This window comes from Theropithecus gelada, chromosome 6, assembly GCF_003255815.1.
Source record: "Theropithecus gelada isolate Dixy chromosome 6, Tgel_1.0, whole genome shotgun sequence".
NCBI lineage: Eukaryota > Metazoa > Chordata > Mammalia > Primates > Cercopithecidae > Theropithecus > Theropithecus gelada.
Window position 1 is genome coordinate 1,000,630 of NC_037673.1, and position 69,959 is coordinate 1,070,588.

At 53.4% G+C, this 69,959-nt stretch overlaps 1 protein-coding gene across 1 annotated transcript; it reads right to left on the reverse strand.

Annotated features, from left to right (window-relative positions):
• Positions 1-7,499: 7,499 nt before the first annotated feature.
• SLC6A3 (solute carrier family 6 member 3) lies at positions 7,500-57,696 on the reverse strand. Its single transcript, XM_025387629.1, has 15 exons — positions 57,614-57,696; positions 55,196-55,526; positions 53,627-53,758; positions 45,414-45,648; positions 36,875-37,013; positions 35,566-35,700; positions 30,821-30,924; positions 29,421-29,545; positions 25,846-25,958; positions 24,323-24,451; positions 23,573-23,672; positions 20,752-20,852; positions 17,523-17,690; positions 15,534-15,605; positions 7,500-9,228 (listed from the first exon to the last, which is right to left on the reverse strand). The coding sequence occupies exons 2-15, from the start codon at positions 55,479-55,481 to the stop codon at positions 9,205-9,207; spliced, it is 1,863 nt and encodes a 620-aa protein (XP_025243414.1). The 5' UTR covers positions 55,482-55,526; positions 57,614-57,696; the 3' UTR covers positions 7,500-9,204.
• Between the last annotated feature and the right edge of the window lie 12,263 nt (positions 57,697-69,959).

The window sequence follows — 69,959 nt, forward strand, 5'->3', positions numbered from 1 at the left end:
AATTCTAGATGAATGTGTTCAGTGCTTGATGGGCTAATGCTGGCTGGATTTGTGAAGGTCAGTCATATACATGGAAATTCTTCTGCATTCACCTTAGGAGAGCGATATTTTTAGGCAAATAGAGCTTGCGATATTTTCTTTCTATGCCACCTGCCCTCTTGGTGCCCGGCCCTGCGTCCTCAGAGGACTGTGGTGGGCTGGTGTCCTTGGAGAGGAGGCCTCTCCAGGACCACCAAGAGGGGGCTGTGGCCTAGGGTGAGCTCTTCTAGTGGCATGAGGGCCACCCTTTATTCATGTAAGCATTGTGAGGTGGGAAGGGAGGCCAGGCAGGGGAAGGGTAGAAGAACACCTGTTGCTTGGGTTGGACACTCGATGAACTTTCACCGCTGGACATAGTGTGAACATCGGAGAGGCACGTTCAGCTATCACGTTCCACTCTCCCATTCCCCGGACCTCGAATTCAAGCCTGTGTAAGCAAAGGTTCTGTGCTGCCAGGCTGGGCCTTTGCCCAGGGAAGGCACAAGAGAGTGAACGCAGGGCCGGCTGCTGGGCCTGGTGACTGGGCTGCTCAGCAGTGCCCACAGGGCGTTCCTTGGGGTGTGGCCTGGGCCGAGGCAGTAGGCTCCCTTGGACAGGGCTGTGTCTGGCTCACATGAAGCTGCCCTCATGGAACGGAGTGGGGTGTTTGTGGTCCTGCTGCCATTGGCTGGGCGCAGCCATCCCTGCCAGCTCCCCCAACCTGTGCCCTGGGCCCTGCTGCACCTGGATGGGTGGGGCTCTGGGGCTGGCGGGGGAGTGAGGCCACCAGTCTCCTCTGCTGTGGCTGGTGTGGGGGCCAGTGGGGCGCAGAGCTGCTCACCCGGCTGACTCCCCCTTGTGCCCTGCTGGCCTCTGAGCCGCTTCTCTGGGGCCTCTGTGAGTGCCGTGGCCATGAGGACCAAGTCTCTGCCCAGCCGGGGGGCGCCCCTGCCCCTGCCCTGCTGCAGCCTGGGCCACCAGGAATCCTGACGGATGCGGGGATGCAGCCACTGACACCCAAACACTGGGGCGTTTCACCCAAGTGTAAAAGTCTACACTTCCGGGCTTCTCAAACAAAAGAAAACAAAGGAAAACTTCAGATGCCCTGTTGATGGGCGTGCGTGGCCGCGCTGAGCCGCTCTTCAAAGCCGGCAGCATCTGTCTGGCCTGTGCTCTGCCCGCTGCCCACAGGTCCTGTCCTCTGGCTTGCCCTGTCCTCCCTGGCCGGCTGCACTGGTGTCTGTGACGCTCCGTCCTCTCTGTGGAAGTGCAGGGCAGCACCTTAAAGGCTGAGCGCGTCCCACACAGTGGGGCTGGAGCTCGGCACCTGCGGTTCACCCCAAACACCGCCCTCCCGGTGTGCACAGCCGCTGCTGCCCCTGCTGCCCCCCGACATGTGGGGAGCTGGTCTGAGCCTGCCGCACCTGCTCCCCTGTGATCTCCCTCTGCCACCCCCATCTCGGGCTCCATGCCCCTTCCTCAGTCCTCCCTGCCCGGGGCTGCTCTCCCGAACTCAGCAGAGCAAGGCTTGCCAGGAGTAAGGACAGGGGCGACCACGGGTCCCAGAAATCCTGAATCCAGGAAACCCCTCAGTCTGGGGCAGACTGGAATGGCCGACCACCCTGCCTAGGGGAGGGCCCTCCAAAGTCTTTGACCCTGAGCTAAGTTCTCTCTGCTTCTCTGAGTCTCTTTCTGTCTCTCTCCCCCTCTCTCTGTCTGAATATCTGCCTGCCTCTCCCACACACACCTGAGACACAGGTCTCACAGAACAGCCCTTGGCACTCTCTGCCAGGAGGGTGGTTCTCGGAGGTTTCTGTCCTCTGTGGGGATGCTGACAACTGTGGGTCATGGCTGGTGCCACGGTTCTCACTCTTGGCTGCACAGAGCAGCTAGGGGCTGCAGGTCAGGCCCTGCCTAGCTCCGCATGGCCCTGGTTCATTTAAGTGACAGGCTGGGGTGAGGGGAGGAGGAGGCCAGGGTGTGACCATCGGTTTCATTTCTGCTTTCCCCCAGCTCCCTGAGTCAGGCACTGGCAGAGTGGCAGCTGGTTTGTAGGACACCCATCTGTCGGTAGGGCATGAGTATCCTCGGCTCTGTCCTGCTGGGAATCATGGGTCCTGGCCGTGGCACCAGGGCCGGCTGTGTTTGTGACCTGGTGCATCCTCAGGAGAAGGAGAGCAGGCGAGGCACCAGGGAACATAGGATTTGCTAATGAATTGTGTTTCCAAAAAGGTGGGTTTTTTCTGTTGTCAGACATCAGGAAACAGGTAGAGGCTGTGACCTTTGAGCCAGTCAAATGAATCTACAGAGATTAAAGGAGGATTGTGGAGTGAAAACCAAAACAAGCCAAACATAGAGGAATCCATTTACCCTTTCAGCCACGTATTTCACTGTTGCCGAACCTTTATTAAAATGCTTCTCTCAAAGGAAACATTGTATAGTTTTTTCCGGCTTTAAAAACCCAGGCCGTGTGTCTAAAGGTCACTTGACGAAGAGCACAAATCCGATGGTAAAGTGCAGGGTGTGGAGGGTGGGCCTCCCGTCCAGCACCAAAGCGGGCTCTGGCGGGCTCATCCCTCCCAGGGAACTTGGGTTCTGCACGGACTTAGTGTGAGAAGAAAAGACTTCTTCAGACATTTTGAAGTTAACATATTTCATTTGTATTAAAGAGCGCAACCCTCCTTGGAGAACAAGTGCTAAATGCGGCATCCACACAGCCAGCCCTGTAGGGGAATTTGAGATTGGACCAGCATGGTAGATTTGTACATGTCATCCAGGACCTCCCATCCATCTGCAAATCTATCTATCCCTCCACCCATCCATCCACTCATCCATTCCTCCATCCATCATCCATCCGTCCGTCCATCCATCCATCCACACCTCCATCTATCCATCCACCCAAGCATCCATCTATCCATCCATCCATCCGTCCATCCATCCACACCTCCATCTATCCATCCACCCAAGCATCCATCTATCCATCCACTCATCCATTCATCTATCTATCCATCCATCCATCCATCCATAACCTACCCACACATCCATTCACCCATCTACCCATCCATCCATCCATCCATCCATCCATCCATCCATCCACAAATCCACTGGTCCATCCATCCATTCATCCATCTATCCATCCATCCATAACCTACTCACCCCCTGCATCAACCCATCCACCCACACACCACCTATTCATTCATCCATCCATCACATACCCACCCACCCATCTGTCTATCCATCCATCCATCATCAACCCATCCGCTCATCCATCCATTCACCTACCCATTCATCTGTCCACCCATCCATCCATCTATTCATCCAGCCATCATCTGCCTGCCCATCCATCCAACTATCCATTTATCCATCCACCCAACTGTAATCAACCATCCATCCACCCAGCCATCTACTCACCTCCTTTCCCTCTCACCCTCCCTCCCTTTCTCCCTTTCTTCTTTCTTTTGTCCATCCATCACAAAAGTGCCCCTCCCTCACCTGCTCCCTCAGCATCCATACATCCATTCCTTTACCCATCCATCCATCCAACTATCCACTCATCCATTTATTCATCCAACCATCCACCACTCATCCATTAACCCACCTGTGCATTCATCAATCTGCTTATCCCTTTCTCTCTCTCCCACCCTTTTCTCTCTCTCCTTTCATCCATCCAGCCTTCCATCTATCCATTCATCCCTTATCTATCCACCCGTCTATCCATCCACCTGCCCCTTCACCCACCCATTCATTCATCCATCTGTAAACATATATTAAATGCCACTGTCTTCCATGTACCGGGCCTGTTCAAAACACTGGCTGAAGTGAGTGAGACTAACACAGTTCCTGCTGGGAAAAGAGACAATGAGTCAGCTGCCTTCAATATGACACCTGCTGGAGAAGACCTGGGGAGAATGGGGGTTTCAAGGAACACTGGCCAAGGGCCAGAACCCAGAAGCTGGAGTGGGAGCAGACTTCCAGTGGTGATGTCTAGGGGAAGCTGACATGGCATAGGAGCTAGTGGGTTAAGGTTGGAAAGTTCATGGTGAGAACAAAAAGAAGGTAGTTCCAGATGAGGGAACAAGAGGAAGTACAGGATAGGAAGGAGAGTGAAGCCTGGGAAGGCGTCCTAAGGGCTGGTAGTGTCTCAGATACCCAAACGCCCAGGCAGGATGGACGAGCTTTCTCTAGCGCCCTGGGAACGTCCACCACAAACTGGGTGCTTGAAACAGCAGAAGTTTGTCATCTCACAGCTCTGGAGGCCAGAAGTTTGAAATCACGGTGTTGGCAGTGTTGGTTCCTGTTGAGGCTCTGGGGCAGCATCTGTTCTGTGTGTGTGTCTTCAGCCCCTGGTGACGGCTGGCAGCCCTCAGTGAGCCTTGGTTTGCAGGCGCATCTCTTGATGTCTGCCTCCGTTGTCACACGGCGGTCCTGTCCTGGTCTCTGTTTCACTGTCTGTCCTCCCCTTCCAAGGATACCAGTTGTGTTGGATTTAGGGTCTCAGTGTCTCTCCTCTTCTCTTATAGGGTCCCTGTCATATTGGATTTAGGGCCCACCCTACTCAGGTATGACCTCGTCTTGTCTAATTGCATCTGCAACGACCTTATTTTCACATAAGGAGTCAGGACTTCAGCCTTCTCAGGGGATACAATTCAGCTTTTCCCACCACCCCACTAGCCAGTGCTGCAGCTCACGGACCCTTCCTGCCATGAGCGCCCACTCAGTGCTGGCCCTTCCTGCTGTTCCTAGTCTCAGCTTTTATGGCCACTGCACACGCCTCTCCATGTGTCTCTGTCAGGCATGCAGAGAGAACTGTGGGGCTTGTGATTGTCTCCCTTAGGTTGGAATCCTGCAGACTCTTGAGTGGAGATTGTTGTACTCCTGACTCACTGGGACTCGCAGGAGAAAACCAGAAGGAGAGAGCGGGAAACAGGCCAAGGGAAGGGAGAGGCCGGAGCAGACGTGGTTTCAGGTGGGGTCCAGTGGTCCTGACGGGGACTCTGGACATACATCAGACTGCAGGTCTGGATGGGGGCTTTGACCTCAAGGTGGTCAGGGTCTGGCCCTGGGCCACCCTGGCACAGGCTTCAATTCCAGGAGCCCCTGAACGAGGGCCCAGCTGCCCAAGGCAGGCCCTGGGGGCTCCAGGTGTGAGCTGTTGGCATGGCACCTGCAGCAGGGGGGCGTGGCCACCCCCGAGGGTAAGGGGCACCCTATGTGACAACAGGGAGGGTGGGGAGCAGCAGTAAGACTGCAGGCAGGTTCAGCCCTCGTGGTTCTCCTGCCACGGAGTTCACTCACCCATCTGAAAGGTGCGAGTGTCCTTCCTGTCCACACACAGCCACACGGGGGCTCAGACTTTCCAAAGCCTGGCTGCTGTGATTGCGCTGCCGCGTCCTGTGGCGGCTGACTGCATTTCCAGGACTACCGGTGAGGTTGGGCCTCTTTTCATAGGTTTGTCGGCCACGTGGGCATTTTCCCTTGCTGGCAGTCATTCAAGGTTTCTGTCCACTTTTCTGATGGGGTGTCTGCCTCTTCCTTATGGACTTGTGGAGTTCTTTCTACATTCAGGGTGTAAGTGCCCCTCCCTCACCTGCTCCCTCAGCCACTCCCTGAGTAAATCACTCAGCGCGAGGACCCCGTGTGCACCTGCAGTATGTTATTCTGGTTGCCTGCAGAGCCTGCAAGCTCGCCAGCAGCCAGCGGGCATGGGGCTGGCACCGGATGCCATCCACAGCTCACACGCCAGAGAGGCGGGATCCCACATGCGGGTCCTCACTCCTCCCTGCTCAGGGACTGCTGTGCCTTTGTTTTGGGACTGGGGGAGGTCCTCAGCTGGTTCTTCCCCTGGTGCCCTGATCCTGGGTCCACCTGTGACCAGTCCCTGCAGACCCCACACCTCTGAGAAAGGCTTCAGTGGCATGGGCCTAGGCTGGACCATGACCCACTCAGCAAAGCCCAGCTGTCTCTGTGACCAATGGCCATCTGGGCCGGCCCCTGCTGCTGAGCTGCTGGGACCACAGGCAGAGGAGACCCACCCAGCCCCAGAGCCCACCTCTCCAATTGCTGGGGCTTAATACAGTTGCCCATGATGCTGTCAGAGTCCTTCAAGTCTCAGCCCACGTAGTGACTTATGGCCACCCACATAGTATCTACCTGGACCCCAGACCTGAGTGGTCAGCAGGGATCACACCTGGGGGCTCCAGGTGTGAGCCGTTAGGGCGGCACCTGCAGCAGGGGGGTGTAGCCGCCCCGAGGGTAAGGGGCATCCTATGTGACAACGGGGAGGGTGGGGAGCACCAGTAAGGCTACAGGCAGGTTCAGCCCTCGTAGGCAGCACAGCACTTGTCCTGCCACAGAGTTCACACACCCACCTGAAAGGCGCGAGCGTCCTTCCTGTCCACATGCAGCCATGTGTGTGTGGCACCTGCTACAATGCAGCAGTAGCAGTGCCCCACGTGCTGCCGGGCACAGAGCCCTCGGTGTGGGGTGTGCCCTCAGGCAGTTCGGGGCAGGGCTGCAGGTGGGGCTGGCAGGAGTGGCACGTCTTATCACAGGTCACTGCCTGGAGGGGGTGGCTGCCATCCTATCACAGGTCATGCTGAGGGCACTGGCATTTACTCCAAGCACCAGGATAACTCTGGGGTTTCCTTGGGATGTGGCCTGATCTGTTGGTATCTAGAAGAATCCTTTAGGCCACAGAGCAACGAAAGACACTTGGACTGAGGGCCAGGAGCCACTAAGATCTGGGACGGGGCTTGGAAGGGGCTCTTGGGGTGGGCAGCGGCAGTGGCCAGGCAGTATGGTTGGAGTCTGGACACGTGGGGAGCCCACAAGAATGTTGACAGGCAGGTGAGGGGCTGGGGGAGAGTGGTGCAGGATGGCACAGAGGTCCAGCCTGAGCAAGTGGGCACAACATAAAGCAGGTGCCATGACCTGCCACAGGGGACCCTGCAGGAATGCGGACCTGGGTGAGGGTCACCACTGCACCCAACACTGTATGGGAGCCCAGGGAAGGGGAAACAGGTCACACCCAGCACACCTGTGTGGGAGCCTGGGGAGGGGGGCAGATCACACCCAGCACACCTGTGTGGGAGCCTGGGGCGGGGGGGCAGGTCACAGCCAGCACACCTGCGTGGGAGCCTGGGGAGGGGGAAGGGTCACACCCAGCACGCCTGCGTGGGAGTCCAGGGAGCGGGGGCAAGTCACGCCCGGCACACCTGCGTGGGAGCGTAGTGGATGTGTTACCTCTAACATCTAGGCTTTAGGGGAGGCCAGAAGGAGAGATGGGCAAGAGGCATCAGGTGAGGAAGGGCTTGCTTGGGTGGGCTGGGGTGGGGCGGAAGCTGACCTCAGGGTGTGAGCAGGTGAGCTCGGCCCGTGTAAATGGATGGCGCCCAGAGGAAACGAGGCAAGGAGGCTGAGGCAGTTTTTCCATTGTGGACGTCTTTTATTGTGCTTAGGGACCCACACGATGCTGACTAGAGAGAGGTCGACAGACACGGACAACACCTGGGTCGCTACACGGAGCCCCTCCCCAGAAGGCGATGGGGAAGCCGTCCTCTGTGCTAAATGCAGCCGCCTGCCACTTCACAGGCTGACGGCTCCCACTGAGCATCACACTCCAGCCCCTGGAGCCCACGTCCACTTGCAGAGAACAGCCATGACTGGCCCTGCACGGACCCTGCCCTTGGGCAACACGCAGGCAGGCCCACCGACTCGAGGCACGAATTCAAACTATGGTATCCACCTTCCTGTCAGTGGCAGAGGGCAGCGTGCCGTGGAAAGCAGCTTTTGGCCAACATCCTTCACTCAGTATTGCTAATTATTCTTGTAAACAAAAACTGCAGTATCAGCAGGCAGGTTTGCAGATACTGCATTCTTGAATTTGTTTTGATTCACAGGTAAATATGATTTTAAAAAGCCATTCCCAAACATAGAAACTGTTGTTACTGATGTGACATGCACCTGAGAGAAATAAAATTCCAGTGGGGTCTCTTCCTGGAGGTCATGGCTCAAGGCCAGGCAGAGTGTGGTCTGCAGGCTGCCTGCATGGGGGCTCTGCATGCATCCTGGGGTAGTACACGCTCCTGTGGGGCCCTGCATGCATCCGGGGATAGGACACTCTTCTGTGGGGTCCTGCATGCGTCTGGGAATAGGACACACTCCTGTGGGGCCCTGCATGCATCCGGGGATAGGACACACAGCTGTGGGACCCTGCATGCATCCAGGGGTAGGACACGCTCCTGTGGGGGCCCTGCATGCATCCGGGGATAGGACACACAGCTGTGGGGCCCTGCATGCATCCGGGGGTAGGACACGCTCCTGTGGGGTCCTGCATGCGTCCGGGAATAGGACACGCTCCTGTGGGGTCCTGCATGCGTCCGGGAATAGGACACGCTCCTGTGGGGTCCTGCATGCGTCCAGGAATAGGACACGCTCCTGCCAGGGCTTTCCCTACACCAAAAGGACCCACAGGCTGCCCGAGTGGCAGTAGCCTGAGCTGGTTTCAAGGAGTTTTATTTCTCTCTGCTACAAGAACATAAACAGAATTTCCTGGTGAGACGTACCAGGACCCCTGTCCTCCAATGCCTCTGAACAGACTGCGATGTATCAACTGAACGCTCAGTTTCCAGCCTCTGCTGGGAGCCACGCGTCAGGAAAGGACTTGGCGTGAATCCGTGGTTTCCTCCATTTCACCTTCTGCACAGCTAAACCAAGCGGAACACTTGGCTTTTTAATATGGGCAAAGTAAATGGTCCAGGAAGCTACTGTGAGCACAGGGATTCTCGGATTCTCAGCACAGGTGCGTCTACAAGGATCGTGATCCCCGCCTGAGAACACAGTGCCCCTGGGGCAGCCTCGGAGCCGGGAGCCGGGAGCAGGGAGGGAGGGAGCCAGCCTCACACAGACAGCATGAAGTTAGACATTTTTCTGCCCTGCAGGGACGGGAATGGGGTGGACCTCACTGCACGGATCTACGTCTTTATTACAGCAACACAAGACACGGCGAGGCGCTCCCGGCACGGAAAGGTGTGAACAGTCAGAAGCGTCTTCTGCTTGGTTGTGTGTTTTCAGTAGAGGTTGAAGAGTAGAAGTTGCCCTCCTTTCTCTTGAAACTCAGATTTCCTTGGTTTGTTCGTGTCTCTCCCACTGCGGGATGACTTCCCGGGGTCTTCGTCTCTGCTCCCTCTACACCTTGAGCCAGTGGCGGAGCTGGAAAGAAAACAGGTTTATTCCGAAATGGAGAGTGTGGCTGCTGGGAGAAGGGCAGCCCTGGGGCGATGCCCCGTCTTGTGGCTAAGAGCAGCTGAAGGCAGTGAGCAGCCTGCAGCCTCCCCGCCACGTGCCCTGGGAGATGGGGAGGCTCGTCGGGGGCCTGGACCAACACGCCCCTGACAGGTGCCAGGGACCCGATGCCTCACTCAAACTTCTATAAATCAATTATTACTTGATTTTTTAAAAAGCTGTGAGACCGTGGTTGCCGTGGTGGCCATGGTGGCCTCTGGGGCATATTGATCAGCTACTGAGCCTGAGAGATGCCAGGCACCCTCAATCCGAGGCTGGTTCCAGATTGTACCCCAGTGACTTGGGTGTGAGAGGTGTGACCTCTCTCCCAGGTCGCCCCACCTTCCTGGGGGCCTCAGATGCTCCATCCAAGTGGCACGCTACCTCTGCAGCTCCGTCTTGCTCTCTGCGACCCAGGCGGGCGCAGGAGCAGGGTGTCCTGACTGCTGAGGGACTGATGACATAGACAAGAGCAGTTATTTAGACCGCCAGCAAATGTCACTGCCTGCTATTATGCAGCCGTTAGTTCAGCCTATTTGTGAGCACAAGCCCCTCGATAGCACTCAATGGCAAGAAGTGTGCTTCATAAACATTTCCAAACAGGGGCACGCAGGGCTGCTTCTGACAAAACTGTGCCAGCCATGGAAAGCCACTGAAGCTACCACTGGCCACATCACAGGTTCCTCCGGCCCCTCCACCGAAAGCCTGCAGGGACCTCCTCAGCCTGGGTGGGATCACACTGCAGGCCAGGGGTCTACCGGGGGCCTGGAGCAGCCACAGTTGACGCCAGCACAGGCAGCATCCAGGTGCAGCTCGGGGCTCAGTGAAGGAAGCTGGGGCAGGGAGCCCGGCCGGGACCCACAGCCAGGGGTGGCCCAGCGGCTGGAGCCCTAGAGCAGAGGTTCTGGGTGGCAGCCCCACTTCAGGCCAGCGATGAAGGAGCCATGCTTGGGACTCCGGCTGTGAGCCCCGTAGCCCCGGGGTGAAGCAGTTCTCTGTCCTGCCCTCTGACAGCAGCCGAAGGTCCCCCTCTGGAGGGAGGTGTGCTTGGGGGCTCCCAGATTCCCACAGAGTAAGACCAAGCCATAAATGTAAAATAAAGACTAGAAACAGAAGACAGCAGCCCACTCTACGTGAGTCCCCAGAAACCAGACCTCAGTTTGATCCCAAAGGACCGGAGCTGTTGCAACAGATTACAGGACGGCCACACAGGGGACCCTTGAAAAAGTGACACATGCACATCACAGTGATGAGAATTTCACAAGAAACAGCAGAGCACACGCGGCTTCCAGAGATAAAGTAGGAAAGAGAATGGCCGGGATGCTGAACCGGGCAGGGCAGTGGGAAGCGGAGCATCCATAGCTGAGCTACGGTTTGTTTACGTGACGGACGGTCAGGGACCAGTCACAGCAGGCGAAGCGTAGCTATGGACACAGACATTTCTGACCTAGACAGAATAACAGGGACCGAACAACCCCCAAATAAACAAAACACATACACCAATGGCCTTCCAGACTGTTGGCACCAGACCATAAGGGTCAGTGGTCCCTGAGGGGAGACAACAAGGAGCGCCCCCTGCCACCCCGCTCGCTGCCTCGAGGGAGTTTCCAGATTGCAGCACAGCGAGGGTGCAGCATGGTGCACTCCCTGGGTTGAGAGGCTGGAAAGGAGAGCGAGGGAAATGGAGGTGGCTGCAGTTTGCAGGCCAGAGCACCAGAGAGGAGGTGGCCACACAGAGAGAAGACCCGGGACGATGGCCCAGGACCCCCACTGAGGGTTCAGTCACGCACACCCGCTGTGTATGAGGAGGCTGGGGAGAGAACCACGGACAGGACCAGAGGGAACCACCTCTGATGCCCACACAGGGCTGGGCACAGTGCCTGCTCCTCCAGCCAGGAACAATCACGATTCTCGGGGATTTGCATGGAATGTGCACAGGGTCTTGCTTCAGTAGGGGTTGGTTAGGGCTACACCAAATGTTGAAGCCAAATAATACACTTTTTAGGAACCTAGGAATATCTAGAGATGTAACAAATGAAATTGTAAGAATGGCAAGGGAAAGATCAAGCTAGACTCAGAGACAGATGGGTGCAGGGCAGGCAGTTTCCACAGTGTCTACTTTTCCTGCTGTGGGCTCACAAGGGTCTGTTTGTTACGTAGACAAATTAATAATTTTAAAATGGCCACATGTGGATTAATGATAAGAGTGTGCTACTCAACTGTGCACCTAAGATTCGAATGAAAACAAAATCTAAGTGAGGTAAGAGACCTGGAGGACCCGGGGCAAAGTGGATACACCAGAGCCTCATAACGGAAAACACAGAAAGGCAGATGGCAATCTTTCAACGTGTGGCTGCAAAATTCACGGAATGACAAGATTTGTGAATCCGCAGATGTGGCTACACAACATATCCAGAGAGGATAAATAAAAAGAAACCCAGGTCCCGACACTCCACAGTGAACCCGCAACACGGAAATTACAGGAACCTTGGCCGTGTGCAGGGGTGAGGACAGAGCCCACCACAGAGCAGGCTCACAGGTCCACACATCTCAGCACAGCCGTGGAACACTGCTGCTTCCAAAACGCAGGGAGAGTCACCGTCAGCCTGGACCCCTGAGCCCACAACAGTGCTCTCGTGAATGAGAACAGCATAAAGATGTTCCCAGACACCAATAGCGAGGGAGGTTAGCAAGAGACCTCCTCAAAGGAATGTCTGAAGGATGCTTTTTGAAAAGCAAGAAAATGGTCCTAGAAGGAAAGAAGTCTATAACAAAAGTATGGAAACCAATAAATACCAAGCATGCACATTAGTCCAAGGAACAGGATGAGTCCATACAAAATAATAACAGCAACGAGAACAGTAACAGTGTCTCATAACAGTGGGTTAAAAAGACAGAAATAGATCTCAGCAACCATGGCATATTCATCAGTAGGAGGAAGATTTAAGTCCTCGTAATGGGATGGGGTTAAAATACGGTTTAACTGTAGAGTTTAAGTGAAATATGTATGGTACAACCTCAAGAGTAGCTATTAAAAGAATAGAATAAGGCCAGGCACAGTGGCTCACAGCTATAAACCCAGCATTCTGGGAGGCAGAGGTGGGCAGATCACTTGAGGTCAGGAGTTCGAGACCAGTCTGGCCAACACGATCAAACCCTGTCTCTACTAAAAACACAAAATTATCCAGGTGTGGTGGTGGGCGCCTGTAATCCCAGCCATTGAGAGGCCGAGGCAGGAAAATTGCTTGAACCCGGGAGGTGGAGGTTGCAGTGAGCAGAGATCACACCACTGCACTCCAGCCTGGGTGATGGAACAAGACTCCATCTCAAAAAAAAAAAAAAAAAAAAAAAAGAATAAAGTATATAAGTTCTAAGCCAAGTAGAGAGAAATAAACAGAATAACAAAAATGAGTGAACCAAGAAAGAAAAATCAATCTATAAAAAGGCAATAAGGGAGAAAAATAAACACTAAAAATGGGACAAATAGACTAGAAAGATAGTAGAATCAAGTTCAAATATATAAATAATCATAACAAATGTAAATGGATTAACCTGCCCAATTGTCAGAGTAAAAAATTCTAGGTGTATGCTGGGTTTGCAAAAGACACTTAAATCTTAAGATCGCTGCAAAGGTGAAAGTTAACAGATTGCAAAAGATATTTCAGGCAAACTCAAAAGACACCTGGTGCAACTGTATTCATCCCAGACAATCAGACTTTAAGACCAAAAGCATCATTAGGGGGCGAAGATGCGTTCACGTCAGCAGGAAGAGATGGTCATTCCAGACACGGATCAACCTCAGAAAACAGCCTCAGACTACAGAGAGCAAAACCAGATAGAACTGAGGGGAACAGCAGACAAATGTACTATCGAGGAAGAATATGCCACAGGCATCTCTCAATTACTCACGGTCAAGCACCCCTAAAATTGAGAAAGTGTAGACAACGTGGGTAACACGATATACAAGCCTACTCAAATGGACAGAAGCAGAACTGTGTATTGACAATTAGAGAATAGCACATTCATCTAAAAGATGTGCAATGTTTATCAAAGTTGATCAGGTGCAAGGCCCTAAAGAAGTCTCAATACATTTTATTTATTTGTTTATTTGTTTGTTTATTTTGAGATAGAGTCTCGCTCTGTCGCCCAGGCTGGAGTACAGTGGTGCGATCTCAGCTCACTGCAAGCTCCACCTCCCGGGTTCCCGCCATTCTCCTGCCTCAGCCTCCTGAGTAGCTGGGACTACAGGCGCCTGCCACCATGCCCGGCTAGTTTTTTTTTTTTTTTTTTTTTGTATTTTTAGTAGAGATGGGGTTTCAGGGTGTCAGCCAGAATGTTCTGTGATCCACTCGCCTAAGCCTTCCAAAGTGCTGGGATTACAGGCGTAAACCACCATGCCCGACCAATACATCTTAAATAATAGGTATCATGTGTGTTTGAGAACAATGAAATTAATTTGGAAATTAAAAACAAAAAGATGAGTAAAACATCCCCATACATTTGGCAATTTAAAAACAGACTTTTAAGCAAGTTATGAGTTGACAAAGTCACAATGGAAATTAAAATATACTTAGAACTAAAATATAAAGAAAAATGCTATGTAAAAAAATGTGGAATGCAGCACATGGAGTATTTTGAGGGAAATTCATAGCCTTGAGTGCTTACATTAGAAAAAGAACAAAGGATGAAAATTAATAATCTAAAGTCCAAATTAAAAAGTTAGCAAAACTACAACAGAGTAGATCCAAGAAAAGCAGAGGAAGAAATGACAAAAACAGTAGCTGAGATTAATGCAACAGGACGCACAGCGAGAATCCCACATGAAGTCAAATTTGGATATCTGAGAAGACTAGCAAGATCCTATACAAAGTGTAAGACCCCCAGGTATAGGACTCTCAGAGGAGAGAGGCTCTGGTGGAGCTGGACCGGAGGCCAGTGGAGAAGAGCTGGCATCCCCTGGACGGATGGGGTGGGATGCCTGGACACTCCTCCTGTGTTTGGAGCAGGCAAGTCACTGAGAGGACAGAGGAAAGGGTGCCAAGGGAGGGAGGCAGAGCCCACACCAGAACCTGACTTGCTGGGAGGAGGAACAAGCTGGGCAGATGTGTGCCTAGAGGCGGCTTCTCCCCACTGCCTTCTGGCCTGTTCCCTGCTCAGCGTCTTGTTCTGCCTGACATCACCCCCCACCTCCCAGGCACACAGTGCCCCCTCCCTCTGCCTGCATCCTTGCTCTTGCCCCATGCTGGGCTCCTCAGGCAGGTCCATGCTGGGCTCCTCAGGCGTGAGCTCATGAGACCCCTGCTGGGAGAACTGTTTACAAGGACGAGGTGCAGAGAGGTGGCCAGAGGGAAGAGGCAGGTCCGAGGTGGGGCCGTGGTGCCCTCCACACTACGACCTTCTCTCCCCTTTGCTGTGCATTGGACTCTGCTGTCAGCATCAGGCTGACTTTAGTGTCTGGAATCAGGTCGGAGCTGAGGCCGCTCTGGGGTGGAGGAGGACACTGCCACAGGCCCAGGGCACAGCCCAGGCTCCTCTCCTGCTGGCCAGCTCTGTGATCTTGGGCACATTCCAGGGCCTCTCTGGGTCTCAGGGACCCTTGTGTAGAGAGAGTGGTGGGCTACCTCTTAGGGTTGTGGGAGTAAAAACACATCAAGTGTTTACTCTGTGTCTCAGGAATGCACCTGCTCCACTGCGTGCCATGAATGTGTGCGCACACACCTGGATGGCTCCCAGGGTGCAGGAAACACCTGGCGTGACCATCCTCTCACTTGAAGCCCGCCCTAGGCTCCCAGGCCTCTCCCAGCCCCTCCAGGGCTCCCTGTGGCTCCCCATGGCCAGGCCCAAGCCTCCCCTCCACTGTCCCTCGTGCCCCCATGAGGCGGGCAGGTCCCTTGCTGGTCCTTAAGCTGGCTCAGCCGGCCCCACAGGGCACTGCTCCCATGGTCTGGGACATGCCCAGGTCTTTGCAAGGGCCATGCTTTCCTCAGGGGTACGTGCAGACGCACCTCCCGGGGCCCCCGCGTCATGCGCCCCCGTCCCAGGTGCACGTCTCCATTGTCACCTGCCACCGCTGGCAGCCTGTCCTCATAGAGTGCATGCTGGCTGAGTAAATGAATACCATCTACACCAGCCTCGTCTACACCAGCCTCGGAGCCCTCTGGGGGCTAAGTACACCGAGCTTGGGATCATTCTGAATTCCCCTGAGAGAGGCCCAGCGGGGACCGCGACCTCACCGTGAACTGGCGCACCTCCCCTCTGTCCACCAGCTCGCGGTCCTTCTCGGGCGCGATGGCGTAGGCCAGTTTCTGAAAGAGAAGGAGAGTGCGGGGGCCAGTGCAGACCAGCACCCACCGCCAGCACCCACCACTGACTCACACTGCCAGGACCCTCACCTGCCAGCACCCTCACCACCAGCCCTCCTCACCTGCCAATGCCCACCCGCCAGCGTCCACACCACCAGCGCCCACCACTGACTTAACACTGCCAGTGCCCACACCGACCGGACAGCGGTCAGGCCCGAAGCGGACATCCTGACAGTCCCCTTAAAGTCTAGTGCAGAGCAGGACATCAGCATTTGAGCCCTCGCTTGAAATAAAACATGGTCCTGGAGATGGCCCTTGTCTCTAAGTCATCACATGTGCTGGGCTCTGAGTAAGAAAGTGCTCACACCCAGGTGGGCTGCGTCGGGGCCACCTGCAGCTGACATGTTCCAGGAGCACTTGCTTTTTGTCACCTGCAGCTCCTGGGGAGTGAATGCGGAACCTGCCTTTCTTTCACTGCCTGCCGCAGCAGCTCCTGGGGCCTGGATGGCACCAAGTCCTCCCAGAGCAGGCAGCATCTTCAGGAGCTCACACTCGGAGACCTGGATGTCTGTGTCTGGATCTCTGAGGCCAGGTGAACCTCTCCCAGGGACCCCTGTGTGTGGCTCCACCCTATGTCATCACCACAATTCCACTTGCACCTGGCTCAACTGCTGAGGTTTTACTTGGCTTATGTTCAGAGTTTGGCTGTGCGAGGGGTAAGGGCACTGGCTATTCAGGCCCACCGGGTTGCAGGCGTCCTCCAGCTCTGTGGTGACCTGGGCCCCGCCTCCCGAGTCCATCCAGCCTCCCAGAGGAGCTCTCTCCCTGCAGGGACTGCCCCTGGCTGCCCGCTCTTCCCCTGCGCTGGGTCCTGGCAGGTCAGCGCCTGGGGGTCTGAGAGGGACCGTCCACAGCAGGGTGTCATCAGCTTTCCTAGGGCCATGGCAGCCCCAGAGCCCCTCCCACTCCACAGAAGCCCCCAGCCACACACTGTGCTTTGCCTGCACTGGGCCCTGGCCTGGCCGGGCTGCTGGAGAGACGGGTTCAGTGCCAGCCTGGGAGCACCTGCGCATGTCTGAGCCCAGGGGACACCGTGTGGCCCTAAGGTGGATTCTTGAACACAGCAGGTGCCACTCCAGGGTTTTGGGGCTCAGGGCCAAGCCAGTTCTTTCCGAGAAAGGCTGGGATTTAAGGAAGCAGCTTTGGGGAGCTCCCAGTGGTGGGCTCTCAGGTGAGGGCAACCCTCTTCCAAACAAGGCATGTCTTTGTGTCTTCCGGGAACCACAGAGCAGGGTGTTAAAGGAGGACCGCGTGACTCGTCCACCTGCCTTTCCTCCACACAAAGGTGGCAAAACCAAGCGAGGAAAGGAGATGCGTGTCAGGGACTCCACAGAGCTTCCTCCACTGCCTGGGGCTCCAGCTGCCCCTGTTCAGCCAAAGTGGGGCTCGGTCCTGGGGGGAACTAGGTCACCCCTGATTCTACTGCCCTCAGATGGCTGCTGTGTCCGCCCCACCACACACCATAGTGTGTAGGCATGCATGCACTCAGTACACACAAACACTCGGACACACATGTGAGCACAGACCCAGGCGCACACACACGTGCACATGGAGACAGCACATACAGACACGGAGATACAGTGGACATACATACAGGTACATGCACACATAGACACATACACACATAGACACATACACGTGGACATACATAAAGACACACACATGAATACACATACATATACACACCCATGGACACAGGCGTGCAGGTGGACACACACACACACTGTTGTGGTGGCCACCTCCAGTCTCCTCCTCTTGGTCACAGATGACCCAGGCAGGTGAGGACTGGGGCCACGGACAGCCACGGAGCCTTTCTGGTGGCCTCGCACTCAGGTGAAGGTGCCGCGTCCAAATACCCACCTCTCGAAAGGACCCAGGCAGGCTGCAGAACTTGTAGGCCGCATAGATGGGCACCATGGCCATGGAGGACGTGGCGATGACCCAGCCCAGCGCGTTGGCCCAGTCGGGGAAGATGTAGGCTCCGTAGTGGGGGGGCCTGAAGGTCACGATGCTGACCACGACCACGAACTGAAACCAGCAGACACAGGTCAGGCAGCTCTCAGCCGGCGGTGCCAGGACAAAGCAGGGATGGGGCAGGTACTTCATGGCAGAGGGTCTCTCAGCCCCTACAGCTGTGCACATGCAGAACCCGGCCAGGCCTGCAGACATGGCAGCAGGGCATCCCAGGCAATCTATGTCCTCCTGAGGCATGATCTAGCCTGTCCTGTCCTATCCTGTTCCCTCCCCTCCCCTCTCCTCCCCTCCCATCCTATCGTGTTCTATCCCATCCCATCCTGTTCTATTACACCAGATCCTGTCCTACCCCGTCCCATCCCATCCCATTCCTTCCTGCCCTATCCCACCTTGTTCTATTCCTTGCTTGAAATCACAACAAACACAAAACTGGCCACCAGCCCATCCACTGAATCTATGATCCATGGCCTGAAGACACAACTGTGACCCATGCAGGACCACCCTAGGGCCATCCGGGCTCCGTATCTCTACTCTTTCTAGAAGCAAATCTGATGAAGTCACAGACCTGTCTCAGAACCACCACCACAAAGGTAACACAGAGGGTGGGATGGATGCCACTTGGAGGGGCAGCTTCCCCCTCTCCGGAGGCTTCTCCTGAGGCAGCTCATGCATTTGTTCCTCCACTCCACAAACATGCACCGCCATCTAAAAAGATCCTCCACATGCACCTCACACCTGAATGTGTTCTGTGCACTCACATGTGTACTGCGTGCCTACATGTGTGTTCTGTGTACCTGAGTCCTTCCCAAGGAGACAAGGGAAGTTCTGATAGATACGGTTTATGATGTAGCTCAAAATGCATTTTTTTCCAAATTGTCCATTTTTCCTCAATTTCAGAAAAGTTAAAACATCCAAGCCTTGCACACGAAAAGCATGTTGGATGCATGTCTCATGCCAGTCTCAGCATCTTCTTCACACGCTGCTTCGAGCCACCTGCAGGTTTGGAGCTGGGTAGTGAAGGACTGGGATGGGGGTTAGGGTTGTGTCTGTCACGTGACCAAGGCCAGGGTGCGCAGCAATTTGGCGAGCAAAGCCAGCGTCCTGGGGCATCTGGGATTGGGGGCCGGCCTCCGCTGCACAGAGAGCCCTGAGCATGCTTTAAAGAGCCACGCGTGCATCCCTGGACATGTCGGTCTTGCATATCTCACATGTAGGTATGGCTGTAACGTGCTTTCTTGTACTGTTCAACTTCTTGCTAGATACTGCTTTTCTTAGAAAGAACTATGCCTCCCCAGGCCACAGTCTGCCCATGTGAGTTGCCTTTGCTCCGGCATAATTTCCCTTTAGCAGTGCTGTGGCGTCATCTGCCACAGAGTCATCTGAACAAGTCTGGAGCGTGTACACCCCTTACAACCAGAGGCCAGCACACGCCAGAGGGCAGGGGACGACGCCACAGCCTGAAGAAATAGATGATAATACAGACATTGTGTTTCTGCTAAAATCAAAACTTCATAGGACTTGCACTGTAATACTAAATATAAAATGACATAGAGCTATGAAATGGTCATGTTTCTCTCAAGTTGGCAAAATGAAGTCCTGTTTCGTATAGTTTGTAGGTTTATCTAAAACTGTACAACATGTATTTCTGTATGAAGTTCGAAGATTTAGTCTAAGATCAGTAGAACATTTTATCTCCTAAGATCGAGGTCAGCCCTCTGGGCGTTAAGAGGAGACACCCCCTCAAGGGGAGCCGACGTCCTCATGCAGAACGGCTGTTTCAACTAAAGGCGGGGGAGAGCGGGAGGTGGGCGGGAGTCTGACTCTCTGGGAGGGCTTCCTCACTTTCCGCTGTGAACAGCCGTGTAGTCTGTGTCCTGTTAAAAGGCTGCCCCGTGCATCCAGGAGCCTTCAATGGGAGCCTCACAAGCACAGTTAACTGGGCTTGGAACACTTACGTGCAGTCATGCCACGCGGCCTGGAGCTCAGATACGGTGGAATTTCTACAAGATGCCGGGCGGCTTCTGTCACACTATGTCGAGCTTTTCCAGGATAGGGCCTGTCTCTCATCTCTTTCCTGTACCCTGGAACCTCTCTGCTTGCAACTACGGGGCTGTCCCACCTGCTGTGTGCAGGTGACGAGGGATCTCCACGCACGCAGGCCCTGCTGACCCCGGGACCAGCCTTGGTCCATGAGCGGGTGCGGCCTGAGTCCCCTGCCCTGTTTCAGGCCCCACCTCGTGCCTGCTGGACTCGGGAGGTGCTTCTCTCTGTGAACAGCTCACGGATGCTCTGCTTAGACCTGGGCAGTTCTTAGGTCTCCTGCCCAGACCAGGCGGCACAGCTTTGCTTTGTGAGCCTCTGGGCCTCTGTGGTTCAGCCGGGGAAGCACTGCAGGCAATCCCTAACGGATGGCCGTGGCCACGTGCCAACAAAACTCTATTTACAAACTCCCACGGCCTTGCCCGGTGGGCCCTGACTCAGCGGCCCGGCCCAGATGATAGAAGTAAGTGCCTACTGGACGCAGTGATGCTGCTGAGTCAGAGGGAGGCAACGGGACAGGGCCGAGGCCCCTGCTGAGCCAGAGGGAGGCCTGCGTGAGCAACGGGACAGGGCCAAGGTCCCTTTTACTCTCAGGGTCTCTAGCACTCGGCATCCTCTGTCCCCGCCACCCCGGAAGCTCTAACTTCAACCTTGATCCTCACGGGTAGACGTGAGTGGATGGCCAGACTCACCTCCAGCTTCCCCTCCCAACACAGCGGTACAGCCCAAGTGCAGGCCTCACACGGGCTGTGGCAGGGGTCCAAGACCACCTGGGGCCACACCTGAGGTTTTCTTGGTGGGTCTAGAGGGTAGGGCGGAAGGCACCTTCAGGAGACTAGAGATGAGTTCGGGGACCAGCCTGCCCTTTCGGGCCGAGTCCTGAGGCCCCTGACTCCAGCCACGGTGAGCTCAGTCTCAAAGCAGCCTTTAGGGGCCCACCCCAGGTCCTGCCCGCAGCCTCCTGTGCACACAGTTTGCTCAAGCAACAACCCACATGCGGGCGCTGGACCTCGGGGCAGGTGCCAGAGTGGGGACAGTGGGCAGGGGGAGGGGCAGGCGACCGGAGGTCCCTTACCAGGAGGAAGCAGGGGCTGACCAGCTTCCAGCACAGCCGCCAGTACAGGCTGGGCCGCTGCCCGGTCATCTGCTGGATGTCATCGCTGAACTGCCCGACACCTGAGGGGAGAAGAGGCAGCATCAGCACCCATCAGGGCAGTGCATTCCCCTGATGCTAGACACACGTGGGGGTCCTTGCTGACCCCCAAGGGTCCCACCTACCGGCCCCAGGCTCCGGCTGCACCCAGCCTCCTGTGGAAGGGGCCGGGCCACACCCCAGCCCACTGGGTGCCTCGCCGACGGGTGGGAGCCCACATGTCCGCTCCACCCTGGAGACCCACCAGGAAGAGCCGCACCCCAGCAGGAGCTCCCCGCACCCCAGCAACAGCCCCTCAGGTCCTCCTCCTCATCCCACGGCTCTCCCTGCCTCCCTCTGCCACCGGTACTCCTTGTTCACTTAAAAAGATTGTTGTAAAATACATATAACATAAAACTTCCCATTTTAGCCATTTTTATGTGTAGAGTTCATAATGTATTAATACACTCACGTACTGTGTAACCATCACCACCACCATCTTCAGAACTCCATCTTCCAAAACGAAATTCTGCCCCCATGAAACGCCAACTCCTCCCGACCCCCAACCCCAGCCAGGCCCCGGCACCATCTGCTTTTTGTCTGAATGAATGTGACTCCTGTGGGCACCTCCCGTCAGTGGAGTCACGCAGCACGGGGCCTCTGCGACTGGCTTACTCCCTGGAGAGTGTCCCTGAGGCCACCCAAGCTGCAGCCACCTCAGCATTCCCTTTCGTTTTAGGGCCGAACCATATTCCGTCGTGTAAGTATACTGTTACTGTGTCTTCAGAAAAGCTATTTCGAGAAACATAATAAACATTTTTTTCTCCCCAAAAGCAAGCACCAGCAGTCTGCTTTAGAAAGGCCTATTTTTCTTTCACTGGTATCATCTAACTTCTAGGAACTGACCATAAGACCTTAAGAGTGAGCTCTCCCCCCACATCTGGCCTGGTCTGTGACTCGTGTGCCCGCGGCTGATCTGCTGAGATCTGGGGCAAGTCTGGCAGTTGTCCCGTGTCCCCTCAGAAAGAAGCCTCCACACGGAATCCCCTCTGCACACCCCACCCCGGCATCCGAGCCCTGGACATGAGAGATGGACGTGGGAGGCAGCGGGGATGCAGAGAGGTGAGGCCAGAAGAAGCCAAGGGGGGCGTCCCCAAGGCCCCTCAGCCCCCAGACCCTTCCTCCCGGGCCCCTGCCGGAGCAGGAGTCATCAGCTCCAAGACCTACAGGACCGCGGCGCACTGGAAGCCCGGCGTATTCCGCAGCTTACTAGAGCACAGATTTTGTTTGATTTAGATGAGAGGGGTGTGGATTTCTCTTTGGAAAAATAACACAGATCTCAGTCTTCGGAGGCTCAGTTCACCAGGGCCAGCTTCTCCCCATCTCCTGTGGTTCCAGAGGCCATGGCGCTGGTGAATTCGAGGCACTTTCTCCCTTCCTCTGTGAAGGTCTATGTTTTGTTCAGGGAACATGACAATGAAAGCGATAGACAAAGTATTGATTCCAGGCACCTGTGAAAGTACGACGACGTTGATATTTCCCTTTTCTGTAGAGCAACACTGAAAACCAGCACTGAAAACAACATTCTCAGAATAGGAGCTATTTCTCTGATTTGTCTGAAAGCCAGGGCGTTTATCTGGCTATAAATTCCATGGCTCTGAGGCATGACCCCCTTGTTTGCAGGGGAGCTGGGCGTCCTCCAAAACTGGGGCTCACGCAGCACCACAGACGTTCAGTCGGATCCCCACATTTTTTTTTTATTTTTTGAAACGGAGCCTCACTCTGTTGCCCAGGCTGGAGTGCAGTGGCACAGTCTTGGGTCACTGTAACCTCCGCCTTCCGGGTTTAAGCTGAATCATATTCTGTCGTAAGTACACCATCACTGTGTCTTCAGAAAAGCTGCAGCCTCCCGAGTGGCTGGGATTATAGCCGTGCGCCACCACGCCCGGATTTTTTTTTTTTTTTTTTTTGGTAGAGATGGGGTTTCACCATGATGGCCAGGACAGTCTTGATCTCTTGACCTCGTGATCTGCCCACCTCAGCCTCCCAAAGTGCTGGGTCACAGGTCACCGCACCCAGCCTGCACGTTCATGGTGAGATGCCCGGGTTCAGCCTTGCCACCTCCCCGGAAGCGACCTGGCCAGGTGAGTGGAGCTGGCCCTCCGGCCCGTCTTACAGAAGAGAGAACTGAGGGGAGTCGAGGTGACTTGTCCAGGTCAGCACACAGGGAAGGGGCAGCCCTGGCTCCAGGCTGGGTTTTCTGTTGCTGTTTAAACCCCTGGTGGACATCCCAGGACCCAGCTGGGGCAGACCAATGGGCCAGGAGCTGCACCCGTTGGGGCATCCGTTGGAGAGCCGCCCGCTGGCCATCACGCCCCGACTGCTCTGGGGCTCTGGTCAGCAGGCAAGGCCATGACGGCACCTTTGAAATGCAGCATGTCACATCCCTGCTGAACCCCCCAGCATGGATCTGATTGTGTGGGATGGGCTCGCCAGTGCCTCCAGCGTGGAGGCGGAAGACGCCCGGCCACTGTGAACACCTCTGACCACAGTGTGCGTCTTCCGGCCGCCATCCGAGCTAAGCACCTCACTGATCCCATCGAAAGGACCAGGGCCAAGCCTCTCCCCTGTGCGGAGCTGTGATGATCACAACCCAGGCTTCCGGCAGCTGAAAGGTGTGTCCTCACAGCGGCTTTGTCAGAAGGGGAGCGGCACAGCCACCAAACAAGAGGGCGTGGGCCTGGCTCCCTCCCCCCGGACTCACCGTAGAACCAGGCCACTCCGATGGCTTCGATGAGCACTCCAAAGAGGATGGACGTGCCGGCTGCAAAATGGTCCAGGAGTGTGAAGACGTAGATGCCTCCCTGGAAGAGAGGGGAGCCTGTGGACCTGCAGAAGGGCTTTCCCCGAAGGCCAACCTGGCCCGGGACTCACTGTGCACACAAATGGTTTCACTCAGTGCAAACTCTGCTTTGAGTCCCTAAAATTCTATCCACCTGCAGCTACTTAGGGCCACGTCCATCACAAAAAAATAAAAATAAAAATGACCTCTCCTTTCCCTTCCCAGGGCTCCGTGTGCAATTAGAAATAGAAGCAACCAAACGTGGAACTTGGCAGTGCCTCCCTTGGAGAGCACATGGCCTGGGCTCCCCCTCCCATGTAGATAGGCTCTGCCACCCCCTCCCACGTAGATGGGCTCTGCCACCCCCTCCCACGTACATGGGCTCTGCCACCACACCCCCAGCGTCCCCCAGTCCCCAAACCCTAGAGGGAGGCAGCTTCAGCCTCGGGCGCTTCTGGGGGAGCTGTCCCGGTGCTGAAGTGACTCTGGGACCAAGCTCCCATATGCAGTTACCCTGTGCACTGCTGTGAGTCATTCTCTGGGGTGGGTGGGGACGCAGCTTCCTGAAAGTGCTGTGGTTCTGTCTGGCCTGACAGTCCCAGCCAGGGTGCCCCATGCCACGTGCTAAGGAGACATGACCAGGAGAAGGCGAAGCCAGCAAATGGTACGTACATTGGTGACACAGAACAGGGAGAGAAGGAAGGTCGCCAGGACGATGAAGAGCGTGAAGAGCTCACGGTGTCTATGCAGCAGCTGGAACTCGTCGATGAGCCCGGTGATCACCGACTCCATACCGCCCATCTGCACACAGAGCACAGGGTCGGGCTGCAGGCTGGCAGCGCTCCTGACCGCAGCCTGGGCCAAGGTCTACTTGTCACCCAGGGGACGCACACCCGGAGAAGGACACGGAATAGGGGCCACGCGGCTGTCCAGGGTGCAGGACGCCTGGTAGTGAGGACAGCTGTTGGTGAGGGCTTCTATGGCGGCACGACCACAGGAGAGAGGACCCAGAGGGACCACTCTATCCACGGTAGAGGGTTTGCAGCGTCTTCGATGTCTCTGGGTGGGTAAGATGCGGTGTGGCTAAAACAACACCACCCCGTCCACTGCTGCTGCACAGGCTCGGCTCAGCCAGATTTTCCTGAGCAAGATGCGCCCCCCACACAAAGCTTTTGGGTGCACCTGGCCCGGTCATTGGCTACACCTTCTCGATGGAGCCTCCCAACTCCAGGCATCCTCCTGTGAGATGCCATCCAGGCACCTGACTCCTACGTAGTGACCTTCTTCACCTTGCTCGGTCTCGGTCCAGGCCCCCCCTTCATGCTCCCATGTCAGGAACACGAGGCCTGTGGTCAACCCAAGAGCTGTGGCCGAGCTGGATAGGATATGAGTGGGGGCCAGGTGCATGACCCACGTTTATAAGGAAAGGGATTCTGGGTACTTAGGTCCCCTGCAGCTGACAGGGAAGAAGGAGCCTGAGAAAGTCTAGCAGGCCCAGGGCTGATCGAGGGCTCCACCTGCCACCCCCAGCAGCTGGAGGTGCAGGGGCCACACACAAAGCATTCAGGGCCAGGCCTGGGGTCGGTGGGTGCCAGGAACTGCTGTTGCCCTCCTCATTCCTCGTGGGGTCGCCGAGGGTTCCAGGGAAAGCCATGAGATATGAAGGACCTGCTGTGTGCCCTCCAAGGCCCCACCACTCTGGTGTCCTGAGCCAAGTCTTTGGTGGCTGGGGCCCTGCTGCACGTGCGTGCATGTGTGTGCGCATGTGTGTGTGCATGTGTGAGTGCATGCATGCATGTGCGTGTGTGCATGTGTGTGCGCGTGTGTGTTCATGTGTGTGTTCATGTATGTGTGTGCGTGCATTTGTGTATGTGTGTGTGCATGTGTTCATGTATGTGTGTGTGCATGCATTCGTGTATGTGTGTGTACATGTATGTGCACATGTCCAGGATCTGTAGGTGGCTCAGGGCAGGGCACACGGGTACCCCAGAGTAGAGGGATAAAGGAAAAGTTAAACTCCAGTCACCACTCACCCCAGCCCCAAGAAAGGTCTCCCAAATAATCGCAGGGCTCGCCCAAGTTGAGCACAGGTCTGGGGGCCGTCCGTGAGCCCAGGGATCTTGCCTGGCCCTGGGAGGGCGGGGCCCCCTTGGGTGGAAGGAACCCAAGTGCCGAGCACAGGGCGGGTTACTCACAGCGCTGTCGATACCCAGGGTGAGCAGCATGATGAAGAAGACCACGGCCCAGGCCGAGGACAGCGGGAGCGTGGCGATGGCCTCCGGGTAGATGATGAAAATCAGCCCCGGCCCTGAAACAGAACCCGCCCTGCTTGCCACAGAGCCCAGGCTGTGCTCTCCCACCCATCCTGCCCCACCCTGCCCCGAGAGGCCAACACGGCCTGTCACAGGCCTGTAGAGACTAGGGTGGTGTGGCCCTGCTGAACAGCCTCCCTCCTGTGCATCCAGCAGACCCTGGCCTGGGACTCAGGAAAACAGAAACCCAGAACCGATGGGAGGGCTTTGGTTCATGCCCACCACCCAGCAATGGAGCTCCTGCAAATTACCTGTGTCCTCGCAGGTTATGGGGGCACGGGGAGAAGGAGGGGCAGAAACAAGGGGAGGGCAGGAGGGATTTCCAGGCTGGTCCTGCCCTTCATCCCAGGGACACCTGCTAACGTCCTTCTAGTTAGTTTTTCCTGCACATATCATGTGATACACACGCAGGCACGTGCACGCACATATTTGTGCGTTCAAACTCATCCATGCAAGAACACATCCACGTGTACACACACAAATAGACGCACGCACGGGCACGCACACACACACACACAAATAGACGCATGCACGGCCATGCGCGCACACACACACACACAAATAGACGCACGCACGGGCACGCACACACACACACACACAAATAGACGCACGCACGGGCACGCACACACACACACACAAATAGACGCACGCACGGGCACGCACACACACACACACACAAATAGACGCACGCACGGGCACGCACACACACACACACAAATAGACGCATGCACGGCCATGCGCGCACACACACACACAAGAACACACACATCACACACGTCCACACTATTCAGTAGCAAATTAATTTCTAAATTTAGCAAAACATTAGGGATACGTTCCTGACCTCCGCCTTCCAGGCACACGAGGAAGCTGAGGTCCTCCCACCCTCCCATGAGGTTAGACATGGCTGCACTTGGCCAATGCGCTGTGAACCCACGATGAGCGGGTCCCTGTGAATGAAGCTTGGTAGAGGAGTGTGTGGTTCCTTTACCACTGCCCCTGCCACGGCATCCCGGAGGCCACATCGAGACGGGCTCCTATCAGCTGGGGCCCTGAGGGCTCAGAGGAGCAGCACATCCTGACAGATACAGGGGCCCAGATGGTGGCTTCGAAGATAAGAGATAAACCTGCAACCTTGCTATCCCTGCAAGCTAGGGGCACGCCAGGTGAGGGGCGGCATGGCCAAGGTAGAGGAGGTGTCCCCGCACAGCTCTCTGGGGAGCTGACGCGTGCTTCCTGCTACCAGCAGGCAGACCTGGATGGAGGTGGAGGGGATAAGAGCGTGGCAGGCACGCGACCAAAGTCAACGCAATTTGGTCTCCGATGACCCCAAAGTAAAAACCAGTCCCATAGGCAATTGACCATTGACCATTTCAGAAGCCTTGCATCCTCCACTGGCTGGCACTGTCTCCAGAGCCCAATCTGCCTGCAACAGAGTCCCCTGTCCTCAGCAGGCACGTGTCTGGCCCTAGCCTGCAGGAATAGGCCTGGGCCTGGCCTTTTAAATAATCAAAGGCCAGAGCCAGGGGCCGTTCCCAAAGGTCTTTCAGGGGCCTTACTGTCAGCCAAGCAGCGGGGTCAGACCTGGGCTCTCACAGCTCCCGGAGACCCTGGTGGACGGGGACAGTGTCCACGTGGGGTGGGGGAGGCAGGCTTGCCTGAGACGTTCCGGGGCTTGGATGGTACCAGCCAGGAGCCTGGGAAGATATTCATCAGCTCGGGGAACGTAATGTCAACACCCTTGCCTTCATTTCTGTACCTGAGTTAACATTTCACCCTGTTTTCTTGAGAATTACGCCTGTAAATGACATTTACTTTGCTTGTTATGCAATGCACAGAACATTCAACTTTATTTTCAGGGGTTAATAGAGGTTTCTGCAAACTATGCTAATTTATCATAGTAAAGGGCAAAAAGAATGGAGAAAATGCATAAATGTGGCACCGAGTAAATTTCACTGCCCTGCATTTATATGCATGATGCTCCCTTCCTCTCGCTTTGACTGAATTTTTTTTTCCTAAAGGAAAGAACACGGGCTTCGGAGGCCCGCCTCTGAGCTGCAGCTCTAGCCCCGACCCAGGCTTCCTGTTGCAAGCACGGAGGGGCTTTCAGGTCTCCGAGCCTGTTCCTACCTGCGGTGCGAGGGTCCTAGTGCCCCCCTCTGTGAGACTCAGATGGGGTCAAGGCTGCCCCCGCTTGGTGCTTGTCGCTCCCTGCCCTCACTGAGCCCCAACACCCAGGCAGAGCTCAGTCAGTGACAACACCCATACCAGATGGGCTTTTCTGAGCACAATCATTCCTCACAAATGTAGCCTCCCCACTACCCCCCACCCCCACCCCCAGAGAAGACAGTCCAGAGGAAGCAAGGATGGGGACGCAGGATGGGAGCCCACCCAACCCAGGGGCCCGTGTCTGGAGGGAAAGGGCCTCCTCCACATCCGTGTGGCAGAGCAGGCCTGGAGGCAGGCGGGGGTTCTGCTGGCTGACAGAGACCGAGAAGCCTCGGGACTCCCTGGAGCCCTCGGTTGGCCCAAGTTAGGGCTGCCAACGCCACAGCTTTCCACTGCAAGCACCAGAGCCGGGCAAGTGGCCCCGAGTGCCTGGACCTGCCCTCAGCCCCTGCATCTGTGCCCGTCCTGCCGGCTTCATCCTGCCTGGCTCACTTCATGCTGAGGCTGAGGCCTCCCCGCCCTCAGCCCCTGCACCTGTGCCTGTCCTGCCGTCTTCATCCTGCCTGGCTCACTTCGTGCTGTGGCTGAGGCCTCCCCGCCCTCAGCCCCTGCACCTGTGCCCGTCCTGCCGGCTTTATCCCACCTGGCTCACTTCCTGCTGCGGCTGAGGCCTCCCTGCAACTCACCTGCGCCTGCCCAAGACCTGGACCCCTCCCCACCCTCTCGGAGACAACTCGAGGCGTGCAGGGACACTCAGCGTCATGCATCGGCCTGGGCAGCAGGCAGGGCCACCCTGTGCTGGAGGCCTCAGGGATCTCCTGGCTGCTCTGTGGCCAAGCTGACGTTCGCGCCACCCCAGTCTGCCTCCAGGTGTTGCTGGAGCAGCTCATTTCTCCCCTTCCCTGAGCTGCACGTTCCCACACCACGTGGCAAGCAAACGTCTAGAGGGCCTCAGTGACAACATCCACGCCAGACCCTGGTGGCTCAGCCCCATGTGGCATCTGCGGGAGCAGCCGAGGGACCAAGGCACCAACCGTGCTGCTCAGTTGCATTTGGGCTTGAGGCTCCGCAGCCCAGGGTGGAGGGCCCGCGAGGGGCAGGGCAGGGAAGGCGCTGGGTTGGGGGCAGGTCCGTACTGGGTTGTGCCTCCTTCAAGAGTGAGGCAGCAACTCTCACTGACGTCGCTCAGGGCCCGTGCGTCTCCTTCCTCTTTCACAAGGAAAAAGGCTTTGCTGAGAGCTCGGCACCGGGGGCTACGCGGAGCAGGCCCAGGCGTGGCAGGAGGGGCTCACCGTCCTTGGCCACGTCCCCGATGGGCACGCTGTGCTTCTGCGCCATGTACCCCAGGAAGGAGAAGACGACGAAGCCGGAGGAGAAGCTCGTCAGGGAGTTGATGGAGGTGGTGACTATCGCGTCCCTGGAAGAACAAGACAAGCCGTCTCAGGAACCAGCTGAGCTGCAGCAGCTGCAATTTTCCAGTCATTATTCTTAATTTACTGTGTCTGGGGAAGGGGGCGGGAGGTCTTTGGAGGGGCCGCTTTTCTCAGTGAGCACGGCCTTAGCAGCCTGGCAGAGCTGTCCTTGGACCACCTTGGCCCCCTGGCTGAGCTGCTCAAGGCTCAGCCATCAAGGCTCAGGGCGGGCAGAACAGACGACTGCCCCTGTGCCCCGCGAGTCCTGCTGTGGGCGCCTCACCCAAGGCAGAGCTTCCAGAACCTCCAGGAGCACACACCTCCCGGGGACCTTGCTAAGATGCAGATCCTGACTGGGGGGTTCTCATGGGGTCTCAGGGCCTGCGTTTCCCGTAAACTCCCAAGGGTGCTGGTGCTGCGGGCCTGGGGGCCCCACTCTGAGGGCTGAGAAACCAGAGGGCTGGAGGCAAGCAAGGGAGGAACAGGGAGGGTCCTGGGGTCGGACAGAGCACCAGCGTCCTCCTCCTGGGTTCCTGTGTGGCCTGTCGCCGGGGTGGAAGGACCCCACACACTTCATCTGCAGAGCACCTGGACCCAGGTGGACGGAGGTGGGCTGCAGGCAGGGGCTGCCTCGGGACCTGCCCTCCAGCGCCCACTCTCGGTGGAGCTTGTCTGTGGTCTCTCTGGCCATTCTGCTGCAAACACTGTCCTTGTATTTTTACTGTGTTTCTATCCGCATGATGTGGAAGAAAGTAAGCACAAGTCCATAAAGGTCAAAGAAAGCAGGTCCCAGATAAAATTCTGTTTCTGTTTTTAGGAGGATTTGGGGTCCAGCACGGGGCTTCAGGTGCCTGCTGGTAACACAGGGTGCACATGGGATGGGGGGACACACTCAGGGAGTTATGAAGCTGGACCCTGAGCGAGGGGGCACAGAGACCCCGCTGGGGCTGGTGCGAGGGAGGAGGGTGTGTCCTTGTGCCAGGAGGGGCTGGCCTTGCTGCTCGGGGTCCTCAGTGGGGAATCTGGCCGCAGGTCAAACCTTGGCAGGTCCCTCCCAGGAGGCGACACACCCACGTGCTTCAGTGCCTTCTTTAAAGCTGAAATCAAAATCGTGTTGGGGGCTCCCTCCCTGTCGCTTCTGTCTGAAAGGCCACGCAGCTCCCACGCTTGCGGGTTCCGTTGATCCGCCCTGTCTTCATCCAGGAACGCGCTATTTCTGGAGGTCAGCGACCCCTCCCCAGTATCGACGAGGCCCCTGCCTAGCCCTGCTAGGGGCTCACCTGTAGCAGTTGTTGGTGAACTTGTTGTAGCTGGAGAAGGCGATCAGGACCCCAAACCCCACGCCCAGGGAGAAGCACACCTGGGTGGCCGCGTCGATCCAAACCTGCAGAGCCAGAGGGCAGTGAGAGGCTGTCCCAGGAGAACGCAGGACCCGAGCACCCTCCCCATCCCAGCCCCACGCTGAGGCCTCTAAACTCAACACCATCCTCAAGAGGCAAATGGCAGCAGCGCGACTGGTGGAAGACGCAGCCTCAGGAAGTGAACCCTCCCGGGTCAGCAGCCTGGAAGAGCCTGAGAAGCAGAGGGCGCTGTCCGTGTTCACTGATCTGGGATTCCCCATGGAGTGCCAGGGCAGCGATTCCACAGAACCAGAGATGCCCTGCTCCACAGCCCTCAGAACAGCACGGACCCATCCACACAGGACACGATTGTGGAGCCATGATAGCCCTCAGAACAGCACAGACCCATCCACACAGGACAACCGCAGTGTCCTAAAACCCTCAGAACAGCACGGACCCATCCACACAGGACATGATTGTGGAGCCATGATGACCCTCAGAACAGCACGGACCCATCCACACAGGACAACCGCAGCGTCCTAAAACCCTCAGAACAGCACGGACCCATCCACACAGGACAACCGCAGCGTCCTAAAAACCCTCAGAACAGCACGGACCCATCCACACAGGACAACCGCAGTGTCCTAAAAACCCTCAGAACAGCACGGACCCATCCACACAGGACATGATTGTGGAGCCATGATGACCCTCAGAACAGCACGGACCCATCCACACAGGACAACCGCAGCGTCCTAAAACCCTCAGAACAGCACGGACCCATCCACACAGGATAACCGCAGCGTCCTAAAAACCTCAGAACAGCACGGACCCATCCACACAGGACAACCGCAGTGTCCTAAAAACCCTCAGAACAGCACAGACCCATCCACACAGGACAACCGCAGTGTCCTAAAAACCCTCAGAACAGCACGGACCCATCCACACAGGACACGATTGTGGAGCCATGATAGCCCTCAGAACAGCACGGACCCATCCACACAGGACACGATTGTGGAGCCATGATAGCCCTCAGAACAGCACAGACCCATCCACACAGGACAACCGCAGTGTCCTAAAAACCCTCAGACCAGCACGGACCCATCCACACAGGACACGATTGTGGAGCCATGATAGCCCTCAGAACAGCACAGACCCATCCACACAGGACAACCGCAGCGTCCTAAAAATCCTCAGACCAGCACGGACCCATCCACATGCTGCATCATGGCGGCACCCTGATAGCTCTCGGAAAGTCATGAACTTATCCACACACGACATGCTGGCGGCGTCCTGATAGCCCTCAGAACAGCATGGACTCATCCACACTCACACCAGCCCTAGCGGGGTCTCCATCCTCCCTTGATCAGGGTCCGGCTTCACAACCCCCTGAGTGTGTCCCCCTGTCCCATGTGTGCCCTGCTGCATGATGGCAGTGCTCCAAAACCCCCAGAACAGCATCAACTCATCCACACGCTGCATGATGGTGGTGCCCTGATAACCCTCAGAACATCATGGATCAGCGACACGCTGCATGATGGCGGCTTCCTGATAACCCTCAGAAAGGCATGGACTCATCCACATCCATATCCACGCTACATGATGATGGTGTCCTGATTGGACGCACACCAGCAATACCTGCTTTGTATTTTTCCCAAAACACGAGCAGTATAGGTGCACAGTAGCACCTGGGCATGGCCAGGAGCCCACCTGCAGCTTAGACGCTGGTGCTGTGCCTGCCCAACTTGGTGGATGGCACCCACGACTCTGGATGTGAAAGGAAAGGTGGGTGGGTCCATGATTGGACCACCGTGTATTTTAAAAAGTCAGCCACAACCTGCTAAGGCGAGGGCACTGTGGAGACCATTCAGTGACTCACATGCCCACCTTGCCCCTGCCTGGGCCTCGGATGGGGGAGAAGGAGCAGCCAAACCCCCTTGGAGGCATTTGAGGGACTACTCAGCCAGGGCGGTTCCTGCAAGTCCATGAAGCCCATGGTACAGGCCTGTGGGCCAGGATGCTGAGACAGAGGCACCAGATGCTCCTGCTGGGGAGGTCAGGTGGGTCTCAGGGCATCCCAGGTCCCAGGTCAAGCTTGCCTGAGCTTGACTGAATGAGGGAACTGGGTGCTGCAGAGGGGGCGGGGCCCTCTGTCCATCGGGCAGCATGTCATAGCCTCAAGGCCACCCCAGGTCCTGGGACAGTGGGTTTGGGGGCAGATGGCCAGGCCCTGCAGTCAGGGCTGTGCAGATGGCCAGTGTCTCAGCATGAGGGGAGGAGCCAAGCCAAGAGTGGCTGGGTGGGCAGTGGGTGGAGAGGTTCATACCCTAATGTGGCTCCCATGCTAGTCATCAGTCACCTGCCTGGCCAAGTGACTGCAGGCTGGATCAGGTGTCACAGGGGAACACCTGCCTCCTCCTCACCCTGAGCTGTGTGTGCAGCTCAGGCCTCTGCCCAGTGCCACCCTAGAGCCAGTGCCCACGGCTGCCTCCCTGGGCCTCACCTAATGCACTTACACTCCAGGACCTGGAATTGTCTTTTCCTTCCATTTCTTTCCTGATTTCTCTTCACTATACATCAACCCATCATCTAGTATCTATCAATCACTCATCCATCTATCTGTCATCTATCACTGTCATCTATCAATCCATCACCAGTCTATCATCTATCTGTCATCTCTATAATCTATCAACCATATATCATCTATGAATATATGAAGTACATGCATGTGTACATATCTATCGCCATCCATCCTGTTGTATATCCATCCTATCTACCTACCTACCTATCATCCATCCATCCACCCATCCATCATCCATCCATGCTGTCCAGCTACCTACCTATCATTCATCCATCCACCCATCCATCCATCCACCCATCCATCATCCATCCATTATCCATCCATCCATCCTATCTAGCTACCTACCTATCATTCTTCCACCCATTCACTCATTCATCCATCCATCCATCCATCCATCCATGCTGTACAACTACCTACCTATCATTCATCCATCCACCCATCCATCCATCATCCAGCAATCCACCCATCATCCATCCACCATCCATCATCCATCCATCCATCCTATCCAGCTACCCACCTATCATTCATCCACCCATTCCCCCATTCATCCATCCATCCATCCACCCACCCACCCACCCACCCATCCATCATCCATCCATCCACGCTATCCAGCTACCTACTTATCATTCATCCATACACCCATCCATCCATCATCCACCAATCCACCCATCATCCATCCATCCATTCATCCACCCATCCATCATCCATCCATTATCCATCCGTCCATCCTATCCAGCTACCTACCTACCATTCATCCACTTATTCACCCATCCATCATCCATTCATCATCCATCCATCCATCCATCTACCCATCCATCATCCATCCATTCTATCCACCTACTTACCTATCAGTCATCCATTCATCCATCCTATCTATCCATTTTATCCACCTACTTAACTGTCATCCATACATCCATCCTATCCACCTACCTGCCTACTCATCCATCCATCCATCCATCCATCTGTCCATCCACCCGTCCATCCATGCATCCATCCACTCTATCCACCTACCTGCCTATCATCCATCCAGCCAGCCAGCCTTCCATCCACCCATCCATCCATCCACTCTATTCACTCTCTCCACCTAATTTTTGACATCTCATCTGTGTAATTTGTTCTCCAATGGACATCTTTTCACATGCACTGGTGTTTGTTTTGCCTTCTCACGGGGCTGCCTATTTTTCCTGGCTGGAGCATTGTACTTGTGGCATTTTTGTTTGATTCTATAACACGTCCTGCTCCTGCAAATGCACCCCTTGACTTCACTTTGGCCTTTCTGGGGTCCTGACACACTGCTGGCTTCACGGTTTGTCCGGCTCCAGCTCTGCACTTGTGGGTCCCTGGCCACGACTGATTTTGCTGCCCTGGTTGTGCTCCTCTCTCTTCTGTGGCTCCCGTGGACCACATGCCTGCTGCACCCATGGCTCCTGTCTCCACAGGGGCTTCCCCTTCAGTGTGCAGACACATTTCCATCCCCACCCCCACCCAGCTGCTTTGCAGGCTCATAGGTGCCATGTCCAGGTGCCTTCTCCCACTGCATAGGGCAGCACCTCTCAACGGCCTCCTGCCTCACACTCCAGCTGAGATGGCCCCACCCCTCTTGCTGCATCGTCCTCTCACAGCAACATGGACACCCCTGGGTGGCTTTGGAGCCTGCCACCTCCTCCACCTAGTCCACCTGATATCCAACAATGCCCGAAGTGAGCTGCCATTTTTGTCATGCCAGCCTTCCACCAACGGCTGCTTCTGTTTCTGGGCCTGTTTGTCAGAAATGGTGCAGCCCCTTCTCTTCCCTTTCTTGACAAGGGACCCATCCCCCATGGCCCAACCAAGTCTCTCTCCAGGAGGCCTTCTCCAAACATTTTAACCCCGAATTATTTCTTCTTTTGCTGACCAAATCTGCAGCCTGACTCTAGATGGAGTTTTCGATGTAATCTGATTTAGATGACTCGTACTGTATCATGGGTATTTGAGATTTGGCTTCCTGAGGAAAGAACCCTGGTTTCCGCAACTCTGATACATCTCAGCCCTGGCAGGCAATGAATATGGAAACCTGGGAACGTCAGAGCCCCTGTGGACTGTGAAGCAGTGAGTGGGTTGTACTCACAGACGCCTCGCAGAGCCGGTAGAAGTCGACGCTCAGGTACGCTCTGATGCCGTCTATAGCCCCAGGGAGGGTGACCCCACGCAGGAGCAGGGCAGTGAGGACCACGTATGGCATGGTGGCTGTGATCCACACCACCTGCAGGAGAGGACAGTGTCACCAGGCTGCACAGGTAGGGCCCTCGGTGGGAGCAGACACCGGCACATGGGCACTAGGTTGCCCTGACAGCTTGTCCTCTGACTGGGAGGCCCAGTTCCCAAACATCTCCTGGGACGCCAGCTCAGCAAATGCTCATTGGAGTGAGAAGGTCAAACGCTTTCCGTCCCGCACACCCTCCCAGGGATGGAATGGGAAGAACAGCTTGGCAGGGAAAGCACATTCCTTTTCTGCATTCGGTCCACCAGAGTAGCTGGGAGTGGCTGATGGGGGTTTTCTGATGCGTGGGATGAGTGGATTGACACTGGTGAATGGCACTGTGGGACGATGAAAGGTAGCTCTGGGCTGTGTGCCTGCGGGAGGCTCCCATGGCTGGTGCCATACTACACACACTATTCCAAGGGAGGGGCATACCTTGGTCAAAACTGGTTTTAAAAAAAAGTATTTATTTTATTTATTTATTTTTTTGAGATGGAGTTTCGCTCTTTTTGCCCAGGCTGGAGTGCAATGGCATGATCTCAGCTCACTGCAACCTCTGCCTCCTGGGTTCAAGCAATTCTCCTGCCTCAGCTTCCCATGTAGCTGGGATTACAGGCACATGCTACCACGCCTGGCTAATTTTGTACTTTTAGTAGAGACAGGGTTTCATCATGTTGGCCAGGCTGGTCTTGAACTCCTGACCTCAGGTGATCTGCCCACCTCAGCCTCCCAAAGTATTTTTATCAACAAAAAAAACCACGTTGTGTGTGCCCTCCTGCCAGAAACACTGCCGTGGGTGCTTCCCTCCTGAGGCCCTTCCCCAAACACAGCCACATATGGACCCAAAACCCGACGGTGCCCTGTGTCCACCCAGCCCAGCCACGGCCACGTGTCCACCTTCCCCCCACCCAGCCACGGCCATGTGTCTACCCAAGCCAACCCAGCACAGCCACAGGTGTACCCCCAACCATGGCCACGTGTACACTCTCAAGCTGATCATGGCCACAGGTGTCCCCCAAACTCAACCATGGCCATGTGTCCACCCCAACCTGGCCATGGCCACATTTGTAGCACAAAACCCAACTGAGGCCACATGTGCACCTCCTGGCCAGCCACGGCCACATGTCCACTTGGTGGCCCCATGTCTACAGGCCCAGTTGGTGACCCTGAGCCTCACCTTCCCCGAGGTCTTCACACCCTTCCAGAGGCTGAAGTAGAGCAGCACGATGACCAGCACCAGGCAGGCTGTGAGCTGCCATCGTGGAGGCCCCAGGTCGTCGATGCCATGGCTCTGGTGGAGGTGCAGCACGCCACGCCTGCAGAGGGGAGTCAGCGGGGGCCTCTGTGGGTGGCTGTCAACCCACCTGGAACTGGACGGCTGAGCTTGCCCAGGGACCTGCCCTCCTCATCTCAGCAGGGCAGAAAGCATCCAGTCTGATGGACAAGAGATGCCCTCCAGGGAGGTCTGGCCCACAGGCCCTGGCAGAGGTGTCAGGGCTGCCCTTGAAACCCGCGGAGCACATGGGAGGCCTAGGAAGCCCCGCCTCACCCTCTGCCCTTGGCACCTTTGCTCATTGGAGCTGGGGAGAGAAAGGGCACCTTGGGTTTTTGAAGAAAAGGAGCCACAGAAACCAAAAGAAAGTTGCTGAGCAATGCTGGGTACCCACTCCTGCCCACAGGATGGCCCCAGGGTCCCGCTCCAGGGATGAGGCTGAGCAAACTCTAGCAATAATACCAAGCACACAGCCTCCAGCCAGCACTGTTTTCTGAGGGGATGGCTCACGACACCTGCTCACAGCCCCTGCTGCTATGAGGATTCAATGAGGAACAGGTTTAGTGGATGACTCTGCTCCAGCAGGAATCACTCGCAGTTCCACTGTTTTTTGCAGGATCCCTCACAAAGGGCAGAACAGAGGGTGAGGGATGGAGCTGACCATCGGCCGTGCTCCTTGCTCCAGGCACAGACCCTGGGCCCCCTTTCTGTGGGAACTCATTCCATCCCGGTGACACTCTCTACGGGAGAACATGCACCAGGCTACGTGCAGCAGGCTGCGTCACCATTGCAGACGGTGACTTGAGGCCAAGACGACTGTAACAGCCGTGCCGCTGCCACCGTCGAGTCAGGAGCCGCGACACCCAGGAGCCGCGTTATGAGAGGAGCTCCCACTGCCCAGGTTTGCTTCTGTTGTGGGTCCACTGAGGTCCCCGGGAGATAACACCGGACACCCATGAGGGAGCCCGGCCGACTGCAGCCTCGGGAGCTTTCCACCAGCTGCGAGGCATTCCAGGGCCAGGTCCCAGGAATTTGGCTCTTCACACTCCCGAATCACACCAGACACCCTGGCTGCTGCCAACAGGGAAGGCCCCACGAGCCCTGAAAGGGCCGGACAGTGCTTCCGTCCTATCCTGGAGGGCGTCCAGGCACAGGCCCCAGGTTGGCCGGGTGGACAGATGGCTGCACCACTGAAACCGTCACCACCATTCTCTGCTCTTCTCCGAGGGCAAGTCGCTCAGTCAGGAGGCTGTCTGTCACCCACACTGTGCAGGGGAAGTCGCCTGAGCCGGTGGAGGTCACGCCTGCCCTTCCTGGGGCAGTGGAGACTCCCAGGGCCTTCTTCTCACTCCGGCCACACACCAGGCTCTGCCCCTGCTGGCCGAGTCCCCATCGCTCTGCTCCCCCAGCAAGGCCTTACCACGGACAGCCTCTGAGGCCTCACAGCAACTTCATGCAGCCCGGACCACTCCTCACTCACTGCCCATGGTGTCACTGACCCCAGCATGCCACCAGCCCATGCCTTGGCAGCCTCGGTGCCTCGCACACACACGTGCATGGATTACACACTCAGACCAGACAGCACACCCTCTCCTCTTTCCCATGTGCCTGGAGAAAAGGCAAACTCAGCCAATGCCCCTACGTGGCACAGGCCCTCCTGAACCTGAGGCGGAGGCCCAGGGAAAGTGCGCTGCCACTCTCGGGGCCTTCTCACAAGGTTGCGTCCACAGCATGCACAGCTGGCTCAGCATCAAACATGAAAGCAACTTCAGAAGCAGCACCTCAACACACTGGGTCGAGCCCCTTCTCGAGATTAGAAAGTCACTGTGCTTTGAGGTTATTTGAAATCCCACAGACAATTTAGAGAACTGGACACTCTTGAGTGCTGTCAACCTGAGAAGAGGGGTCCCCACAGCTAACCACAGCATGGGAATCAGCCATGCCAGGAGCCGGGGAAAGCTGTGTGGCTCCCAGCATGTCCATGCTTCTGAGGGCAGGGTGGGCGAGACAATCAAAGGACGTCCGGGAAGGGGCATGGGGCTCACATGCAGGCATTTCATAAGCCATAAATAGTTGGGAGGACCAGAAAAGCGTTGGCCCAAGGATGTTCACTGGGAGTGGAAAAGGCACGGCACCTCCCAATTTCTGCTGGGCTCTTTTTCCTGGTGAATTCGTGGCCATGATTCTTCAGTTGGGTGACAGTGGAGCCACTGGTGGTGATCCAGGCATGCTCGGGCCTCCCACGCATCATTGTGATGACCTCACAGCAGCCCTCTCACCCCGTTTTACCAAGAGGGAGCCAAGGCAATGAGGGGGTGAAACAAGCTTCCAAAGGATAAAATTGTGCCAAAGCACATTAACCTCCCATTAGAACAAATTTAACACTCTCTAAACAAGGACAACAACCACCAAGTACCCATTAGTATAAAACTCACCAAGTCTAGCATCTAATAAAAAATTACTAGACATGACAAGAAGCAAGAAATGTGTTCTACAACCAGAGGAAAATCAGTCAACAGCCACTTCACATGATATACAAAAATTAAACCAAAATGGATCAAAGAGCCAAATATAAGGGCTAAAACCATAAAACTCTTGGAAGAGAACATAGGGTAAATTTTCATAATCTTGGACTTGGCAATGGTTTCTTAGATATGACACAAAAGATGAATTGGACTTCATCAAAATTTAAAACTTTTGTGCATTGAAGGCTGCTATCAACAGAGTGAAAAGGAAAACTACAGAATGAGAGAAAGTATTTGCAAATCATCTATTAATCTGATAAGAGAATAATATCTAAAATATGTAAAGAACTCCAAAAACTCAACAACAAAAAAACTGACAGCCCAATTCAAAAATAGGCAAAGGACTTGAATAGATATTGCTCCAAAGAAGGTATACAAATGGCCAATAAACACATGAAGAGATGCCCAATAGTCTCTAATCATTATGGAAATAGAAATCAAAAACACAGCGAGAGACCACTTCACACCTATTAGGATGGCTATTATCAAAATAAACAAGCAGGAAGTTCTAAGTGTTGTCAAGGATGTGGGGAAATTGGAACCCTTGTTCTGATTTGCATCCACAATGGGAAACAGTGTGGTGGTTCCTCAAAAAATTAAACACAGAATCATCACATGGCTCCAGCAATTCAACTTCTGGGTATCCACTCGAAAGCAGTGAAAGTAGGTACTCAATACTGAAGTTCACAGCAGCATGTTTTCACAGTAGCCAAAAGGTGGAAGCAACCCAAATGTCCATCAAGAGATAAATAGATCTGGCCAGGTGTGGTGGTTCACATTTGTAATCGCAGTGCTCTGGGAGGCTGAGGCGGGAGGATTACTTGAGCCCAGGAGTTTAAGACAGGCCTGGGCAACATGGCAAGACCCCACTTTATACAAAATTTTAAAAAATTAGCTGGATGTGGTGTCACATACCTGTAGTCCCAGCTACATGGGAATCTGAGGCAGGAGGATTGCTTGAGCCCAGAAGGTCAAGGCTGCAGTGAGCAGTGATCATACCACTGCACACTCCAGCCTGGACAACAGAGTGAGATCCTGTCTCTAAAAAGGAAAAAGATAAATGGATAAACAAAACATGATATATCCATACGATGGAATTGGAATATTATTTGGCCTTAAAAAGGAATGAAATTCTGGTTCTGAAATTCTTCAATAAATCTTGAAGACATATGCTAAGTAAAATAAGCCAGTCACAAAAAAATAAGTGATTCTACTCAGAGGAGGGACCTAGAGTAGACAAATTCACAGAGACAGAAAGTAGCTGCAGAAATGGTAGCTGCCAGGGGCTATGGTGAGGGAGGATGGGGACTTAGTGTTTAATGGGGACAAAATTTCAGCTTTGGAGAAGGGGAAAGTTCCAATGGATGATGGTCATGGTTGCACAACATGTGAATGTACCTAATGCCACTGAACTGTGCACTTAAAAATGGCTAAGATGGTAAACAATGCTATGTATAGTTTATCACAATAACCCCTCAAAAAGGCAAAATATTTTTGTGTAAAGTCCAAGCTGAATCATGGCCAGCAAGTCTACACTACAAGAAATGTTAAAGGAAATGCTTTAGATGGAAGGAAGATGGTCTTAAATGGAAACCCTGATCTACATACAGGATCGGACAGCACTAAAGATTGTGACTATGCAGGTAAATATAAAAATTTAAAAAAAAAAAACTTCTTTTCTGTGTTAGATTTGTTCAAAATGTAAATGCTTAAAGCAGAAGCAGCAGCAAGGTGTCATGGAGTTGATACATACTGTAGAAATAAAATCTATGGCGACAATTGCACAAAGGATGTGAGGGAAACAGAAGTCTACTGTTGTAGGCCCTTCTGTTCTGTGAAACAGTATCACGTCACTTGAAGACAGACTGTGATAAGTTAAACGTCAATGTTGTAAATCCTATAAAATCCACGAAAAAATGAAAACAGAAAGCTATAGTTTATTAGCTAATAATGTTGATAAAATGAAAGCCTAAAAAATTAATTCAAAACAGGGAATAAACAGAGGAAACAAGAAACAAAGAAGAGATGGGGCAAAAAATTAGCACAATGAAAGACTTAAAGCCAGCCATGCTGACAATTATTGAATGGAAATTCTAATTTAAAAACAGAGATTGCCATATTGGATAAAAAGCACAACCAACTCGATGGTGTCTACAATAAATCCATTTTATATATAATGCCCATATAGTTTAAAAATAAAAGGCTGGAAAAGATAATACCAGACAAACAGCAATCATAAGAAAGTTGGGGTGGCCATATTACTGTCAGACAAAGTAGACTTCAGCATGAGAAATCTAACCTGCAAGGTTAGTTCAAATGGTCAAGCGGTCAATTCAAAGACTAATAATAATAAACATGTATGCACTTCATAGCAGAGTTTCAAAATACATGAATGAAGCAAATACTGATAGAAGTGAAAAGAAATAGACAAATCTACAATTATAGTTGAGATTTCAGTACCCCTTTCTCAGTAACTGATAGAGTAAGTGGACTGAAAACCAGTAAGGATGTAGAAAACCTGAACAATACAATGACCTAACATGACCTCTCTGACATTTATGCAACTCTCCAACCAGACAGCATAATACATATTCTTTCTAGGCGCACGTGGAACATTCACCAATGTAAACCATCTAGTAGGTCATAAACAAGTCTCAATATATTTTAAAATATTAAAGATGTATAAGCACATCATCTTGCCAAAACAGAATTAAATTAGAAATCAATAACAAAAATATCTAGCAAACCTCCATACATTTCAAATTAAAAAACAAACTTCTAAAAATGCCCCATTAGTCAAATAGAAATCAAAAGAAGGATTAGGGAATACTTTGAACTGAATGAAATGAAAACACAGCATATCAAACTTTGTAGGATGCAGCTAATGCAGTCCCTTTGAGGCAAATTAATAGCTTTAATTTATAACTTTATAATTTATATTAGGCAGTGTTGATAAGTATTTATAGAAGTAGGGAAACTGTAAACTGGTCAGAGTTATGTGGTCCTGTGTTGGGGTTTTGAAATGAAAACACAGCATATCAAATTTGTGGGATGCAGCTAATCAGTAATCTCCAGGTTCCTACAGGGAAGGGTTCCTTTCATTTCTCTGCAGGAACCATTTCTGCCACCTCCCTCTGGTGGGTGGGCTGCTGCCCAAGAAGGAAGTGGCAATGCAGGAAGGCTGGCTGGGACCCCTGGGGGCCAGGGGGCCAGCAACTCCCAAGGATACGTTTCATTTGCCAACCCTGAGGAACACTGGGTGCAGGAGCCAGCACCGCACATGGCATTCGTGGCATGTGGAGGAAGTGCTGTCAGTGGGGTAGCTCAGCAGCCTTTTCTGACTTAGGGCCCAGAAGACATGGCCAGCGTCTCACCCAGGCCTCACGGTTACTTCCTGAGGACCTGTAGTAAAAACGCACGATAAAGCCCTTTCAGATCTACTCCTGCTAACATCTTAGTTATCAAATTTATGACACGGCATGTTTGGTACATTGTGTAGGAAACTCAGTCCCTTTTGTGGTTACCGACAAAGTCAGGCATACCCATTATCTAGGACAAAGAGCCGCACCACCATGCATCACAACCTCTCTGGCCTTTGTGGCCTTTCACGGTGGAACATCCACTCCCTGACTACATGCGCCAGCAGGAACCTGACATCCTTCGTCCAGTGATCTGCTTTATAAAGTGGGTTCGAAATCCAGAAAACCCCCAGCAGACCTGAGCACGTTACGACTGTCCCCCTTGCTTCCCAAGAGTCACTGGGGCCTGTTTCAGGGGAGCCTGAGTCCCACTGTTGGGAAAATCACCTTCGGAAGGCGTGGGAGGAGCGCCAAGCACCTCAGTGCCCTGAGTCATTAATCATTTGTGAATTGATCTTAAACCTTCTCCAACTCTCCACGTCTGCTCTTGGGCTGCCGCCAGCTAGAGTATACCACGTGCCAGTGCGGACAGGGCTTCCGAGTGAAGGACTGGGCACCTTTCCGTTTCCTTCCTTCCTTCCAGACTGAGAACTTCCAAATAGACTTCACTAGTCTGATCGTTTAAAATAATAACACGTTCTTTCCTTCTAGCATTCTTAACAACGGATCACTGGACTAATCATTACACTAAATTTTCCTCTCCGATTTTCTTACCTGAACATCACTTAGGTGAGTCAACATTTCCCACACTGCCCAAACAAAAGGAAAGCAGTCCCCATGTGGTGGTACTTGGCAGCTTTAACAGGGCATTGGGTACTGGGAACTCTCAAGCTCTCACCTCGGTGGCGCCTCTGCGGCCTCCGCCCCTGGCTCTGTGCGCCCCCTCACTCTCTCCTGCTGGCCCCTCTCTTTGATCACACGCTAACCCTGAGATCTGGCCACACAGCAAGGGCACATGCAGCCCGGGCCTGGGGTGTCTGTGGGGTGTTTAATTAGGGAAATGTAGGTGTGAACAGGCCATCCACACGCAATGGGAATTTTCTCCCTCAAGAATGTTAAAATCTACTTGGACAAATGGTGTGACTGCGTTATTTGGACGATTTCATCATTTCCTGCTTGCCTGTCACCACGAGAGTCCTGTCAGACGCTCCCACGACCTTGCCTGAGGCTGTGCTTCCTATGGCGATGCTCAGGTGTCTTCAGGCAAACCAACCGGGACTCATCCCGGGTGCATCTTCTCTCCCGCCTGCCCACTCCTGAAACCAGCCCTCCTCCCATGAACGCCTTCCTGGCGCCCCGACCTGGACTCTCTCTCCTTCTGACGGGAAACAGTGGATGTAGTGAGAATCGCACAAACGTCCTCTCCTCCTCTCCGAAATGGCGGCTGAGTTTAAGAGTCCGCCTGTCAGAATGCGACCCAGCACGAGGCCCCAGGCCCAGCTGGAGGGGGCAGGGGAATGTGGATGGCACCTGCCAGGTTCAGATTCCAGGAGGGGTCCAGGGGAAACAGGGGACCCATGGGGGGCAGTCACAGCCCTTCTAGGCTGGGCCAGGCCACGTGATGATGAGGGAGGGCCAGCAGGAGCTGGCACGGGGCCTAAAAAGACTTCATTGCAGACATCGGGGTCCAGGAAAGCAGGTGCTGCAGGTGGATGGTGAGGGGCAGACCTGGCTGGGGTGGACAGTGAGGGATGGGCCTAGATGGGGTGGACTGTGTGGGTTGGGGCTGGCCGGGGTGGACGGTGAGGGTCGGGCCTGGCCGGGGTGGATGGTGAGGGGCGGGCCTGGCTGGGGAGGACTGTGCAGGTCAGGCCTGGCTGGCGCAAAGAGAGAAGGAGGCAGAGGCCCAGGAGGCTGCTGGACATGGGACTCACCAGCGTGGGAGGTGGAAGGAGGCCCAGAGACAGAAATAAAGCCGTGCATATAAACAACAAAACAAAGTCTCACGAAAAGTGGACAGCTGGAGCACCCTGGAGACAGGGGCTGCCTACTGAAGCCATAGACTTCTTGAGCAGTGAAGCCAGAAAGGTATCTCTTCTGGAGAGGGCAAGGGCCCAAGTGAGGCAGTTTGGCCCCAGGCTATGCACAGAAGAAGGGCAGGGAGGAAGGGAACCCAGACACCGGGCTGACTCACTCCAGAGACGCCGCTGCAGCTCCCAGAGACTGGAGCTTGCCAACCTTCCGCACAGGGTTGCTGTGTTCCCCACCAGCCCCCTCCCACCCCGAGCTGCTGCTGGGAGCAGGATCGCAGCCAGCGGAGCTGCTCAGTGCCCCATCCCTGCTGAGGGCTTGCCCTGTAGGAGCTTTGCTGAGTCCCTGGAGACCATCACAATGATTCAGAAATGTGCCCCTCCACAGCACTAAAGGGATGGAGTGCAGGAACAGGTTCCCACTCCCCGCACCCTGGGAGTCAGCAAGGGCAGGTGGCCAACCAAGGAGCGACCATGGGGACCCAGCTGCACCATCTCTCCCATTCCCGAGGACCTGACTCCCACTTACTCGAAGTACTCGGCAGCAGGTGTGGTCCCAAAAGTGTCGTTGAGGCCCGAGCCGTTGCCACCGGAGTCGCCAGAGTGGGCATCCGAGCAGTTGGGGCTGTTCCAGGAGTTGTTGCAGTGAATCCAGGGGAGCTCCGTGGTGAAGGAGGAGAAGAGGTAGTGCAGCGCCCAGGCGATGATAACGTTGTAGAAGAAGCCGACATACAGCGAGATGAGGATGACCGTGAAGCCCACACCTAGGGGGAAGGGGGTGGCCGTGGAGCCCACGTGGGCGGAGCACAGAGCCACCATCAGCAACGCGTCCCTTCCGCCTCCCCTCACAGGAGACATTACCCTGAGCACAGACCCTGAGGACTTTGAGGGTGTCTCTGAGGGACATCCAGGGCCAGCAAGGTCACCCAGAGCTATGGCGAGTATCCAGGGCCACCCTGATGCACCCAGAGACCCCCAGGGACACCAAGGTCACCCCCAGCCACACATGGTCATCCATCCCCACCACAACCACTCAGGATCCATCAGGGTCATCCAGGATCATTGAGGCCATCTAGGGGCTACTCTGGGTGATCCAGGGCAACCCAACCCATGGTTAACCAGGGCTGTCAGGTCCATGTGAAACCATCAGAATCATCCACAACCACCCAGAAGCACCCAGGGCTACCTAGGGAACCCATGCAAATAGGGCCATCAAAGATTGTCTAGGGTTACCCAGGAACACCCAGTGTCTCCCAGAACCATCAAGACTGCCAATAGTCACTAAGGGACACCTGGGGTCCTTGACAGACATCCACAGCCACCCACAGCCACCAGGCTCATTCAGGACTATGGAGGGCACCCAGGACCACACATAATCAGCCAGGCTAATCCAAGGCCACTTTGAGTCACAAAGGGCCATCCACGGCCATCCACGGCCATCCACAGCCATCCATGGCCATCCACAGCCATCTCCATTCATCCACAACTATCCACGGTCATCTATAGCCATCCACAACCATTCATGGCCATCCATGACCATCCACATCCATCCACAGCCATCCACAGCCATCCACAACCATCCATCCATCCATAGCCATCCACAGTCATCCATGGCTGTCCACAACCACCCACATCCACCCCTGGCCATCCACGATAATCCACTGCCATTCCCAACCATCCACAGCCATCTACAGATCTCCACAACTATCCACAGTCATCCATAGCCATCCACAACCATTCATGGCCATCCATGGCCATCCACATCCATCCACAGCCATCCACAACCATCCATCCATCCACAACCATCCACAACCATCCACATCCATTCGTAGCCATCCACAGTCATCCATGGCCATCCAAAACCACCCACATCCACCCCTAGCCATCCACAACAATCCACTGCCATTCACAACCATCCACAGCCATCTACAGACATCCATAGACATCCACAGCCATCTGCATTTATCCACAACTATCTATGGCCACCTATGGCCATCCACAGCCATCCATGGCCATCCAGAGCCATCCATAGCCATCTATGGCCATCGGTAGCCATCTATAGCTGCTCATGTCTCTCCCACAAGACTACTCAGAAGAGTCATCTGGGCTTATTTACAGCCATGTGGAGCCATCCAAGGTCACACTACCCATGCATGACCATCCAGGGTTTCCTAGAAACACCCAGGGCCACATAAGACCACCCAGGGCAAGTAAGATCATCCAGGGCTTTCTTGGGCCACCCAGAGTCTTGCATGACTATCAAGGACTACTCAGAGCCATGTTTGACCTTCCAAGGCCTCCCAGGGCCATGCAAGACCATCAAGGACCAGTCAGGGCCATCCATAGCCATCTAATGCCATTCAGGGTCTTTTAGAGTGTCCTTTCCAGGATCACAGACCTGGAATTTGGGATCCATTCTTTATGGGGGCTCCTGGCAAACTGGAACAGAACTCAGTGGTCAGCAGTCTTTGGAGCAGTATCAGCCTGACTGGTGGGCAGATGGGCCTGCTGGTCAGACGGCTTCCTCCTTGTTCACTGCTGGATGGGCACCGTCACGTTCTCGCTACTGGGGTTCACTTTACCAAGCTCCAGGAAGAATTTTTCTCATTTCCACATTTCTTCTCAGTTTGCTGACATGATTAGTTTGGGTACAACTTTGATTTACTTTGTTAAAACCCAGTAGGCACCATGCCCTGTCTTGCATGCTCATGGCCAGGGTAGGAGCATACCTTCAAGGTGACTCTTGCAGGGAGTGGCCTGGGTTGCTTTTTATGGTCTCAATCCTTAGGAGAAGCTGTTCTCATGCTCAGGGCACCTCAGTAAAGTTCTCTTCCTATCCTGAAAGCAAAGAGAAGGCTCAAAACTTTGTTTTAAACAGATCCAGGACCACGAATGCAGGTAATCCTTCTTGGAAAGCATGCTCAGTGGTGGTGATGATGAAAGTCAAGCTGTTGCTGTTGGAAGGCCTTCTCCCACGTGGATCTGGTCCACATTAAATAATTCTGTATTACAGTCGGTCACGGATTGCCTTTGGAAGGCCTTCTCCCACATGGCTCCGGTCCATATTAAATAATTCTATATTACCATCTGTCACAGAGTCCCTTAAGAGAGAGGCTGGGTTGTGATCTACAGTGAACTCACCCAGGCAGCCACGTTGGGAGCCACGCTTTGGGAAGCCACACTGTTTCCAGAGAGCACTGTGGAGGGTTTTCCATGGTGGTGACTGACAGCGGGTGCCCAATTTGAAAATTTTTCAAGGTTAAAATTTTCTGTACCAAGTCCTTAGCTTGAAACCCTGGGAAGTCTTTGATCAAACAACACCAGAGTGGATCCCAATCCAGAGTCTGAAGGAAGGGCTGACTGTGCCCTGGGTCCTTCCAGAGCCACCGCTGTTGTTTCCTGCCCTGCACCACAGATCGGCAGGGCTGCCATGGGATCATGACATCACCATGGCCACAGTGCATGACATCACCATTGGCCATGCTGGCTGACACGGCTCCTAGAGCAAATGGGTCTGCTCTGATCCATGGGACAGTGCAGCCCCCACACCAGAGTCCCCCTTACCAAGAGGACTCCTCCTGGATGCTTCCCTGGGCACCTGGGTGGGGAAACGGCTCCCTTGAAAGGTGGTGGCCAGTGCCAGTACTGGCCAGTCATTTGGTTGCTCCAAGCCCTGCCCTTTGGGAAGGCAGAGCCCCTGACCTGGGTCACTGACGTGTAGCCCCTCACCAACTAGCCAACTTCACCATGAGCTCCTCAAGCTCACCGAAGGCCCAGACACACGAAACCCACTACCCTGTTCGCTACAGAACCTTCTAGTGGCCTCTGCTCACGACATCACTGTGGGCTCTAGATGAAGCTTCACCTGACATATTTCTTAAACACCATTTAGTGGCACGGGAGGCTGTCTCTCCAAGGAGGTGGCAAAGTCCCTGCTCGCGTTTCCAGGGAAAACGTTCATGAGAACGTGAAGCCGCCCTTCCCTCCTGTCTGACTCCCAGGAAGCTCAGCGCTAAGCGTGAATTTCAAGCATAGCTCTTAAGGTCTATTTCCTTAAATTTATTTTTGCTTTGTACCTTTTTTTTATATTAACCTTGTGTGTAGTTTGTTTTGTGTTTGAGAAATCACACTAAAATATGATTGACTATAAAACATTTTATATTCAATACAATTGAATGGTGGGGTTTCCAGGGCGTCTGTAAAATGGGGTTGCCCTTGGCAATGAAACCGAAACCTGACAAACAGAAGCCGGCTGAGGCTCCTGCCTGCAAATGGTGCTGAGGCTCCTGCCTGCAAATGGTGCTTCGCCCACCAGAGCACGGCCGCCCTGCACCATCCCTGAACACCAGTACACCCCAGGGCAGCCACGAGAGCTGGCTTCAGGAGAGGGTGTTGTCAACGCATGCATGGATCCCGCTGGAGGAAGCCTCTGCTGCAGCAGCCCCGCCACACCTCACAGGAGGCATCAGCAGGTCTTCGGAAGAAAGATGGGAGAGGGCCAGGCGCGGTGGCTCACGCCAGTAATCCTAGCACTTTGGGAGGCCAGGGCAGGCGGATCACGAAGTCAGGTGATTGAGACCATCCTGGCTAACATGATAAAACGCTGTCTCTACTAAAAGTACAAAAAATTAGCTGGGCATGGTGGTACGCACCTGTAGCCCAAGCTACTCGGGAGGCTGAGGCAGGAGAATCCCTTGAACCCGGGACACGGAGGTTACAGTGAGCCAAGATCACGCCACTGCACTCTAGCCTGGCAACAGAGCAAAACTCTATCTCACCAAAAAAAAAAAAATAGTCGGGAGAGGACGCCTCTCTGTGTCAGTCTGGGTGTCTTTAGTACGTGCTTGTTGTGTGTGCATGTACCAGAGAGACAGAGAGAAGAAGACAGAACAGGAGAGACACAGAGAGGAAAGGAGGGAGAGAGACAGAAACAGACACAGGGAGAGGGAAAGAGAGAGCGAGGGGAAGGGAGGAGAGGGAGAGTTTTAAAGACCCACCTCTCAGGACCCTGGGGTGTACCGCGGGGCCTGAAGGCCCCAGAGGCCCCTCTGGCTGTGGTGCCCACCCCAAGCTGCCCTGGCGAGACTATGGGAAGCGCAGGTGAGTCACGGCCTCTGAGCAGCTGGGCCTCACCATGAACTCCACCCTCTGGCTTTTGACTTATGAGCAGGAAGCAGCTCGCAGGTCTGCTGGAGGAGAAGGACCAGGGACAACCAGGCTCCCTGGAGAGCTGGGCATCGTTTTCCCATGGAATTGCCACCTGCTCAGGGCTGGATGGCCTTTCAGCTCCATAATGATTGTTTTGGGCACTTTAGCTGGTGTCTTAATTTACCATGTGGTACTTCTATTCGATGAGACATGAAAATGCATGCATTTTATTAACTAGATTTTTAAAAAGGACAAAGGAAAGAGAAGGAACAGTATCAGGGCATGGGAAGCATGGTGCACATCTAATTTCATAGGCACTGTCAATCTTCTCTAAACTGGCATCCTGCAGTTGACGGGCAGGCAGAACGAACGGGATACTGGCACTGGGACCTGCAGAGTTACTGAGATTCAACAACTCAAGGTGTCTCGTCTCTAAAAAGAAGTCCAGCTTTCTTGCACCAATTCGTCTATCCCTTTGTGGGTCGAACACTTCACTTTCTGTGATTTGCAATTTTCCTTCCTCACCAGGACTAGGTGGGTGTGAACAAGCTCTTCCCGAGATCTGCCCACGGGGCCACAAGCCTTCCTTCCTGTGGCCACGCTTTGCAGCCCACCTCTGGGACTAGTGTTCAGAACAAAGCCGGCGTGGGATGCGGGATTGTGGGCACAGGGGCTGTGACACGGAGAAGACGACTGCCCAGCTTCCCCCGGCTGCGCATTGCGGGGAACACAATGAGATGCCCGCATCCGCCGGCTGCATTTCTTCAGAACAAGGTGCCACTGCTCACGCTGACGGAAGTCAGAGGCTCTCTACTAGCCCGAGTCAAGTTGGTGCTCTGAAATTGTCAGAAATCACTTCTTGGCGTTCTATGGACTGCATCATGAAGACCCACACCAGCAGCTTTGTTGGTGAACATCCTTTCCGTGTGACAGACAGAAGGAAATAAGCTCTTATCCGCGGACCCACAGGTCCTGCCCTCCTCACCTGAATCCTGCATGTGAAGAGGTGATTTAACTTGCTCCAACACCAGGCCCACTGGCGGGAGTGGGGCACGGGGCTGTGCCACGTAAGACACTTGTGACAGGCTCCAGGGTGGCTCTTGAAAATCCAGCAAAGCACAGTTTGACGTCGCTGCAGCCTGTGCCAGAGCACGATGTCATCTTTCCTCAGTTTCCCCACTCCAATGGGCCGGCACCATCTCTGACTCAGCATCCCAAGGCTCTGAGCACTCAGATGCTCTCCAACACAGACCACGCTGCAAGCTCAGCGTCGCTTACAACTGCAGGCTCAGAGGCAGCATCTCCTCCCTGAAACATGTCCATGCTGCTGGCCAGGGCCGGGAAGGACACAGGTAACGTGTGTGTGTCTTGAACTGTTAGCCTGGGTTCACTGCACCTCCCGATTTGACACCTGTCTGTCTGTAGGGACACGCCTGGGTCTTCCCTTAGCTGCTGCATTCCTCCACTGGGGACCTGACGATGGGGACGGAGGCATGTTCTGAGCAATCCTTGTTTGGTTTGACTTGGACCTGCAGATCCCGCCAAGGGGTCGTCTGGCACCGGTGCGTGCCCAAGGCATCTGTCTCTCACTCTGAAGATGTGTGGGGGGGGGGGGTGGGGAGGGAGGCCCCTTTTTGTAGCTCCATTTCAGTGCAGTTCAGTGAATATGGAGCCTAGGAAGAAATGACTGAAGTCGTAAGATTCACTAAGTAGCCCATTAGGAATGAAAGAGTCTCGTGTCTGGGAAGAACCGTCACACCTGTGTCCAGTCTCAGCATTTCCACGGCTGTGAGAGTGACCTCTCCTCCTGGAGCCTGACCTCGGCAGCTCCCTCTCCTAAGGGAGGTCAGCGGCTCGCCTCCGAAGGCCCAGCCCTGACCCACTGGTAAAGCGTCCTGGGGCTGTGCTAGGCTCGGTTGTCTTCTAAACACACAGCTTTTCCGGAACTTCTACGAGTATCCAGAGGCTGACCTTCTAGTAGTCATTTTCTTAATGCCAATTGTCTGAGTGGTGCCTCTGAGTAAACGCCTGAATCCTCCCTGAACCACCAGCTCCTGAGAGGTGGCTCTGGCCCACTGGGCAAGCGTGACCTGTGTGCATGGACTGGGGAGTCAGAAACATCTGGGATCAAATCCCACTCTGCTCTGATGGCGACACCAGGGGGAACGACCCCAGCCCTCTGGTCCTCAGCATCTGCATCTCCAACACAGAGACATGGTGTGTGCCCTTCCCAGGGTCGCATGAGGATGGAGTCAGAAATGCCAGGAGAGGGCCTGGTGCTGGGCAGACCACCTGCACTCAACACGCGGTGCATCTACTTCATGGTTCCAGAGCAGGACACCAGCAGCCAGAAAGGTTCAGTGACAGCTAGATGGATCAATAGCTAATAGATAGGTGGATAGGTCTATAGGTGGATGGATGGATGGATCCATACATAGATGAATGGATGGATGGATGGATGGAACAATGGATAACAGATGGATGAATGGATAGATCAATAGATAGAAGATGGATGGATGGATGGATCCATAGATAGATGAATGGATGAATGAATGGATAGATGAATGGATAGATGGATCGATAGGTAGATGGATGGATCAATAGATAATGGATGGATGGATGGATGAATGGATGGGTGGATGAATGGATTGACAGATAGGTGGATGGATCAACAGATAATAGATGGATGGATGGGTAGATGATAGACAGGTGAATAGATGATTGATAGATAATAGATAAACAGAGTTGTGGGTTGTGTCCCTCCCCCAAGTTCATCTGTTGAAGTTCTAACCCCCCAAGCCTCAGAATGTGACTTTATTTAGAGACAAGGTCTTTACAAAGGTGATCAAGTTAAAGTGAGGTCATTAGGGTGTCCTTAATCCAACAGGACTTGTGACCTCATAAAAAGGGGGAATTTGGTTACAGAGACATGCATAGAAACAAGCAGTACAAAGAGGCACAGGGAGAAGACAGTCTCTGAGCCAAGGAGAGAGGCTAGAACAGATGCTTCCTCACAGCCTCAGAAGAAATCAACCCTGCTGACACCTTGATCTTGGACTTCCAGCCTCCAGAGCTGTGAGACAATAAACGTGTGCCTTTTAAGCCTCCCAGTTTGTGTCATTTGTTACAGCAGCCACAGGAAATGGATACAGATAGATGATGACAGATGGATGGATTAGGTAGATAGGTAGATAGATGGGTGAATGATTGATATAAAGATCAATAATAAAGATAGATATAGATAAATAATGGATAGATAGATAACAGATGATTGATGGATGGACGAATGGATGATGGATAGATGGCAGATCCACAGATAGACATGTGTTTTATCTTAACTACATTTTAACATCTTGACAAAGTAATAACACAAATGAACTGCAAGACCCTCACCTAGAGCAAGGGAATTAACTATCAAGTCCTTGTCATCACAGATCTTTAAGGTAGGACCCAAGTTCAAGTGGCGTGTGCCGTGCCTGTGTCTTAGCAAAGCAGGGCTGGATGCCCATGATGCAGCTGGCTTGCTTTGAAAGCTCCAGCATCAACAACATGGTCTGCGCTGCACCAGGGTGAAGGGAGGCACCCGCACATTACCTTTCAGTACAGGGCAGATCTTCCAGACGCCAGCGGCCCCTTCCCTGTTGAACTGGCCGAGGGCCAGCTCCATGTAGAAAAGTGGCATCCCAGCAATGACCATGAAGAGCAGGTAGGGGACCAGGAAGGCACCTATGGGGCAGAACAGCACCTCGAGTCTGGGGCCGTGGAAGGACCCATCTCTCCTCATGGGAGCTTGGGCTGCTACCCCAAGACAAGTCGACCGCCCATGTCTTGGCCTGACCCCTTCACCCCACTCTCCAACGGGAAGTCCCAGGCTGGGGTAGATGAGTCCCGAAGCCCGCCCTCCACGGCTGTGAGTGCCCGACACGTCCCTCCTGGATCCCCTTGTCATTGCACACCCTGAGCCGTGAAGTCAAACCCAAGAACAGCGCAGGGAGGCCCTGCCCATGCTTGGCGGTGCTCTAGGTACTGTCCTTCCCTGTGGTGGTTCAGGGTGCCCTTCCCTGGCCTGCATCCCCCCACTTTGCCCTGATCCTCTTTGCCTCTTGAGTTGTGAATCTGTGACCCCCCAACTCTGCACCTGAGCTGAGTGGGCCCTGCCATTCTGTCCCCAGCTTCCGGGCTCTCAGGGGACTGCCCCCATCGACAGCAGCTGAGGGTCTTTGCTGCCCCAGGTGCTGGGAGCCCCTCCAGGGTAGGGCCTAGTTCCTCTGAAACCTGCACCTCCCCTGCCCCTGGCACAAAGCCCAGGGCCCCTGGTCTCAACCTCCTAAATCCCCTCTGCTCCCCTGGTCTGACTGGAGTGGGGGAGAGCTTTGCCACTCTCTCTCCTGGGGAAGGGGAGGGGGAGGCATGGGGCCCCGCAGCTCTGTCTTTGGGCAACTTCCTGTACCTGCTGAGGCCTCTGTCTTCCCCTCTTCAAGACAGGCATAAAAATGCCAACCTCCTCACAGGCATCTTGTGAGGCTTCCCCCGAAATTCTTCCCCAGGCCTCCCTTCCCAGACTAGCATAGAGGCCGATGAGGGAGGCCAGGCAGGGAGGCTGGGAGGCCAAAAGAGGCTCCTGGGAAGGCATCACCAATGTTCTTGGATGTCCCTGGTGGCTCTGCCTCAAACTTTGTTTTCTGGCTCTGTGGCTGGGTTCTGGAGGGTGCAGGGGACACAGGCACTTTCCAGGGCCCTCCTCTGCCATTCCAGGCTCTAGGACCTCCACATGCTTTGCAAAGGCTGCCAAAGTCAGTCAGAGGCTGTTCTTTGGGCCTTTGAGAACTTTCTTTCCAAAATGAAAACAGCCTCTGGAAACAGGAGGCAGAGCCAAGCTGCTCCATCCCCCACTCCCACCCCCCAGCTTCTTCGCTGGCCCCCCTTTCCTGAACTCTGAAATGCAGGCATGGGACCAGGCAGCTCTGAGCCCTGCTGTGTGGTTTTGTGACGTCCTCTGGGAAGATCTGCACTGGCCGTGAGCTCTCACAGGGAGCTCTGTCCTCATGCATGGGAACAGCTTTATCTTGTTCGGGTGCACGCCTTTCCTAAAAGGCCTAGCCCGGGCTGCCCCCATGACCCCCGCCTGGCCATCGTGCTCCAAAAGGCTGACATGGGACTTACCCCCGCCGTTTTTGTAGCACAGGTAGGGGAACCGCCAGACGTTGGCCAGGTCCACAGCAAAGCCAATGACGGACAGGAGAAAGTCGATCTTCTTGCCCCAGGTCTCCCGATCCTGGGCCTCCACGGGGCTCTGCCGTGGGTTGGTGAGGGTGGAGCTGGTGAGCTGCACTCCGTTCTGCTCCTTGACAAGGATGAGCTCCACCTCCTTTGGGCCCATGGCGTTGGGTTCCTTAGCCGGGGCCACCACGGAAGACATGAGTCCCACAGAGCATTTGCTCTTACTCATGGGCACACCGGGAATTGAGGAATTCTGTGCTTCTTCCCTCTTGGTCTTCAGCCAATATGAAAAATAAACACACAACAGGAATGCAACAATTCAGCAGCCAGGGCTAGGGACCCGCCTGGTATGGAGGGCAGAGCCCCGAGGCATTCATGGGCATTCCTCTGGGAAGGGATGGGTGCATTCCCAGGGCCTGAGATGGCACAGCTGGGGCGCAGGAGCTGGGAAGTGCCAGCCCTCACCACAGGGCTGGGGCACTGGCCCATGGAGGCATCAAGACAGACACTCTGGTTTGCCCCTCCTTCCCCTGCACCCCTCCTCACTCTTATCAATGTGGAATGCTATGTGAGCTCTAGCGTGGCTTTCTAATAACAGTGCATGGATATTACCTCCACCTTCCCCCACACTTACAGAGAGCAATTTTGCAATCTTCAAAGAGCATTCAATAATGTCTTTGTGCCTGTTCATCTGTATTCTTTTTTCTTTTTCTTTCTTTTTTTTTTAAGATGAGGTCTCACTCTGTCGCCCAGGATGGAATACAGTTGTGTGATTACAACTCACTGCAACCTCAAATGCCTGGGTTCAAGTGCTCCTTGCACTCCAGCCTCTTGAGTAGCTGGGACTACAGGTGCGCCACAGCACTGGCTAAGTTATTTTTGTGTGTATTTTTTTTTTTTTTTTCTGTAGAGTCAGGGTCTGACTATTGTTGCCAAGGCTGGTTTTGAACTCCTGGTCTCAAGCGATCCTCCTGCCTCAGGCTCCCAAAGTGCTGAGATGACAGGCATGAGCCACCAAGCCTGGCCGTGTATTGTTTATACTCAGTAATAAAGAGCAAAATTTATATAAGCAAAATCAGCCACTGTAAAGGAGAGTTTAGACATAACCATCACAATCGTTTCCTCAAAGAGTGTACAAGCCACATCCACCTAGGGCAGGTGGCACCACCCCACCTGAGAGAGCTGGGCAGAGGATGGACAGGGCTTCATCGCGGGAACCACCTCCTGGGCCAGCAGGGCAACCCAGGAAATCCTGTCCAAAACCCCATAAACCCCCTGCAACGCAGCGCAGGAGAGCAGGAGCGTCTACACCTTCCCAACCAGGGCGACTTCTGGCATTTAGATCCAACAGCAGCATGTTTCAGTCGCGCGCGCGCGCACACAGACACACAGACATACACAGACTCACAAACACACACACACATACACACACACACAGGCGCGCACACACAATGACTGAAGCAGGTCGCAGGTAGAGGCTCTAACAGGCAACTTTCCCTGCATCCAACTTTGCACAAAACCTCACCCACGAGCTATCACGAGCTACGCCACGCACCGTTGCTGGGCGGCTTCTGTACCTCCCGGTGACAACCCCAACCCGCACGACCCGTCCTATGGGTAAAACGCCCGCCGAAGGGGTTCCGCGGCGCGAGCAGGAGGCCGCGTTGGGAGAGGGCGCCAGGTGCGGAGCTCGAGAGTCTCCGGGAAGCCGCCGCCGGGAAGCCGCCGCCGCCCTGGGGCCATCTGACCCAGCTCCTGAACGCGGGGCCTCAGAGGCGAGTTTTGGGTCTACACAGCCAAACGTGGCCCATTAGAAAGCGCCCTTCCTCGCCGCGCCCAGAACAAGAAGCGGCCCTGCCTGGTGAGCCCTCGCCCTGCCTCCCCGCCCTGCCCAGAGCACCAGCCAGCGCGCAGCCGGCGCCCGCCACTACCCCAAAATCAAAGCCCCCGCGAGACGGAGCGGCGGTGTAGAAAACCCACTTCGATAGGATCTGGGGTGCGCCGCACCCCTAGTAGGGTTAAGTTCCACGAGAAGAAACCAGGACCCCCGAGTCACAGCCATAGATACCCATGCGTCCCCTAAGCCGGTGACGGTACCAGGTGCCCACGCGATCCTGAGCCTGGGGCGGGCCAGGGGGCAGCCCTGCACCCTCCTCGCGCCTCGGACGGCCTCAGGGTCCCATGCGGCGCTATCAGGGGGCGCTCGGCACCTGCGACTGTTGGCGACTTTGGAGACGGCGCGGTCTGCGGGACGCGGGGGCCCCAGAGTGTGCCCGGCCCCCGTGCCCTGCCCCTGCGCCCCACTTCGGGATCTGTGAAGGGAGCGGCGCGCCCCGATGCCGGGAGCGACCCTGGCCTCACCTGGCCGCCCGGGCCTGGGCTTTGCACGCGAGTCCTGGTGCCGAGCGCGGTTCACGAAGCCTCCCCTCCTGCTCCGCCGCGCTGGGCGGTCTCGGCCTCGGCCTCGGGCTCTTATCCAGTCGCCAGGGTCCGCCCCGCTCCGCCCTCCCGCCGTCGGGGTCGCCCTCGCGTCCTGGCTCCGCCTCCTCACCTCCCCGGGCCGCGCCCCCGCCCCCGCCCCCTGGACGCAGATAGCTTGGAGCAAGCGGCGGCCACCGCTCCACTGTCCTGCGCGTCCCGCAGCCTCGGACACGGGATGCGGGGACCTGTGGGTCCTAGGCGTCGCGGATCTAGACGGGCGCCTTCCGCGCGAGAACTGTCTGGGCCGCCCTGCGCCCTCGCTCGCACCCCTCGGGGCTGCCCTGGGCACCCGCTATCTTCGGACGCCCAGGGCTGGAGGCTCCTAGCTGGACGGGGAGGGAGCCGAGCGGCGGCGCGAGGGGAACTGCTGGGACCCCGTTGGACCGACCCTTCCCTCCCTCCCCGTCCGGGGCCCCTGCGGTGGCCCCGCGCTCCAGGGACCACGTCCGTCCCAACCCGCCGCGCCACGCCCTGACCAGCGGGCTCAGGACCCCGCTGAGGACTCCCCACGCTTCCCGGCGTGCGGGCTGCGGAGACGCGGGTCCTTCCGTGGCTTTGGGGTCTCCACGACCTCGAGGCGACCGGCCGAGCCTAGTCCTCCCCTTGCCGGCATCTAGTGCGCCTACATCGGAACCGAGGGGCTCGCCTCGCGGTCGCATGAGAAAACCATTTCCCAGGACTGGCCTGAAAGCGCTGGCGATTGGTATCCGGCTCCAGGGCCGAATGGACTCCGAGGCTTTCCCTCCGAGATGTCCGGGCGGGATTTCTTCCATTCACCTCGCAGAGGAATGAAGCCCCCGGGCCGCCAAGGCCCAGGATGTCCAGGTCCTTAGAAGGCACGGAGGTGAGTGGCCGCATCCAGCTCTGCGTGTCGCCCCTAGGGTCACCCAAACCCCGGCGTTCCTCCCCGTGTACCCTCCGTGCTCCCGTGAGCACCCTGCCCTGGGCGTCCAGGCGAGCCCTGGGGCTCTCCAGCCATTCCAGCCTGCAGCCCGCGCTCAGCCGTGAGGGAGGCAGGGCCCCTTGGTGCCTGACCCCGCAGTACCCGCCGACAGCGCAGTGCCCCGCACTCTCCGCACCCCTCACCCCGGGGCTGGCACTCAGGATTGTGCCTCCATGCTGAGTTGGAATCAAGTGGGAACCTGGGGATCCCCTGGGGCTGCTATGACAAAACTCCACAGCCTGGGGGCTCACACAGAAGCCTTTAGTTCTAACAGTTCTGGTGTCCCCAGGCCAAGGCCAAGGCCTGGCCGACAGGGCCGCTTCTGGGTTGCAGACAGTTCTCTCCCTGTATCTCCCCATAGTGGGGACTGTGGAGAGCTCTCCGGAGTCTGTTTTATGCGGGCACTGGCCCCATTCCTCAGGGTGGAGCCCTCCTGGCCTGACCACCTGAAGGCCTCCTGACACCACCTCCCATCAGGGGTGGGACTTCATCACCAGGGAGGTGAGGGGACTTCAGGAGAGGGGGATGTGCCACCTCGAAGCTGTAGTGTGGCGGTGGCCCCCACAGAAGGAATCTCTCTACCCTATAAGCTCCATGGCACAAGTTTCAATAAAAAGGAGGGAGCAGGGGCTTGGCCCCAGAGCAGCAGGGTTGAGGAAACAGTCTCCCAAGGGAAAGCCTTTGCAGGTGACTAAGGGAGGCCATTAAATAAAACACACAGAGAGAATGGATGTTCAGGTATATTAAAAATACACAGGCCAGGCATGAGGGCTCATGCTTGTAATCCCAGCACTGTGGGAGGCCGAGAAAGGAGGATCTCTTGAGGCCAGGAGTTTGAGACCAGACTGGGCCACATGGCGAAACCCTGACTTTGAAAAAAATATTAGCCAGGCATGGTGGCCCACACCTGTAGTCCCAGCTACTCGGGAGGCAGAGGTGGAGGTTGTAGTGAGCCAGGATTGCACCGTGGGCCACAGGATGAGACCCTGTCTCAAAACAAAACAATACACAGAGAAACAACATTTCGGAAGGGATTGCAAGCACTGCAGGAGTGCAGAATTGTGACCCAAAGCTAACAGCATACAGGGCAGGAAGGAGCAGGGACCAGAGGTCACACAGACCCAGGCGGCCACATCCTTACTCACCTGTAGCACACAGAGAATGCACCTGCCACGCTCAGCAGGGACCACTGAGTGATCACACGCATGCAACCTGCACTCTGTCAAGACAAAGAGCATTCCCTCATCCCTGCCTCAACCCCGACCTCCAACCACATGAATTAGGATAAAGGAGCTTTGGGTGTTCTAAGAACAAACCAACTGTGGGAGTTGGGCTCGTGGATGACACAGAGAAAGCGCAGCTGCCAGACCCGTGGGTCTCCATCCTCCCCCAACAGGAATGCTCTTTGAACTGCACTGGTGGAAGCAGTGTGATTATGAGCTGATCAGACCTGATCAAACGGCCGACCTTTGCATGCTTGGAACTTTGCCCTAAACGCCAAACCGGCTTTATTATCGTTGCGGTCGCTGCTGTGGCTGCTGTGGGCTCAGGGCGTTGGGTGCAGGCAGGTGGAGCCCCTCTGCCTCTGCACTTCCTGCCCATGCTCTGTGCCTCTCCCCACTGGCTGAGACCACAGCTGCAGAGACCACAGGGAGCCCCCGGCTGCTGACTGATGTCTCCAAAGCAGCCTTGCCCCACGGGTCTCCCCCTTCTTGGGTGCTGCCTCCTGGGAGGCCCTCAGTGCTGGACGTTGCCCCGTGTCCCCCCTGATTTGGAAGACAGCGTTGGTGCTCCCCCCATGAGTGCTCTGAGAGGGGACAAGGACAGTGGGCCAGTGCGCTCTCAGACAAATGGCAGTGAGGTGACAGTCATTTACCTGCCCAGGTATTTACTCCATCGAGGGTGTCCTGTGTGCTTTCAGAGGAAGTCCCAGGAGCCCAGCTCAGACTTGAAAGACCCTGACCTCTCACTGGTGCTGGGAAGGCCCTGGGGGTGGGGGGCTCGGGGAGGGCAAGGGTGAGGGGCCAGTAGGCAGGAGTGGCTTTTGTCCAGGGGTGAGGGAGGTCAGATCCCAGACCTTGTATGTCCAAGTTCTGAGAATGATGGAAGGCTCTGGCCCAGGCAGGAGGCCCTGCTCACTGCTGCACCCCTGTGCCCTCCCGGGGGCCACCTCAGGAGGAAGACAGTGTTCTCTCACACAGCAGGGACAGCAGTACACTTCCAATGTCTTCTCTCAGAGCCGTATCATTTTCCCGCTCACTGCTGGTTTTAATCACAGACATCATGATGGTCTTGCTACTGCACAGTATGTCACAGTGGTCTGCCACACTGATGACATCCGGCTGGGGAGCAAAAAAATGAAAAATGCCAAGATGCTTTGGTAAGACACATGCTTGCTAAAAATTGAAAGAAAAAATAGCACATTTTCAAAGCCTGCCACTTTGGTGAAGTTTCTGTGGGTCCATTGGTCTGATTGGTCAAAATATATATCCAAAATGAAAGAAAGCATGCTGCCTCTGGCAAGCCTACCCCTAAGAAAGAAGTATCGTACCTGGTGAGGCTCTTCGGATTTGCGAGGCGAGGTACAAGACACTCAGGGATGCTTCTCTGGCCCGTTTTGTGTGTTATTCATAAAGTGTTTGGTTTCGAGTAGGGCCCAGAGTAAGAAAGGTTCTGCTGCTGTCCCGGGAGGCCACACAATCTGGTGTTGTTCTCAGATTTTAGCTGGCATCAGAGTCACCTACATAAACCTTTCCATGCACAGGAGGCACAGATCACCTCGCTCCATCCTCAGAGTCGCAGGTTCAGTAGGTCTGAGGCGAGACCTGAGGACTTGCGTTTCTAGAAAGTTCTCAGGCGATACTGGCGCTGCTGGCCCAGGAACCACACTTTGAGAAACACTGATCTGCAGAACCAGTGGGGCTTGGAGGGTCCGTGGCAGACGGAGATGTTGTAGGCAGTTGAGTAAGAGCTGAACCCTTTCCTGAAAATACGTCTTCTCCTTTGGAATAAGAGTGCCCCGAGCCACAGCAGAAACTCAGGGAGCTCTGTCACCATAGCAGCGGAGTGGCCCCGCAGAAGCTATTTGTTATCGGACCCACAGAGGTTGTGTAGACAGCATCCTGCCTTCATCAGGTGGAATGTTTACGACACAAGACTTGAACAGGTCTGGAAGGTGCGGTAAGTTCCACAAACAAGTGACCACTCTTGCTGCGTTGAGACCCCTTCCTTAACCCAGACCTCTGGCTACATGAGAGTTTCTTATGACATTGAACAGAGGAAATGCATGCATTGGGGCCTGGATTACATGTGTCTGTACACAACATACTGCCCCCAGCTGAAAGTGAAAGGCTGCGTCATCATGGCCTTCTGTGAAAGACCAGTGAAAGAAAGCTTCCCAGTGGGCACATATTCAAACCATGCGTCAGGTTCGTCATTTAGCCAAGGAAGGATGGCCGGAGGATGGCCCTACATGTAGTCATAGGCGGTGGCGAATGGCTTGGCTACAGAGCAGGGGGCTTCAAAGAAAAGTGAAATATTGATGACAAGATTTTCTTGGTAGATTTCATGTTTGTAGACAATCTTGAGGAATTTACAAAAAAACTACTAGAATTTATAAATGAATTTAGCAAGGCCATGGGATCTGATAAAAATCAATTCTATTTCTATGTATTGGCAGCAAACAATTGTAAAATGAAACCTAAAATAATTTCATTTACAATAGCATCCGAAACAAAATGCTTGGGGATAAAACGTATCTGAGACTTGTGCACCAAAAACCTAGAATCCATTGCTGTGAGAAACTTAAAAACCTAGACTAGCAGAGGGGTGTCCATGTTTGACTGTAAGGCTCAATATTAATGAGATGTCAGTCTTCTATAAGTTGACATACAGATTCAATGCAATCTCAATCAAAATCGTAACTTGGTTTTTTGAAGAAATTAACCAGCTGGTTCTAAAATGTGTTTGGAGATGCAGGTGACCTAGAGTAGTCAAAAGAATCTTGAAAAAGAACAACATTGGAGGACCTAGGAGATACCTAGCACGATTCTGCCATCCTAACAAAACTAATTGGACTTTTTTCTGTAATTATATTGGCATTGGTGTCTTTTTAAAAATAGCCTTACCGAGGTGTAATGGATATGCAATATTCCAAGTAGTACGATTTGGTGAGTGACTGATGGGGTCATGGCAATGCGATCACACGCAAGATGACGGCGGTGCTTATCACTCATTGACTTCCCTCCGTCTGTGTCTCTTTACCTTGCCCCATCCCCAGGCAACCACTGATTTGCTCTTTTTTTTGAGATGGAGTCTCACTCTGTCACCTAGGCTGGAGTGCGGTGGCACAATCCCAGCTCACTGTAGCCTCTGCCTCCTCAGTTCAAGTGATTCTCCTGCCTCAGCCTCCCAAGTAGCTGGGATTACAGATGCCCGCCACCACACCCAGCTAATTTTTGTATTTTTAGTAGAGACAGGGTTTCACTATGTTGACCAGGCTGGTCTTGAACTCCTGACCTCAAGTGATAAGCCCACCGTGGCCTCCCAAAATGCTGGGATGATTTGTTTTCTATGATTATAGAACAATGTGTTTTTAATAGAATTTTATATAAATAGGATTATACAGTAAGTACTGTTTTCTGGGTCTGTTCTCTTGCATTCATCGTATTTGAGAAGAATCCACATCATTGCATTGGCAGCTAATTCCCTTTTATTTATTTGTAGTATCCAGTGTGTGGATATGGGATATGATGTACTTGGTTTTTCCATCTGCCTGTTGATGGACATCTGGCTGTTACAAATAAAGCTACTATGAACATTTGTGTGCAAGTCTTTGTCTGAACATAGGCTCTCACTACTTTGGGGTAGGTAAGAAGTACTTAGTTGTGGAATGACTGGGTTGTTTGGTAGATATATGTTTAACTATTTTTTTAAAACTGTTAAATTCTTTTGCAAAGTAGTTGTATCATTTTATATTTCCATGAACAGTGTATGAGAATTTTAGTTACTTCCTATTCTAATGAATACTTAGTATGGTCAGTCTTTCAAATTTTAGACATCCTAATATGTTTACAGTAATATCTCCTGTACTCCTCTAATGAGCACGATCTTTGAGCAATTTCTCACGTGTTAGCTGCATCAGTGCCACTTCGTGTCAAGTGTCTGTTCAAATCTTTTGCACCTTTGGGTTGTTTAATTGAGCTTTGAGAGTTCTTTACTATTCTGGATACCAGTCCCTTATGAGATAGGTACTTTGCAAATATTTTTCCCAGTCTTGGACTGTCTTTTCATTCTCTTAATAGATTCTTTCAAAGAGAAGAGTTGTTAATTTTGATGAAGTCTAATTTATCCATTTTTCTTTCACAAATCCTGCTTTTAGTGTTGTATTTAAGAAATCTTTACCTAATTCATGATCACAAAGATTTTCTCCTAAGTTTTCCTCTAAAATTTTTTAAATTATTGATTGCATATTTACACATAGAATGCATTTTAAACTAGCTTGGTGTAAGACACCATTTGAAGTTCACCACTTTACCTCTGAAGAGCCAGTTGTTCCAGTGGTTTGTTGAAGGCAGCCCTTTCCCCACTGAGTTGCTTTTGCACCTTTGTTGAAAAGTCAGTTGTGTGTATGTGTGTGAGTTTATTTCTGCGCTCATTGTTTTATGATCTGTTAATCCATTTTGATGCTGATACCACACTTGCTGTGGACTGAATTGTGTACTCCCAAATTCATAGGTTAAACCCATAACCCCTGAAAGGTGACTTTATCTGGAGATAAGGTCTTTAGGAGGCGATTAGGTTACCTTAAATTGTAAGGGTTGAGTCATAACCCAGGAGGACTGGGACATTATAAGAAGAGGAAGCTCTCTCTCTCTCTCACTTTCTGCCATGTGAAGATAGAGTAAGAAGGTGGCCATCTGCAAGCCAGGAAGAGAGGCCTCACCAGGAATCGAATCAGCTGGCGCCTTGATGTTGGATCTCCAGTCTCCAGAACTGTGAGAAACAAATGTCTGCTGTTAATTCCCCAAATCTGGATATTTTGTTGTGGCAGCCTGAGGAGATTAAAGTAGCACTATCTTCATTATGGTCCTTTTGTAATACATTTTTAAATCAGGTAATGTAAGTCAGACAACTCTTTTCGTTTTCAAAGTTGTTTTGTGTATTCTCGGTCCTGTGCTTTTTCATATGAATTTTGGAATCAACTTTTCAATTTCTTCCAAAGTCCCACATGGGATTTCTTTGGGTGGTGGCTGCCATCAATTTTTCATCATTATTCCTTTCTGAGGCAGGCTTCATGTCTAGATTTTCTTCTAAGTTTTGATTTAGCCAAATTCCAAAAGGTTTGATATGTCATTTTGTTTTCATTCAGTTCAAAATATTTTCTGATTTTCCTTTTGATTTCCTCTTTGACCCATTGTTATTTAGATATGTGATTAGTTTCCAAATATTAGAATATTGTCTGGATATGCTTTATTTTTTGCCAAATGTATTTTTCGTTTCAGTATCAAATTTATTTGCCTCTTCATTAGAGAACATGCTTTACATTACCTGAATCCCTAAAGGGAATTTTATGGTCTGGACTGTGGTCTATCTTGGTAAGCTTTTCACATGCATTTGAAAAGAATGTGCACTCTGTTATTATTGGGTGAATTATTGTATAAATATCAAATAGGTTAAGTTAGTTCATACTGTTTTTGAAGTCTTCTGTATCCTTAAACGTTTCTGTGTATCTGTTCTATCAACTATTGGGAAAGAGATATTGAAATCTCCAAGTATAATTGTGTGAACTGCTGTATGTCTCCTTGCAGTTCTGTCAGTTTTTGCTGAATTCATTATGAAGCTCTGTTATTAGGTACATAAACATTTGTCCTTTTGGTGAACTGATGCTATCATAAAATAACCTTGTTTAGACACGATCTTTTTTGAGGATTCCCACGACTTGCATATCAGGTGGCTTGAAGTCCCACAGTTCTCTGATGCTTGGTTCATTTTTTTGTCTTTTTTCTTTATTTCATTTTGAACAGTTTGCACTAACATCTGTGTCTTCAAGTTCATGTATCCTTTCTTCTGAGATGTTAAATCCACCCCTCATCCCAACCAGTGCATTTTGCATCTGAGACATTGTGGTTTTCATCTCTAGAATTTGGATTTGTGTCTTTTAAAAAATATCTGTCGGCCGGGCGCAGTGGCTCAAGCCTGTAATCCCAGCACTGTGGGAGGCCGAGACGGGTGGATCACAAGGTCAGGAGATCGAGACCATCCTGGCTAACATGGTGAAACCCCGTCTCTACTAAAAATACAAAAAATTAGCCAGGAGAGGTGGCGGGTGCCTGTAGTCCCAGCTACTCGGGAGGCTGAGGCAGGAGAATGGCACGAACCTGGGAGGTGGAGCTTGCAGTGAGCTGAGATCCGGCCACTGCACTCCCGCCTGGGCGACAGAGCAAGACTCCATCTCAAAAAAATAAAAAAATAAAAAAAATAAAAATATCTGTCATGCCTCTATTAAACATGTTCAGTCTCGCCTTTGGCTAGCTCTTGGAATGAGGTAACAGTTATGATTGTCAAGGCCTCTCTAATTCTATCATTTGAGTCATCTCTGGGTCTGTTTCTATTGACTGTAGGTCACATTTTCCCACCTTTTTGCATTGTGCTAATTTCCAGTGGATGCCCAGCATTGTGAATTTAACCCTGTTGGTTTGTGGATAACACTGTACTAATGAGAATATTCTGGAACTTTGGCCACTGGTAAGGTCCCTGTTGTAGTTTGGTCATTCTTTTAGGTTTCGGTTTTAAGCTTTGTCCAGGAGGACCAGAGCAGTGCTTTATTCAGGGCTGATGCTTCTTCCCTGCCGGGGCAAAGCCCATCTTAGTTTCCTGCCTGATGACCGCATTTCCCAACGAAGGGTAAATCCAGTCTCTACTCTTCCATTTTGACTGGAAGCAAAAATTGTGGACCCATTAACTTTTCTTTTCTTTGAGATGGAGTCTTACTCTGTTGCCCAGGCTGGAGTGCAGTGGTGTGATCTTGGCTCACTGCAACCTCCGCCTCCTGGGTTGAGGCAATTCTCTTGCCTCAGCCTCCAGAGTACCTGGGATTACAGGCGTGCCCCACCACACCCAGCTAATTTTCATATTTTTAGTAGAGACAAGGTTTCGCTGTGATGGCCACACTGGTCTTGAACTCCTAACCTGAGGTGATCTGCTTGCCTCAGCCTCCCAAAGTGTTGGGATTACAGGCATGAGCCACTGTGTTGGGCCCCCATTCACTTCTCTTACATTTAAGGGAGTTAATCTGCACCTTGCCAGCCCTTGACAGTGTCACATGTCAGACAGTGGCCTCCTCATCAGTATTGCTGTTTCTGCTGTCCTTCCTCAGCAAATGTTTTCCAGTTACTCTTACAGCTTCTCTGCCAAGTAGCTCAGTTCTGCCCTGGGGAATATGGGCAGAATTCATGACATTTAGCTTCATTTAGATGAAAGAACATACTCTGTGTTATTTAAACATCTTGAAATTTAACTGTGGTCAAGCATATGGTCTATTTTGTCAACTGCTTCACGTGCACTTGAAATGGCACATCATTTGGTGAATAGAGCTGTTTTTCTACACAACTACATTTTTCCCTGATGGTTGTATCAGTTACCAAGAGATCTATGTTAAAATCTCCAACTATGTTTGCAGATTTATTTCTCCTTTAAATCCTGTCATTGATGCTCAATATATTTAAGCTCTGTGATTAGATACATGCACTTTTAAGCACTGTGTCTTCCAATTAAAGTGAACTTTTATCATCATGAAATGTCTGCCTTTAACTCTGCTAATGCTCCTAGTCTTTAAAGTACACTTAGTATGACAATCTTGCCAAATAAACTTTCTTAAGGTTCTGTTTGCATGTTATAAATATTTCCTATTATTTTACTTTCTTACCTTTTCATTTTTTAATGAAAATTAAAAAATAATTTTTTTTTTTTTATTCTCTGTCTTGCTCTGCCGCCCAAGCTGGAGTGCAGTGGTGCTATCTCAGCTCACTGCAACCTCTGCCTTCAGGGTTCACGTGATTCTCCTGCCTTAGCCTCCCAAGTAGCTGGGACTACCGGCATGTGCCACCATGTCCAGCTAATTTTTTTTGCATTTTTACTACAGATGGGGTTTCACCATGTTGGACAGGCTGGTCCTGAGCTCCTGACCTCAAATGATCCACCTGCCTCGGCCTCCCAAAGTGCTGGGATTACAGGCGTGAGCCACTGTGCCCAGCCTATCCTTTTACTTTCAGTCTATATTTAAACAGCATATAGTTAGGTATTTTATTTTTTATTTAGTCCAACAAATGTCATTTAGGAGTTTTTAGTCTATATTTAATGTAACCACTAATATGATTGGATTTAAATTTACCATTTTGCTATTTGTTGTATATTTATATTCTCTGTCCTTTGTTCGTTCCCTCTCACCTTCCTTCTTAGTTTGGGTAAAATTTACACTTATATTAGTCATACTTCTTTGGTCCTGTTTTCTACTGGGGGGGTGTGTCTTACTATGTGTATTTTTTTTTTTTTTTTTGAGATGAAGTTTTGCTCTGTCACCTCAGGCTGGAATGCAGTGGTGCGATATCAGCTCACTGCAACCTCCACCTCCGGGGTTCAAGAGATTCTCCCATGTCAGCCTCTCGAGTAGCTGGGATTACAGGCACCCACCATCATGCCCGGCTAGTTTTCATATTTTTAATAGAGATGGGGTTTTACCATGTTTGCCACGAGGTCTCCTGACCTCAGGTGATCCACCCACTTCCGCCTCCCAAAGTGCTGGGATTACAGGCATGAGCCACCGTGTGCATACACTAGGTGTATTTTTAACTTACCACAATCTACCTTCAAATGCCAGATTTCTGCATGGTGTTCTCATACTTCTGCCTGTAGAACTCTGAACATTGTTGGTCATTATGAACTACTGGCAGTGAATTATTTCAGCTTTTGCTGATTTCAAAATGTCTTTATTATGCCTTGATTTTTAAAAGATGTTTCGGCCGGGCGCGGTGGCTCAAGCCTGTAATCCCAGCACTTTGGGAGGCTGAGACGGGCGGATCACGAGGTCAGGAGATCGAGACCATCCTGGCTAACACGGTGAAACCCCGTCTCTACTAAAAATTACAAAAAACTAGCCGGGCGAGGTGGCGGGTGCCTGTAGTCCCAGCTACTCGGGAGGCTGAGGCAGGAGAATGGCGTGAACCCGGGAGGCGGAGCTTGCAGTGAGCCGAGATCCAGCCACTGCACTCCAGCCTGGGTGACAGAGCAAGACTCCGTCTCAAAAAAAAAAAAAAAAAAAAAAAAAAAAAAAGATGTTTCATTTAGCACAGAATTCTAGGGTGACCACATTCGCCTTTAGTCTCTTTGAAGATGTCATCGGTCATCTGGGCTGCATAGTTTCTGCAGAGAAGTCGACCGTCATTCTTACCTCTGTTCCTTGATAGTATGTTGTTTTCTCCAGCTGCTTTTAAGATTTTCTCCTTTTCAGTGGCTTTCAGCAGTCTGTGATGTGTGCCTCGCTGTGCTTTTGTTGCATTTTTTCTGCTGGGTGCTTACTGAGCTTCTTGAGTATCTTAGTTTATAGATTTGGAAAAAAAATTCTGGCCATTATTTCATCAAATAATTGTTCTGTCCTATCCCCCTCCAATCACATGGGATGGGCCTTGTGGCATTATTCCATGGCCACGTGTGCCATTGCTTTCCATCTGTTTCTCCCTGTACATCACTGGGATCACACATAGCTGTATTTTCAGATTCACTAATATTTTCTCTTGTTGGGTCTAATCGACTATAGTCTCCACCAGGGTATGACACAGGCAGTGGATGTCAGTCTGCCCCTTTTCCAGCCCACCCAGTGTTTACCTAGTAGAACCATTGACAAACTGGCACTGGAAACGGGTGGAGATAAGTGTGGATCAACAACACAGCTGACCCGTCAATAGCAGCCTAGGCCGAGGCAGTTATCACTGGACTCCCAGCGTGTCGGAAGCAGGGTCCCGTACTTAGCCGCAGGTACCATTCCTGGGAAGGGGACTAGCAGCCCCCTGGAGGCAGGCTGATCACACCGGACTCTTCCATCATTGAGGGGAGTATCTCCTGGTTTGCTTCCCTTATTCCAGATATGGATATGTCTTTGCTGTCAGTGTTTCTGCCAGTGCCATCTGTGGGCTTGATGAATGGCTTATTCACTATTGCCCACCTCCTATTGCATTGTTAAGGAATTTATTTTACAACAAAAGCAGCATGGGAACAGGTACACACTCG

Excerpts from the sequence above, each read along its gene's own strand:
- SLC6A3 (XM_025387629.1), bottom strand. The coding sequence starts at position 55,481 with ATGAGTAAGAGCAAATGCTCTGTGGGACTCATGTCTTCCGTGGTGGCC. Across the intron at positions 45,649-53,626 it reads GATCTGCCCTGTACTGAAAG|GTGTGGGCTTCACGGTCATC; the intron begins GTAATGTGCGGG and ends CCTTCCCCCTAG. Across the intron at positions 15,606-17,522 it reads TGCCTGGGTCCTTTCGAGAG|AAACTGGCCTACGCCATCGC; the intron begins GTGGGTATTTGG and ends CTTCTCTTTCAG.